The sequence below is a fragment of the Podarcis muralis genome, chromosome 4 (assembly GCF_964188315.1).
Source record: "Podarcis muralis chromosome 4, rPodMur119.hap1.1, whole genome shotgun sequence".
In the NCBI taxonomy this organism is placed as follows: domain Eukaryota; kingdom Metazoa; phylum Chordata; class Lepidosauria; order Squamata; family Lacertidae; genus Podarcis; species Podarcis muralis.
Genome location: NC_135658.1, coordinates 53,044,857 through 53,116,945, shown reverse-complemented (window position 1 = coordinate 53,116,945; position 72,089 = coordinate 53,044,857). Strand labels below are relative to the sequence as shown.

General features: G+C 40.9%; 1 protein-coding gene across 3 annotated transcripts; it reads left to right on the top strand.

Moving 5' to 3' along the window:
* The first annotated feature begins 60,951 nt into the window (after nucleotides 1-60,951).
* On the top strand, nucleotides 60,952-71,658 carry EPCIP (exosomal polycystin 1 interacting protein). 3 transcript variants are annotated; one of them, XM_028727053.2, is made up of 5 exons: nucleotides 60,952-61,117; nucleotides 64,384-64,495; nucleotides 65,427-65,593; nucleotides 66,786-67,858; nucleotides 68,237-71,658. In XM_028727053.2, exon 5 carries the CDS (start codon nucleotides 68,301-68,303, stop codon nucleotides 68,964-68,966), a length of 666 nt encoding a protein of 221 aa, XP_028582886.1. In that variant the 5' UTR covers nucleotides 60,952-61,117; nucleotides 64,384-64,495; nucleotides 65,427-65,593; nucleotides 66,786-67,858; nucleotides 68,237-68,300; the 3' UTR covers nucleotides 68,967-71,658. The 3 variants fall into 3 exon arrangements, with proteins under 3 accessions (XP_028582886.1, XP_028582885.1, XP_077783437.1); XM_028727052.2 differs by lacking the exon at nucleotides 66,786-67,858; XM_077927311.1 differs by lacking the exons at nucleotides 64,384-64,495; nucleotides 66,786-67,858.
* Nucleotides 71,659-72,089: the final 431 nt, after the last annotated feature.

Here is a 72,089-nt window from a genome sequence, read left to right as displayed (position 1 = left end):
ACCACAACACTAGCTGATAGTGCAACAACACTCTTGAAAGTTCCCTCATCTAGCTGTGTTCCTCAGAGTCTGCTGCCCAAATCTGCTGGACAGCTCCCCTACTGGTTCAGGTCTCTAGACTGAATCCTTGCTCTTGCTGTTCTGTTGGGCAGTTCCTTAGCTGAGGTAACATATGTTGCTCTCCTCAGCTGAAGTTGTCCTGAAATAACATTAAAGCACACATTCAATGCTGCATGAGGTTTAAAGGTTTCCTATTAATTCTTTACCATTTACCTTAAGTTCCAAAGCAGCCACATGAAGGCAAGATACCTTGATATGCTGTATTTCCCTCCCTACATAGTATTAATCCCTAAAGGAAAGCACACATAAAATATGTATTAAACATGGCAGGAAAAAAACACTTTATACCATTCATACCCGACCTTATACATTACCAAGGAGTGGACAATCTGTGGCCTTCCATACGTTGGTGGACTACAGCTCCCATCATCCCTGATCATTGGCCATGCTAGCTAAGACTGATGGAAGTTGGATTCCAACAATTTGGGAGAGGGCAGCACTTTGGCTGCCCTTGCAGTACAATATACTAACACATTTCCAGATGGAGATTTCCAAGAGAACCTCCCTCCCTTCCAAGCACTGAAACTGAGGTGTCATTCTCCTTAGTTCATCAGAGTTAAAAGGACAGAAATGTTAACAGAACAACTTTAACATGCATTGTTGCCACTTCCCATCAAAATAATTTAATCTCTTTAAAGGATATTACTTCACAGACTTCTGATGATATTGTTTCTGCCTCCTAATTAACTGATATGAACACACTCTTCAGCTCTGGCCAGGCTGGTACACCATTTTACAAAATGTATTTGAGTATCTCAAATACAGAATGTTTTTTCCCCCATGGGGCTCATTTGGTGTAACAAGTGCTGACTTGGCCCTGGTTTATATGTGCTGATTCCTTACACTCAAAGCCTCCCAAAGCCATGACCCAACAGAAGCCAAGGATCTTGATTTATTGGTGGGGTGCTGCTTCTGTTTTCGTATTAATAGTAATTTACAATGCTCAATGCCCTCATAGTCACCTTTCCCTCATCTCAAGTAGGTGAACACAATGTAATTGTCTTGGTTGCAGAAAAAGGGATGCTTTCTCCAAGGCCCCATTAATTGGAAAAAAGCACACAACTGACAGGAGTGCAGTGAGTACGATTATCAGCACCAGATGAGAGCCATTAACAAAATGGAGAGTGTCATCTTCAGAGCACAAATATTTTCCCTTCCTATAATACCCTCTTAAGGGGACCTGAAGTGGATACGCATTGTCACATGCTCTCCCAATCAGCACCGCCAATCATTTTTTTACTACTGCCCTGGTTCTCAGAAAGGGAGGGAAAGTTAAGCGATTTTACCACTTAGGCTTATTGTATTTTATCCTTTAGACAAAATTTTTTTAAAAAAAAATCCACAAGCCTTAGCTCCTTTAAGCTTTGTAAATAACTTTAACACCCATAGAAGAAGGAGGAGAAGATTCCACCTTTGCCTAGGAATCTTGCAGAAGTATTTTCAGGAGATTGTTTTTGTTGTTGTTAAGATTAACACATTTTGTTTAAATTCATTCTTTCTTTCTTTCTTTCTTTCTTTCTTTCTTTCTTTCTTTCTTTCTTTCTTTCTTTCCCCTCCTTTCGCTGCTTTTCCCTTTTTTGTTCAGAAACTCTGTGGAACAGAAGATGGGTTTGTAGGCCTGAATTGGGAGAATGGTTTCACATCATCAGCCTATTCATGCTCTCCCCTCCCCTGTTGTAAAACACAAGCCATTGCCAATGGAACAGTGGTGGCATTGTACTGCAGCACTATACCACCCAGATTTTACCTCAGCGCTCTCCGATCCCTTTTTTTGTTTTCAGTCAAAAGAGCGCATTTGCTCAGGGGAGGGGAGGGGGTGTTCCTATTGCTTCCACTAACATGGAGGTTAAAAGAAAGATTGATGGGAGAAAGTTCACCTAGAAAACCAGGATAAATTTCTTGCTTGCCAAGGCCAGTTGTTCCATTGTCTAGAGGCCATGTTTTTTGTTAATTATCTCTCACTCTCTCCTTTTATCAAGGAAACTGGCAGCAAAGCACGGAGAAAGGAACAGGATATAGGGGTCAGGGGGTCCCATTTGGCCACCTAGGTATTCTATTTGAAATGCTGGGTTAGGCACAGCTAGCTTATTTTGGTGAGGGGGCGATGGCAGTTGGGAACTTCCAAAGCAAAATTAAACAACAACAACAACAACAACAACAACAACATACTGTAATACTAAAACTTGACTGCAAAGTAGCACCATTAAAACACACTGCGAGGAGATTTAAGTACACATGTATACAGAAAGTTGCTTTCACCCAACTTTGTGTTGTCAAGGAAATAAACCATAACCAGGGCAGGCATTAAGCACACAGCTGCTAGATTTGGCGAGCCCAGAGACACTGGTGGCAATGACAATGGTTCTTAGTGGCAGCAAACCAGATCTAAACATAAATAGGACGGCATGAAAGGAGAGGAAATGGAACAAAACCGTTCCTTGGGTGCCACTGGCAGAGGAGTAACATCAATTTTGAGGAAAAAGCAAAAGGATCCTCCTGTTTCCACACATTAGTAAAGGCATGTAAATTCATAACTCGTCAACAATGTACCTTTGAAATGCAGCTGCACTCTACAAATAGGCCTTTTTCCACTCAGAGAAACTGCCCTGTTTTAAGAAAGAAAACAGCTATTGAAAAGGCCACAAGAAACCGTAAAAGTGGGGAGGGGTGCTTTTGGTAGGGATGCTGGTGGTGATGGAGGAGGAACTGTGTTCATTTTGGCAGATGCGACAGAGTCACATTCCTAATATAATGAAGCCTTCTTATGGGGGTCTGGCTGAAAATGAATGGTTTTTGGACCATTCTGAGGCTGCTCAGGCCAGTCACACTTGGACAGCTGTTCGTGATGTTAAGAACGAAGCAAACTGTTTTTGTGTGATTCCCACAACAGGATTTAGTCCTCAACGCTCAAATCTAGGACCATCCCCAAGGATACAACTCTGGGCTTACTGGGTGGCTTTGGGCTTGTCATATTCTCAGTCACTGCTCCCTATTGGCAAATGGTTGCTGTGAGAAAGAACATAGTAAATATTCACCCCGGTTCATAGATTCTTGTATAAGTGGGCACTCCATCATTTCCCATATGAGTAAACTACACTGTTTATTTTCATGGAAACGCCATTTTGTAAGCACAGAGCTGTTGCTTTCATGCCACTCCATGCCACTGAAATCACCTGAGCTTCAGGCACCAGCAATGGATAGAGAAGTACCCACAAGCCGCGTTCTTGTTCCTTCAGAGGAAGTACATCCCAATCAAGAGCAGGCCACCTCCCATCCATCTGGTCTGGGGTACTGCCTACTAAAAGTGCCTCAGTCTCAGTTTGTTGGCTCTCATCCAGTCCATTACCAAGGCAACACATCAGTCCAGCACATCCACTGCCACACCTGCAGATGTCAAGGAGAAGTAGAGCTGTGTGTCATCAGCATATTGCTGACAACATACTTCGAAACTAGGATCACCCCACTCAGTGGTTTCATGCAGATGTTAAACAGCATGGGGGATTCAATTGAACCCTGAGAACCCCACACTGAAGGCTCCACGGGGCCCAAGAGCACGTCCCAAGCATCACCCTCTGGATACGACCATCTAAGTAGGATCAGAAGCACTGCAAAGTGGTGCCACCCATCCTAACTCAGACCGTAGCTGCAAAAGGATACCATGGTTGATTATATTGAAAGCTGCTGAGAGGTTGAGGAGAATTAACAAGGGCACATTGCCCCTGTCTCTGTCCCAAGCAGATTCTGTGCCAAAACTAGGCCTAAACCCTAATTTAAATGGATCTAGAAAATCAGTTTCCTCCAAGAGTACCTGGATCTGATCTGCGACCACCCACTCAAGAACCTTGCCCAAGAAGGGGAGATTTCAACGCTGCTATCAAGGTGAGTTGTGAACACTTTGTTCTGACTCTCCAATGTTGCTTCTTATGGATTTAAATGACATGAAGAGCTTTTAAAAAGTCTCATTAGAGTTTACCTCCTCCCTTCTGATGTGAGGCACAGTGTTTGCCTTCCCCATATGCTTTCTCCTTTTTATTTTTTTTTATAAGACTCTTTTCTTACCATTGAATGAATCAGCCCTTCCATTTTATTCACCAATGACCATTCAAAATGCCCACAAAAAGGTTACAAGACATGTTGGGTGGATTTAGTACATTTCAGTTGAATTAACTGCATGGCTGCATTCCGTTTCATATTGATTTCTCCTGGTCTGTTTTTATTACTTGTTAACATTTTCAAATAGTCCTGTCAACAAATCCGTGAAGCTGCATTACTTCGATGTTAGCCAGTGAATAGCTCAGTGGAAAAGCATGTTTGTGGAATACAGTGAAAAGGATCAGATAGCAGGTGATGATAAAGAGCTCAGTCAGAGAACCTGGATAGACAGTCAAAATAGACAATACTGGGCTAGATGGGAAAGGTAGCCTAAGAAGCTTCCTATGGTCTTAATCTAAGACCTGCAGGGTTCAGAAGTGTTTTTGAATTGTGGAGCAATCAGTTAATCTACTAGAGAACTCTTTCAATATATACTATTGTGAGTTGCTGCATGTGCTCAATGGTGGAGGAACCCTCTCCGGCACCCGGGGCGGGACTCTGAGGGGCGGGGCAAACCGCCAGGCGATGCACATGCAACGTCCGTACGAACTGTGCATGCGCAGCATCCCTTACAGACTATGCACACGTGGCAGTCCGTATGGACGGTGTGAGTGAGCGGCAGCCCATACGGATGCCATGCAAGCTGTGCTTCTGCTGCCTGATGCAGTGGCCTCACCCTGCCCAACGGCTGGGTCGGTTCTGCCTCCCCCCATAATGGAATTTATTGAGGAGTTGTTATTACTTGTGTCCACAGCACTACTCATCTCATTCTCTTATGGATCCGCCCCCCTGCCCTGTCCTGCTGGATCTGCTGAACTAGGCTCTCTGCTACAGACCCTTCTATCCTGTCAAATGTGCCCATTTGTCCGAAGGGAAGGGCCTGATGAAGGAGGAAGAGGACATTGGGAAGCTTTATTTGCTATTTATTATACATATTTACATTTCCACAGATCATGCCCAAAACAGCTAACAACAATAACACACACACACACAAATTATTTGATAAAAGGTTTTTTTAAAAAACACCACACCAAATATCAAATTCAAAAGTTTAAAATCAGCAAACAAGTGGAATTAAAACACAACACAAAAAAAGGCTGGTAAACTATTGGCATTGGGTCAGATCTGGACTTAGCTGCAGATCCTCTGGAATAAATTGGACAAAAGTTATTCATGACTAACTTAAGTTGCATTGAGGTTAGTGGGTCTTACGGCTGTGTAAAACACTGCATTTAAAGCACATTTGACACACATTTCCCTCTCAAAAAATTCTGGGCACTGTAGTTTGTTAAGTGTTCCTGAGAATTGTAACTCAGAGAAGAGTAAAATACAGCACCAGAATTAACTTTGAGGGAACTAATGTGTTTCAGGTGTGCTTTCAAGGTATCGTGTGCATGCAGCATAGGAGCCAATTCCTAGGGGCAGAACTGAAAGAACAAAGCAGCAAGCACCATGATCTGAGTAAGAAGTATTGTCTCCTTCAAATTTAAGGAGATCCCATAATGCCTTGAAGTATATTGGGACTGCTTAAAACCAAACCTAGAATATTATTCAAAATGCAAAGAAGATTATAAATGGATTTTAGTCTCATTGGTTCTGTATCTCCCTTCTGAGCTGAATAAATAAAAGAATGGAGGATAGAGAGGTATGTGTAGAAACCAGCCTATTGTGCAAAAGAAAAATTTACATTTGTTGGCCCACCCACTTTTGCCTCTGGCAGTGCCCACTGCCCAGAAGGTTGCCCAATAGGCAATGTGGCCCTTGCTGTAAGCTCAAAGATGAACTCCAGCCTATGTTCAGTTGGACTCAAGTTGCAATTTTCTTCCACTTGCAAGCAGTTGTCATCTCAACTGCTTCATAGCCTCTGGCACCCTGGAACTCGTGCAACAAAGAAAGCACTTAAAAGTTATCCTATATATGCCGTTCCAGTTTTCTGTAATCCACAAATCACCCAGAACCTTGACATGAGCAAGCAGCCATGTCAACAGGAAATTCCATCAAAGACATCAATAAAACCAGCTGGATCCATAAGGATGTCAAACTTTGTGTGAGAAGCATTTTTCCTGCCAGGTATATCGATGTGCAAAGCAGCCCTAGGAAGGGAAATAGGTTTCAAAATTAACTTTAGCAGAAGCTGGTATTAGTTCAAGCAGGAGGACTGTAGAACCAGAAAAAAGGAAGCATTGCTGCATTAAAATGAAACTGCATTATTGTTTTGGGGTTGGTTTTTTTTTTGCTTACCTGTGATTCCCATAATTAAAACTTGTTAAGTGAGCTATTAAAAACGGTTCATACAAGATCTGGAACAGAATCTGTGCTTTTCATATGTCCATGGAATGCTCTTTCAAAAACGATGTAAGCACTGAATTTATGAATTGAAATATAGCCCCCCCCCCAAAAAAAAAGCCTTCACCCTGTTACATGTCCCCAGAGTGAAACTATTAGCGTTTGGATATTTCACATTTGCTGTATTTGCATGTAATGGATTCTAATTTTAGTATTAGCCCAATTCTGATTAGAGTCATAATTTGAAAATCACAACTTGCTTCAATTCTATCTCTAGCTTCTTCACACTCCGCCTGTCTGAAAAAAACAAGTCCTCCCAAAACTGTGTGCGTTCTTTTGGCCAGAACAGAAAAAGCCACTCCACCGAACTGCTTTGGTCTTGCAGTCCTGTTTTATGGCTATGGAGCACCCCTAGTTTGAATATTTATCACAGCTCATAAATGGGTCTAGATAAGAGCAGTAAGCAGGGAAGGGGTGGGGACGACTACAAACAAAAGAGTTTGCAGCAGTCAATGTCCTCCTGCAACCATTCCCTTCTATTGAAAAGCGGCCAGATCCAAAGCGGCAACCCACATCTCAGTTTCTAACAATGGACAGCTCCCTGCAGCCCCAACAAACTCGCTGACGGAGCCTGCAAAAGTGGAGGGGAGGGGGTGGAACTGGAGAAAGAAGGAAATAGGAAAAGCTGAGACACAAAAGATTTCCACATTAGATGGTGCTGGTAAATAATTCATGCTGTGACACCAAGACTACAAAAAAACTACTCCACATGTAGACGGCCCTTTTTTCCCTTCTCTCTGAAGTTTCAATACATAAAAATATGTTTTATAATGTAAATGTAAATGAGATTGTCTTATGCAATGCCTTTTTAGTATTGCTTTCCCCCGCCTGGAGTTTACCTCCTCTCCTTTCTTCTTCTTTTTGAAATACCGCAGTTGGATTTTGATGTTCTCCCCCTCCCCGTTTGTGAGTTTAGTTTCATTTTTTGTGCGGGCCATTAAGGAATTCCTTCAAAACTGATGGGGTAACAATAGAATATTGGAAAAGTTAGAAGCAAAGCAAAAAAAAGTTTGTGCAGCTGAGGTCTTTCTTGAAAGGAGTGTGCGGATAATTAATTGCCCTATGGCATAAAAAGCAGTGAAGACGAAGAGTCAGCTGCAAGATGCAGATCTCCAAAAAGTCATTTACAAGTTTCAAGGCTACCATATTAAGAAGCAGAGGAAAATAAAGTTGGGTATCACTTAACATGCAAGTAAAGATGGTCACACCAGGCATTGTGTCATACAACAAATAATTATGCAATTTGGCACAAACAAATACTCAACCTTCACAACAATAAGAGTAGGAAGCATCTACTTTGGCTGCAGTCCTCAACCAATTTACTCTAAAGTAATCCCATTAAAGTCAATGGCACTTGGCAAAATGAGTTTATGCAGTCTAATGCAAGATACTTATGATGACTGATACAAATTTGAGAAACAGTTGGCAATATGGTGTATGTATTTCCCCCCTAGTTATAACTTTGTAATTTTTATTTGTACGACATTTAAAAAATATTTACAGGCTGATCCCGTACTTGTTTACTTAGAAATAAGTAAAATCAAATCCCATGAAATTTCTCCATGAGCAGATGTGACTAGAGCTTTGGTGCAAGTCTTGCAAAAACTAAATATATTTGCAGGATGAAAAAAGTTAGAAAAATATATTCCACGAAACCAAAGCAAGATCAATATGAATTACTCTAACCATATATGCATTAAGGAGGATTATACTCAGAGAGCTCTGAAGTGTTCTAGTCTAAGAATCAGAGATGTATTAAAAGTAATGTTAGTTTCTTTAATGTGCCACCTTTTACCCCACATTTGCAACTGCTATCAGGCAAACATGGCAATGCAATCTGTTCCTTCCATTTTGTTAATAGGCCATCCTGCCATTCCAGAGATGGTAGTTTGTAATGTAAAGAGGCTGTATTGTTTATTTAACAGTCAAGTGACAAATTATTTAATTAGCACATATGCCATTTGTCTCCACAGCTGTGTTCATCACTCTAATTGCAAAGTAGCCTTAATTTATTGCTGATATCGTCCTCCCTAATACTAACATAGCAATTATTTGCTTCTATTATACCCTTGCATCCTGCGTAAAAATTAGTCATTCCTCAACACAAAACATAACACCCTAGATAAATTATTCATCTCTGGGGCTGAACATAACACCAGTTGGGGCTTCTGAATCAAATCTTCCTGAAACTTCACCCCTCAATAAAATAAAATAAAGCAGAGCATTTTTCATGCTTTTTAAATCCCTTATGACCACCCCTGCTGAACAGATCACTACCAGGTGAACATGGGAATACCTGAGCATTTCAACAGGTACATATTTTTCTGTGCTAATTTATGTCTGTCTTAATGTCTCCAGTTTGGAGCCTTTCTTCATTAAGGCTTACTTCAAAGTAGACATATGTAGGATTGGGCTGTAACTATTGTTGTTTTGACATTGTTCGTTTTATTATTCCAATAATTTTCTAACAACCTTGTAATAAATGCAAATGTTACAGGGGTGGATATTTGTGTTTTGCAGCCTGGTGAGAAAGGTTTCCAATTGTCAGGAGACTCCATACATATGCCTTTCACACACACACACACACACACACACACACACGGGGTGTTCTTTGCCTTTAACCCAGATAAAGGCCCTCAAACCAAAAATTTGATCAGGGCTTCACAAATATTTTATGAATAGCCATTTTATACAATTACCGTATTTTTCGCTCTATAACACGCACCAGACCATAACACGCATGTAGTTTTTAGAGGAGGAAAACAGGAAAAAAATATTCTAAACGAAATAGTGGATATATGATTTTTGTGGTTCATGCTGTGGCCACAGACATGTGATCTGACAGTGAGTTTGGAGTAGCCCAATGCAAAAATCCTGAGGATCCATGTGGACCTGTGCTTTGTAACCACGGAGGAGGGAAGGAAGGGGAACCATGGATCCTCTGCTCACGACTGCAGTAGATCCCCCCCGCCACCCGCAGGCATTTGCTCCATAACACGCACAGACATTTCCCCTTACTTTCTAGGAGGAAAAAAGTGAGTGTTATGGTGCAAAAAATACGGTATATGCTACCATATATTGGCCTGGTTCTGATGTAACACCAAACAACAGTCCAACCTCAGGGGATCAAGCCCACTTGAACCTGGGCACACATTCCTTCTCCAGCACAGCCATAAGGAAGGGATCAGAAGCATTCTGATTCAAACCCACCATGGTCTGCTGCCATGGCCAAACCAAAACCAGTTCAAACTGCAGCTCATGCAAACCACTCAAGAGCAAACCATGGTTTCTGATACTGGTTTGCTTCAACAAATCACAGCCCATACCAACAGCGGCTCCTGATTTGGATGCAGTGACAAACCACGGTCAGCCCAGAGCAGGAAGTGAATGTTTACAATGCCCTCTTCATGGCCGCCTTGTAGAGCAGGGCATGGGAGTGCTAAAACCCCAGGCCCAAGCAGCCTAACCACTGTAGTGTTCTAACACCAGGTCCAAATTGAATCATCTTATAGAATAGAAGCATATGAGTTGGAAGGGACCATGAGGGTCATCTAACTGAACCACGAGATTAAGAGTCTCCTGCTCTACCAGCTGAGCTATCACCCTTCTTGGGGTTTTTTTGTTTCTTTTTCAAATACTCTTGGGTTCATCTTATGCAATGTTTTCAGAATGGAAGTGTTCATTTAGAAAAACACACAAATCCAGAGTGAACCTGCCTCTCTTCATTTTTTCTATGCAAGGTAAATATCTATACACAATTATGTTGGCCTGTACACTGATCTTTGTTTCCGTTTGTGTGTGATGTGTGTAGGGGGAATCATCACAATGAAGATCACCCATATCTCTCTCACCCGGTGTCCATCATTGGTTCAGTTTAAATATCATGAAGGCTAGTAAACAACTTCTGCAGCAAATTTCAAAGAGGCAACTGGAGCTTCTCATCAGTTGGGAATCCAAGAATGCATAGGTCTCCCAGACCCAAGTCTAATAGTCCACTGAACTCCACTACCTTACCAGATCTGCAAGTCTTACAAAATACGTTTTGAAAAATGTAACATTTTAATTTCATTTAGTTTTATTATGCATCAGTATAATGCATCAGCCACAGAATAGTAAAGCATTTCCAATTTTGGTATTCCTGTCTGTACAGTGGTACCTCGGGTTAAGTACTTAATTCGTTCCAGAGGTCCGTTCTTAACCTGAAACTGTTCTTAACCTGAAGCACCACTTTAGCTAATGGGGCCTGCAGCTGCCGCCACGCCGCCAGAGCACGATTTCTGTTCTTATCCTGAAGCAAAGTTCTTAACCTGAAGCACTATTTCTGGGTTAGCGGAGTCTGTAACCTGAAGCGTATGTAACCTAAAGCGGATGTAACCTGAGGTACCACTGTAGTTTAAAACACACACAAAGCATGTGTTAAATAAAATAGATAAAGACATTTTGAAGATTGGTCTTCAATGAATTATTATCTGTTGTGACTGAATTTGGTATATTGCCTTCCCCTGATTAAACTTTGTCCGCATGGTTCTGTGGGCAGATGTGCTATATAAATCCATATCTATTTTATTGTATGCAACGGTCTCTTTTTATTTAAAGCCCCTCCTCTTTCAAGGACTCGAGCTGAATAACGTTGCGCCTTCTTTCCTAATATTATCCCATGCTCTGGTTTCTTCAAGTTGCATTTCTGGTTTTCTAATATCCATTATCTATTCTAATCCAAGGAGAAGGAGCAGAGGTGTAAGCAAATGCCAAAACTGTGTGCTATCCCTGCATCCTGGGCCGACACATGTCTTCCACATATATGTATCCTACTCTGAAGAGAAAGGAAAGTTCCAGCGGCTTGGTCCAGGTCCCTGCTCTCAGGTGGCAATCAGGCAGGGCCTCTTCAGCTGCGCTTCCCTGCCAGACGCCAAATTCAAAACAGCAAATGTAGCTGTATTCTCTCTCCCCCTCCCAATCATGCCCACTCTTTTTTCAATGTGGGATACAAGGCCACTGCCAAAAACATATCCCGCACAATCAAACATCAGATGGTGACTCCTTTCCCACAGCTTGTGTGAGTGAAAACAGTGAAATTATACCCATGTTTTAGTAGCGAATCCCCTGGTGTTCGAGCGAGGCAGGCCCAGCACAGGGCTCTTGTTCTGCCGCTTTTTGTTCCTGGACTTGCACTGTTTTTAGCACTGGGCACCATTCAGCCTCCATTCAGCATTGTATGTCACTTCACATATGGTTCATCCGCTCCAAATGTGTGCATGTACCCAGAAAATGCAGCTTTTCATTATGTATTCTCTATGTAACAGAAAAGATTAAGATGTAAGCCCGGTGAATGCAGCAGGAATTAGTTGGACAGATGAATAAGGGAAAAATGAATCTGGAATGATGGCGGATTTAGTCTAATGATTGTGGGAGGGCGTTAAGAACTTGGTGGTAGGTTTCAGCCCTTTTAATCCGACATTCTGTGTGTATTTTGACAGCAGAAAACATTTCTTCAGAACTGCATCTAGAGGGATACAGTAAAAACATTTCAACCTGGTGCAGATGAAAGGCAGCAAGAGTGACTTTCAGAGAGTAGTACTTCACTTCTTTTATTTGTTTGTTTATCAGGATTTATATACATCTTAATCACTGGAAGCTCTAAGCTGTTTACACAAAATATTCAAAATATTTAAAATACCTATAAAATCAGGCATTAAAAATAACGACCCTGAACATTTAAAAAATAAAATATATATGGGTAACTAAGCAAACTAAGTTTCAAGTCAAAGAAGACTTACTGAAATTAATAAAAATGACCAAGTTAGATCTATTAATTTCAATAGGTCTGCTCCGAGTAAAACTTAGTCGAATACCACCCATACATTATAAATAAAATTGTATCTTAAAATACATGCCAGGTGTACATATGGACAGGCTTGCTTAAAAGAAAGTTTTAGCTACTTTGAAGAAAACTGGCTTCTGTTATTGAAGAATTTCATTGCCACATTTAAGCCAACACCAACAGCACCCCAAAACAGAAGCTATTGTAAGTATAGAATGTCATTTAGATAACCCAGCAGAGACCTTATTTCTCATATAAGAAATTATTTGCAGAAATTACTGGTAGTGTGTTTTTTATTTAATATATTTGTTGTCTTACACCAAACCCCCAAGGCAACTTGCATCCAAAACAGCCATTACACCATGATATAAATATAAGAAATATAAAACACATCCCAGGCAAACTACTAAATATAATACCACAATACCTCTAACCACTTTCCCCCAGTAGCATAAACACAATCAACATTAAAATTAATCAGAGTGAAAAATTCCCAGCAACAACAGTGACGCACATGCACACACACACACCGCAAAAACACACACATTAAAAATCATTCAAAGGCCTGAGAAAAAAGAAACGTCTTTGATAGTCTTGAAAAGATTTTAACGTGGAGTCAAGAGACAAAAAAAGAAGTATTTTTTCCAAGGGTATTTCTTGAAGAGTATTTGAACAGTCAACAGAAGACCCCTAGATCACCTAAATTTCATTGCACTTTTCAGTCCTGCACATTGTTCAGAAAATATTTCTTGGGTTCTTAGGTAAAGTATAGAGAAATTGGCCATGTGAAGCCAATGTAATGAAACTGAAGAACCTTCAAGCTGATTTCACTGTTATATAAAAAAAACAAAGACGAGAGGGAACCCTCCACCTTCAATTGGTGGGGGGTGGGAGATGGAGTTAAGCTTACTTCCTACAACACTTTTCACAGGGTGCTATTTTCCCCACCAATCCAGTTTTGATTGAAAATGAGTATTTGCATCACAATAGAGATATTTCAAAAGTATAAACACAAAGGACTGCAACTTCAGAGACTACTTGGTTAGCTGCGTTCAGTTTCTAGCACATCATCCCATAAGGGTCTTGGGAAAGGGACATTTAGTCCTTCCAGACCCCAGTCGGTAGTCTCTCAACTGCCACTGCAAAAATTATATGCATTGGGCTTCTTTTGATGAGGGAGGTTTAATCACCTTGTGTATCCTTCAGTTGTCTGGGCACTATCTGTGGCTGTCATTTTAAATATTTTTGGACACACAAAAGAACAGGCTGTTTTAAATGCAGCATCTTATATTTAAGAACGTTGGTAAATTAAAGCAAAATGGAACAGTAAGTACATTCATTTGGAACTTATCAGGAGGTAGAGGGGCTTAAATTCTAAGCAAACCCACACTAGATATTACTACTTTTTTAAAAAAGAGAAGTGTATAATAATAATAATAATAATAATAATAATAATAATAATAATAATTTATTTATTATTTATACCCCGCCCATCTGGCTGGACTTCCCCAGCCATTCTGGGCGGCTTCCCAAAAAATATTAAAATACTGTAATACATCAAACATTAAAAGCTTCCCTAAACAGAGCTGCCTTCAGATGTCTTCTAAAAGTCTGGTAGTTGTTGTTCTCTTTGACATCTGGTGGGAGGGCGTTCCACAGGGAGGGCGCCACTACCGAGAAGGCCCTCTGCCTGGTTCCCTGTAACTTGGCTTCTCACAGTGAGGGAACCACCAGAAGGCCCTCAGTGCTGGACCTCAGTGTCCAGGTAGAACGATGGGGTTGGAGACGCTCCTTCAGATATACTGGACCGAGGCCATTTAGGGCTTTAAAGGTCAGCACGAACACTTTGAAATGTGCTCGGAAACGTACTGGGAGCCAATGTAGGTCTTTCAAGGCCGGTGTTATATGGTCTTGGCGGCCACTCCCAGTCACCAGTCTGGCTGCTGCGTTCTGGATTAGTTGTAGTTTCCGGGTCACCTTCAAAGGTAGCCCCATATAGAGCGCATTGCAGTAGTCCAAGCAGGAGATAACCAGAGCATGCACCACTCTAGCGAGGCAGTCCGCAGGCAGATAGGGTCTCAGCCTGCGTACCAGATGGAGCTGGTAAACAGCTGCCCTGGACACAGATTTGACCTGTGCCTCCATGGACAGCTGTGAGTCCAAAATGACTCCCAGGCTGCGCACCTGGTCCTTCAGGGGCACAGTTAGCTATATCTATGCACCCTAGACAATATTGGCTTCGATCCCACTAAAGCTAATCATGATCAAGGGGGCTTTATATCCAAAACCAACTGTTCCAGACCAGTTTTCTTATCTGTGTGGGGGGAGATTGGCACTTTAAGTTCCACACATTCCATTTTTCCCCCAGTGATGGTATTCGTTGCTATTCCACTACTTGATGTCCACACCAGTAAGCAGAGCTTGATGGAATGTATCCAGGGTTTTTTGTTGTTGTTTTTTGTTCCTTCCCTCAACCACTCCTCTCTCACCCTCCACAACCTTCTTCCATTCTGGGCATTCACACAGTTATTTCTGTACTTGAGCACATCACCTTTTGGAGGAAACAACAACAAGAAGAAGTAGTAGTAGTTTGCAGGAGTCCAGCGCTTAGTCATGTTTCAAAATGGGCAAAATGGAGACAGGTACAATATCAAGGAGATCAATATCAAGTTTCTTTTCGTTTTTTCAAATATTTGTCATATTAATATTCAGAAATGGATCTGAACCAATGATAGAAAAAGCCTAAAATTAAGTATATTGGGTGGTATTCAACTATGTTTTATTCAGAGCAGACCCAATGAAATTAATGGACCTAACTTAGGAATGTTCATTAATTTAAATGGGTTTGTGCTGAGTAAAGCTTCATTGACTGATCCTCCCACAATTGGAATAATCTCAAGCTTCAGCTTCAGAAGTCATCAGTGCTGTTTTATCTATTATAAGAAAACCCTTGTCTTGGAGGAGGAGGAATAATAATAATAATAATAAACCTGAGGTCTTGCACAAAAGCAACATTTTGCTATGTGTTCTGTTGTTTGATTTTACAGGGTTTGATTTGCCCCCCATAACATTAATAACAGAGCCAAGTATTCCTCCATTCAAAAAACCCACAGCAGCAGTGAAATTCCAAAATTTAGATGGGAGATCTTGAACAACATCCCTATTTTTTATTTTTTTTAAAAAAGCAACTCAGTACTGTGATTATGGTCTGCCAGGTAATCTCCCACATCTGCCGTGTGGAGATCTTGAAAAAACAGCTCCTTTGAAGCAGGTTGTTGAAATTTGGGTGTGCTTTCAGTCAGTCAGAGGAAACAGGTGTCTTGCATTTGGTATTGGGGTTGTGCTCAGATAAGGAGCAAATAGAATGAAGGCCATGCCAACAGAGCCCACCGACTGAAACACCACCACACATGTAGCAAAGTGCCTATAAAAAGTCAGTAATGATTTCATGTTTTGACTTCACAGCTCACATTATATGTGAAAACTTACTCAGAATTCCTTAGTTCTCATGCTCTACTGCAGTCTTCACCAACTTTCCATCAGCCTTGGCCAGGGGTCTGCAGCCCGCGGCTCCGGAGCCGCATGTGGCTCTTTTAAACCTTCAGGGCGGATACTAGCGAGGGGAGGAGGCGCATTGTGTGCCCCGACACTCCCCACTGTGGCGGGCGCTGTACTGGCTGTGACGTCGCATGGGGGCGGTGCGTGCGTTAGTTACGCACCATCCCGACGTCACCTTCCCGCCCGCTGTCAGATCGGACATTAAGGTAAGAAACAATATATGCAGTGTTATATTTGTTTTAAATGTTGCAATGGTTTTGCGGCTCCCAGGTTTTTTTCCCCTTCGGAAACGGGTCCAAGTGGCTCTTTTTGTCTTAAAGGTTGCAGACCCCTGGCCTTGGCCCAGCATGGCTATCCTGGTTGGGTTGTTGAGAGTTGTGGTCCATATCTAGAAGGCACCAGGTTGACCAGGCTAATGTGACTTAGCCTGTAAGTGAGCTTCAGGAAATGCAGCTGAAAAAGCCATATATTCACTTTCCTGCTTTCTTCTGCTTCCATCTCCCTCCCTTTCCTCAGTGTCAAATGTTGGACTAGAAGCTTCTCAAGGCAGGTATCTCCTGTGCTGGAGTACTGCCGCTTCACATGGCCAGGAGGAGAAATTGCAGCTGCCAGTCAAGGCAGGGATCAGGTGCAACAGGGATTTAGTGGGGGGTCCATCTAACCTATAAAGCAGGAGTGACTAACCCTCTATGGCCCACATGCCACAGATGTTTTAAAAGGATAATTGAGGGGATGGTTTGAGAGGGTACACAAAATCATTTTCACATCACAGAATCACAACAGGGGACCGGTGGGATCAGACAGCAAATATATAAATACAATTTTTAAAAATTGAAATAGGAAAATCCTAATTGTTTTCCTACCATTTAGGTTAGATTACTGCAATGTATTATACGTGAGGCTGCCTCTGAAGACAGTTTGGAAACATCAGCTGGTGCAGAATTGAGCAGCCAAGTTGCTTACCGGAGCAAGACAGGTTGAACAAGACCCTGATCCTGGCCCAACTGCATGGGCTGCCAATTTGTTTCCAGGCCCAGTTCAAGGTGCTGGCTTTGAATTATAAAGCCGTAGGACTGCCTGTCCTCATATGAAATGATGATCATAATCTGAGGCCCTTCTTCATGTGCCTCATCAACGAGCGGTCCAGAGCGCAGCAAGGGCATAGCAGGGGGTGCTGGTCTCCACAGACTTTGTTTATCCAGGCTGTTCATATACGACACACCTTGAAATATATACTTGAAAGTGTGAATTTCATGCTCTTTATTCAGCTCATAGTAGCAATGAATGAAACTTTCGCCAAAACGTCTAGCTATATATACATTATTTACACAATGGGCCCCGTGCCAATCAGGTTGCTGTTTCACTTCCACCTGGAGCTGGATTGGGTGGTTCCTGCGAACCAATCAGACTGCTGCATTCTGAATCCTATTGATCTAGGATTCAGCTCGGTACATAACACACCTTCATTTGGCTCCCTGGCTGGTGTGCTTCTGCTGCATTTTATTGCACTTATTGCCATCATGAAGCAATCATGTGTATCAGCTTTCTAGCATATGTATTCAAAGCAGAAAACCAAATAATGTTGTGCTGTCATTTATCAATTTGCAAGCTACATGTTCTTTCCAAGCAGAGATTCATGTCCCCCTCTCTCTCCTACTTCATGAATCTACTTCATGAACCCTACTGTTTCCATAGACTCTCAGTCTTCACCCCCAACAGAAGAATTACTCCCAACAGCCTATAGAAACTAAGGTTAAGTACATATATTTGAATAGCTGTCAAAAAATTGAGATTGTAAGCTCCTTGAAGCAGGGATCTTCATTTTGCTTACGTTACTTGGAAAAGTGTCCTGTGCCATTAATGGACCTATATAAACAAAGAAGAGGTGGTGTTTTGGTAAAGTGAAAATAGGGGAAATGATATTGCAGAGCAGTCCTGAATTCTTTCTCTGTCCCAAAATCCTATGATCCAAAGTTGTAGATTTGATTAAAGGGACAAACTATGGGTTCTTCAGAGAGCTTCATAAAAGTGTGCCAATATAGTATACTGAATATACTTCATGCAAACCTAAAGCAACAAACATGCCTCCATCAGGGACCTGCTTCACAGAGGGAGATACAAATCTTTTCATTAAGACAGCTAATCTGTGGCTCACTTCCCCCAATTCTTTTACTGCTTTCCCAACAGGAGTCCTGATTTAGTCTGAAATTCTAAATCTAGCAAATAAGCTCCTTTTCCTTCAGTGAATCTAATTGCATGCTAGAATCTAAACAAACATTGCAACATTACAAGAAGCAGAAACAAAACAAAAATGGCGCCAGCAGAAAGTATAGATCATAATTTGCCTGTAGCAACCAAAGAGGTAATGCCCTGCCTTTTGTCAATGTGCATATTCAGGGTAATCATCACTGTATGGGCTTCTAAAGTCTCTATCTGTTCTAAATACAGGGCTGGACCATGGAAAATCAAAAAACAAACTGCATTTGTAAGGGCAATAACTTTTTCCTAAGAGAAGACGACCGTGCCTTTAGCCTATTATCTCAGACTTACTTTTGGGTCTGTGCCTCTTCCAAGGTAACAGGCAGAGATGGATTACCCACATCACACAGATGGATCACCCACATTACCTTAAATCTTATAGAAGCAAAGAACCCCTAGAGTCACCTTCTCAGGACACTTGCAAAAAATAAATTTAAAAAATCATTTGTTTTCTCCAGGCAAGTTACCAGATGGTTTGAAATGAAAGTATGGTACATTATTTTATTTCTTTTTGAATTTGTTAAATTTGATTTTAAGAAAGTACATTCCACACTTGGTATTTGCAAGGGGTGGGGGGGAATTCTTATGTATGTTGAAATCTTTACATTCAGCACTATTTCCATGACACCTTGCTAATTAGATGAAATGAGAGTAGAATTGCAAATCAGACTTGTGACACAGATTGTGGTTGAAAGCAGCAATCTATTAATTATCATCTGATCAAACTGATATTGCCCAGGGACTACAAAGCTGAAGGGCAGCACATTGTGGCCTCTGTCATAGGCTGTGGGTCTAAGGACCACTTGGAGGCTGTTGCTCTGCCTCCCAGGAAGAACATGATGGCACGGAGGGAGATACCATCCATCAGCCAAAAAAGGAACAGCTGCAGGGATCTTGTGACCCACCCTCTCTGCCAGAAATGACATTTATTAGAACCTTGTAACTTAGATCTAGTGCCTGTGTTTGCTGTTTTCTCCTCCCTCCCAATCCCCTTTTCCTTTGGTTTCATGTATTTTAAATTGTAAACCAGATTTAGGGACGCATGACCGGTTCATTCACACTGGGTGGAGATGCCTTGGGGCACCACAACTCTTATTTAGAATGGAGTGTGGGAGACAGAAGGGGTGCTGAATGTTGGTGTTGCACAGGGTACTGCTGAAATTTGGGAGCCCAAGATCTGCCAGTGCCTGAGGGCAGGAACTATCTTCTTGCTGATAATAATTCTAAGCCGCGCAGTGAGCTTTTTGCAGAATGGTAAAAAGAATTTAAACAAACAAATATTAATCAGAGACATGGTGTGTGAAAGGGTATTCTGTGCTGAAAGGAATCTCTTCACACTGTGTTCCTCCGCACAGGGTGCCAAGTGGGTGCAAAATTGAGAAGCTCCATAACTGAGAAGGTCCATATGGGAGCACCAAATTTGGGGCTCACTCAAAGCGCCATATTACCAAAGATTAGCAAAGGCTGTCCCCAAATAATTTGGAACGAATGAATGAATGACTGCATTTAGCCATCTTCAAGTATCACCTCTACTGGCATATAATTGCAGTCATTTTTTTGTTGGTTGGTTAATCAGTGATATCCCTAATATCAAGGCTATTAATTGGCTAGACCTCTAAACGTATACACTAACTCCAGAACCAAGGGGGGCATACTTCAGTGTAATTCCCCAGAGTGGCTGGGGAAACTCAGCCAGATGGGCAGGGTATAAATAATATATTATTATTATTATTATTATTATTATTATTATTATTATGTCAAACAAGAGGTTTCTGTTGACCCACAATACCCTCTCCCTATACATGTACCGTATATATGGTAACAGAGTACCGTATTTTTCCGTGTATAACATGCCCCTGTGTATAAGACACATTTGGGGGGGGGGTTGCCCAGAGTTGTTGAGCTTTTTTAGGAGGGAATGCCGAAAATCGCTCACACACCGCACAGATGCTGACAATCGCATGCATCGCCGGGCCTGTCCCAGTGCCGCAGCAGCAGCCAGTTGCCAACAACCCTTGCCACAACCACCTGTCAGCTGCCCTATCACCGCTGAGAATCTCCAACTCACGACTGCAGCCAATAGCTCATCCCCCCTCAGCACTACCCTTGTATAAGACGGAATCTCAATTCCTCTCTGTACCAGCTCCTGCCTCAGAGATGTACTGACGCTCTTGCTGCTACTCTCAAGTGGGCATCCTGCAAAGCTTTCCAAACATCTTTGACTGACCCTTTGTCTTTCAGAAGAATTAATTCTTCAGGTGATACTGCAAGGGTTGACAAGCCTCTTGCCTTGAATTCCGCCCTCTTCCAAGCGGCTGAAGGGTCTGCTGGGGTTGGCTCATCAACTGTATTCCAAACCCCCTCCTTCCTTCAAAATGCCTCCACATCGACTGATCATGTCTGATAATTTCCCTGCATCAGCTTGGGGGAAAGGAACCCCTTCCTGCACTGGGTGATCCATCCCGGCTCTTAACTGCTCCTGGGAACTTGCAAGCAGTCATAAAATTAAGCTGCATATGCTACCGCCAGCTTTCTGGCTCTTGGCTTTCAGACTTCAGAAAAGCTGTTCGCCCCCCAACGTCTGGGCTTCAATCCAACATACCTCATCAGAGTCCAGCACAGTCTCTGCAAACAGCTCTGTCCAGAACAAAAACCTCGCTGCTCTGGGCCCATAACCAGATATTGGGAAATCAACACCACGGCTGGTGTGTTACTCCCTTTGAAGTGCCACTTGGGTGATTAATCTTCCTCCCGAGCCACTGGTGGGACAGATATCCATAAACATCTGCACGCAGTATCAGCAGACAGTAAAAGTGAGGCTTGAGGCATGGATACGAAGCACTATGTTTATTATTTACAGGACAAAGGAAAACATGGCTCCTCTTACTTTCTTCATCAGCAAGAGAAGAGAAAAGCAAAAGCAATATCACGGAAACAGCATATCTGAACTTCTGTTCCCATGACATCCAACACTGTGAAATGTAAACACACAGACATGTGACAACAACAATCACACATCTGCAGCACAGAGGAATGAAATTTCCAACATAATACACAGAAAAATATGGCAAGTTTTAGTTTAGTTGTAATTAAAACAATGGGATTTAATTGCCTTTGTTATAAAGTTTTTAAAGCACCATACCCTCTCCTGTTTAAAATGCTTCTTACTGTACCAAATGGGAGGTCCTAAATGCTTTCAAGGCAGAGATAATTTTATATCAGCTGACATCCTGAACGGAGAGATTAATTTTTTACTGTTTATTGGATAGACATGATTATTGTAAACTATGCTTTGATTAAAAAAATAATGAAATTGTGTTACAATTTTATTTTCATAAATAAATAATTAAATAAGCTATACCTCACCCTGAGAGTCCCATGAATGGCTTGTAAGGTAAAGGTAAAGGTACCCCTGCCCGTACGGGCCAGTCTTGACAGACTCTAGGGTTGTGCGCTCATCTCACTCTAGAGGCCGGGAGCCAGCGCTGTCCACAGACACGTCCGGGTCACGTGGCCAGCGTGACGAAGCTGCTCTGGCGAACCGGCACCAGAGCAGCACACGGAACGCCGTTTACCTTCCCGCTATAAAGCGGTACCTATTTATCTACTTGCACTTAAGGGTGCTTTCGAACTGCTAGGTGGGCAGGAGCTGGGACCGAACGACGGGAGCTCACCCCGCCGCGGGGATTCGAACCGCTGACCATGTGATCGGCAAGTCCTAGGCGCTCAGTTTTGTAACTGAGCAAAATTACATTTCTGCAAACAGGCTTCAGGTGGTCCTCCCCTCCCTCACCTAACTGGAGGTCACATTGTGTTGTAGACAGGAGGACAACAGCTGAAGAACTAGCCTTTTTTGGTCCTTATTTCCTCTGAGACCTCCCAAAATACAGTATGAAAACCTATATTCCCATATATACACACACCACAACTTGTAACAGTTTGCATGTATAAAACACGTTCTTATTACAAATTACTATAAACTTTTGGTGTTTGGTTTTCTGGAGAATTTGTAAAAGGAAATGAGGATCCAGCACTCTCCTGCAAAGGTATCTTTGTGCTTTGTTCTTCCTGCCAGGCTTAATTTGTGAATCAATTTTTCCATAAGTGCTATATGCCATACTCTCTTGTACCAAGCATTCATGTTCATACCTTTTAAATCCTACCAGTTATTTGACTCAGACAGTATTGTACCAATTTTTTTCAAAATCCAGTATTAGGTACTGATTAAACAGAGCCCAGTATCTGCCACAGAGAGCAAGAAAAAGTAGTTGTATCTATTGAATGGGCATGATGAAAAGCATGTTACATACTCCTGCATGCTTTAATGAAACTGTGTTACAGGGCATAGCACAGATAGACTGCTGTTCATTCAGGTTTAGAGGCATTTAGTGCATGAGCATTTGTTGCCCCACGATCCTACTCTGTAATAGCCTTTTGATATTCGCGTCTTCCATTTTTATTTTATTTTATTTTATTTTATTTTATTTTATTATTTTATTATTTTGACAAAGTAATAATCATAAATCCCAAACTTTCAGCACCTCTTGCGATGATTTGACCCCTTTCCATTTTAACAGTACAAATTCTACAAACACCTTCCCTATCTCCTCAAAATCATTTCTCCTGCATATTCCCCATCTTACCTTAATGGGACATGTTAATTGATCATTAATAGCTATATCCCACACTCTTCCATTAATTTATTTAGACCTCTTCTTTGTAATCTTGGTGACTTGTATTCATGGAAAGCATATGTTAATAACCTGTAATTTGATAGCCTTTTATATGCATTTTGCTTCAGTGCATATGCTATTAGAATAACCAGTCAGCAGCAGCCTATTAGTTAGGGTGTGCTGGGATCAATTTGGTCTCAAATGTTACGGGGTTCTTCTAAGAGATTTGTCTGTGTCTTACCAGGTGGTGACCAGTGATTCTTAGTCCAAAAAGTGCTAGAGCTCAAGTCTTCCTAGAGGTTACACCTTCTGCCCTGGAAGCTTTCCTTTGTGTCAGGTATAGTTGTTTTTTTCAGTAGTGAAAGACAATCTGTACCAGCTCAGGCATTTTTAACACACACACACACACACACACACACACACACACACACCTGCTGGAATGAAGCCTATGGTAGGGCTCCTGTTGCCTATCAGTCCCAGTCAGCATCACCAGTGTTCAAGAATGATGAGAATTGAAGTCCAGCAACATCTGGGTTGTATAAACCAACTTGGATGGCTGTCAAAGAGGATTGGCCAAATTCATGGAGGATGATGGCTACTAACCATGATGGTTATGCTCTGCCTCTACCTTCAGAACCAGTCATGCTCCTGAATACCAGTTACAGTGGTACCTTGGGTTACAGACGCTTCAGGTTACAGACTCCGCTAACCCAGAAATAGTATCTCGGGTGAAGAACTTTGCTTCAGGATGAGAACAGAAATCGCACGACGGCGGTGCGGCAGGCCCCATTAGCTAAAGTGCTACCTCAGGTTAGGAATGGACCTCCAGAATGAATTAAGTTATTAACCCGAGGTATCACTGTACTGGAAACCATAGAAGAGAATAGTGTTCTTGTGCACACGTCCTGGTTGAAGGTTTCCCACAGATATCTTGGTAGCCCCTGTGAGAACAGGATGTTGTACTAGATGGGCCATTGGTCTGATCCAGCATGCTCATGTTCTTATGGAGGACTGCTGGATATCCATGGCTGACCTAAGCCTTAGCATTGGAAACAGAACCACAACATGTTGAGCCATGGCACACATTAGACCTGAACAAGTTCACCATTGAAGCTGCTACTATACTTTTCAGAGTATGGTGAATAAGAAGACTGCTAGCTATATTCCAGGTCGCTTTTGAAAGTCTACCACTGTAAATATAAAATCTATGCATTTCTGTCATTATTAGTGTCAGTCTGGAGAGACTGATCTTTATGGTGACATACTGGGGCGTCAATTGCTAACAACACAGCTCTGCATCCAGTATATAAAAGTGAAGGTCATGACCCTATAATGGTCAAGCAGCCTATTAGTTTAGCAACATGAGAATCAGTATTAGTTAGATGCTTGAATTTATTACATAGGAAGTTCCTAACTTGAAAATGAATTCTTTACCAGCTGTCAGACATCCTCCACCCTTTTTTTAAAAAAGAAGGTAATCTTGCACTTGAGAAATGAGCTGCTTGCTCTTTAAATGCTGGTGTGACCTCTACCAAGAGAGTAGTCTGTGCACTGTGGTAAATGGTTCATACCTGTAGGTTCAAGGGTGCCAAAGATGCAATTCAAGTCAAAATTCAGTGATGGTTCCATTAAATTATGATTTGTCAGTCCTACAAGGACACCTTTGTCAAATTTGGGGACTGCCTTAAGAGGGAATGAACTTTCTCTTGGTTTTCCCTACAACTGTTAGTTTATGATATACTGTAATAATTTCTAGTTTCTCTATTTTTTATTTTTTTTTAAATGACCCAAAATCTTGCTGCATTTAGTCCCCTGAGAATATTGGGTCGAGGTTTTTGATCCCTGTTGCTCATTGATTTGAGGGCTGATGTAGTGCAAGGGGTCCTTATTAGTGGCGTCTGTCACTGCTGTAATGTTTTTGTTATTTTTCCTCATTTGTTCGCTCTGACATCATGTCATTACAGAATGGTGCTGTTCAGGCCCTGCCTTGGCTGTTCGTTAGCGTGTGTTTAATGAGCAGCTTAATTGAGCTGTCTAGTAGGCCACCTGTCACCCTCCGGACTTATTAACATACTAATGGCCTGACATTGTATTCTCTGACAGGCAACAGGGTTTACTGATTTGATGTCTGGACGTGGGGGTTTTATACTGGAATGAGAGAGGATATTGGGAAGGAGGTTTAAAAACACAAATTAACTCTTTGGTATCTCTGTATTTATGGCTGCCCGGGGGGAAAAAGTTCAACGCCGAGCTGGGAGAAGGGAAGCAGGTCTTGTCAGCAAAGTCCCGCTTCAGCCCTGCAATTTTGACGCATTTCTTCAGAAGGAAATATGCTTAGGGTACGAAGAGCAGGCTGTGCTTCTATTACAGTATTATGGTGGGTTGCTACTTCAAAGGGGGAACCTTCTAAAGCACAGAGGAAAGTTTTGTGACTAGTCTTTTCTCTACTGTGGCTAAACAAATGAAAGGCAAGAAATTTCCAGTTAAGGGATTTAAGTGCATGACATTGTCCCACTTGTTGAATCCAGATGAGGACATTCATAGTCAGCGAGCCTGGTGCCAAATTGTAAAGGTTCAAAGGAATGGCTTAAGTGCATGCAAGTTTAATCAAAATACTTGTTTTGTTTTTTTGTTTTTGTTTTCCCCCCCCTAACAGCAAGAGGTAGACCTTCTGTCATAGGCAGATAACACCACCAGATGGAGTGGCTTAAAGTCCAAAGCTACAATAACTGCATACCATACACATTTACTTTACAAAAAGACACAGGGGCATGTGGTTTCCCGTCTTTTCTTTCCTCCCCCTCCCCTTCAAATCAGAGACTTGATGGGAGATCTTATTTTGCACAGAAGCTTTCTTAAAAGGCTGAGCCAACTTCAGCTAATGCTTTAAAAAAAAAAAACCTTTAAAAAAATCAGCATAAAGAAAACCAGTCACCAGGAGGACAAGAAACTTCTTGCAATCCCTGAGGCGCTTGCTGTGGCTGGCAGCCTAGTCAGCAAAGGGATCAGCCAACAGACTATACAAAAATAAGAGACCTATCAGCTGTAGCATTCCAGGGCTTGGTGTTTTGAGATGCACCTGCTAAGCACCTCATGTAGGTCTCTTCTCATGTGTCTCTCCAGAACTGGAATAAACAGTGATGCATTTACAGGAACAGTATTCAAGCCCAATGCTGAAAGCGAATCCAGTGTAAAGTAGAGGTTCATTCTTCGTAATTTTGAACTGATTTAGGAGGTAAGGCAGAGATGGAAAACCTGTGGCTCTCCAGATGTTGTTGTACTCCAGGTGACAACTAGCATAGTAAATGATCATGGATTATGGGCGTTGGAGTCCTACAACTTTTGAGGGGTGGGTTCAGAGGTTTCCCACCCTTGATGTATACAGAGTGAGACTATAACTCAGTATTTTCTACTGTAAATGCCAGTGGTTCCCCAGGGTTTTAGGCAGGAGGCCCTACCTGAAGGCACCAGGGATTGAACCTAGGACCACGTGCTCCTGCAAAGCATCTGTTCTACCCCCAAGAACCAAACTAAATGTGACATCAGTCATGTGGGTTGATCTTGAATACATAAGATTATTTCATCACCACGGAACCCCCAATCCAGATTGGGACCTTGGCACAGGGGAGCTTTTAAGGTTACTAGATTTTTTTCAATGAATCCGGGGACACTTTTCAACTTCCTACTAAATACATGGATTTTGTCAGGGGGACTGACAAAACGGGGACGTCTGGTAACCTTACTTTAGCCCATTGCCACTACTATAAATTTCACTACCTATAGTATATTTCATTGGTTGCCACTTTGGGGAGTCAAGGAAACACAATGTTATGATCTCACCAATCTTCTTGCATTACTAGGCATTATTAAGAAAAAAAGGGTGGAGATGTGTCATCTAATTGATGACTGCTGGTTCTTGATTTAACCCAACTTGGTTTGCTTTCAGGGGTGTACTGAATCAGGACTTGGGCACAAGGTTAAGCACTGTTTAAGCAATCAAAATCTATTGGGACCGTCAAATCAATATGGTTTCATGGGGAGGCCATATGAACAGGCTTTGAATCAGCAACATAAATTAACATCTATTTGAATATGTAACTCAGATGTCCAGGTTTTCTATTGGTTAATGTATAACAGGTAGATATGATCAGAGAGTGGCCTTTTTAGCTTAGATGAGATCAAAACATGGATAAGAATACAGAAACACATTTTATTGACTGGAAAGTGTACAGATTTCTGAGCACAATTCCTTCCACAGAATCCAATTTAGTTTGGTTTTGTATGACAAATGCACACTTACTGTTGCAGGGAACTTAGATACCATCAGCCAGGAAAGCTGTTTTGTTGTCAGCATATCACATTTCCCAGCACCAAAAGTGTGATTTTTAATTGCTGGGGGGAAAGAGTTTCTCTTCACCAGACTCACAGGGAGTCCACATCATATATTTAAAGCACACCCAATGCACATTTAAAGCACCTGTCTTCTCCACAAAGAATCCTGGGAACTGTAGTTTCCCCCTCACAAAGCTACAGTTCACAGCACCATAGGGGGACCTATGTACTTTAAATGCCGTCCGCCATTTAAATATGTGCTTTAAATATGTAGTGTGAATCTGTAGAATGCAGAAGCAGGTGCCTTTTGTCAGTGCTTCTCCATAGCATTGCAGAGATCAATAACAGAGCATCTGCTTTGCATGCAGATAGTCCCAGGTTGTATTCCAGGTTTCTCCAGGTAGGGCTGGAAGTTTCCCCAATCATAAATCCCATAGAGCTGGTGATGGTCAGTGTAGACAATACTGAGCTAGGTGGACCAATGGTCTGATTCAGTATGAGACAGTTTCCTATACACATAAAGGGATGAGAAAATCCCCTGTTCCATACACCTATGAAATATAGGTGGACAATCCAGATACACCTGAGTGGAGCCTTGAGAGGCTGGTGGCAAGTGGAGGAGCAGGAGACAAAGAAGAGGAGACAATAGATGTGACAAACTCACAACATGGGACACGTCATTGTTTTTGCTTGAACAGATGAACTCAACTTTCTCTTGGGGTTCTGTGTAACTATTATAAGTAAGTCTTCTTAAACTGTAAAATAGCCTGATCAATGGGAATATGCCTTGTGGTACTCTGACCCTGCATATTTATCCAAGCGGTACTGTATTCTGCTTGTTACATCCCATGCAAAGCAGAAATTCCTTCACTTTTCATGGTAATATCTGGCTTTTAAGAACATTAAACACAAATGAAGGGATTGGATAGCCTTGGAAAGCCACCGAGTCCGAGCTCTGCAGTAACACAAGATTCTCCACACCAAAGTATTCTTAAGTGATTAAGTGAGTAGTGATCATAGACTTCCAAGCAAATGTGTTTAGAACTGTAGTGGTCTGTTTTATTGTCACACAATATCTGCCACTTGTAAATTATTATTCTGAACAGAGGGAACAGCCTGTGGGTTCTGTAACCAATTAGGTTTCCCCACTCCACTAACTAAGGTAAAAAAACACATGTTTCCCTCTTATCCCCTATCTCTTATTACCAATTTTCCACTTTCCCATTTTTGCTGTACAAGGATCTGTTAAAGGTCTCCTCTGTAAGCTTAAGTCTGTGTTGCAAGTTGATGTGGCACCATACCAAGTAGGAGGTGTTGGCTCGTATGCAGGATTTCAAAGCAGTTTTTGTAGTAAGTTACAATGCTTATCAGGGAATAGTCCATGGGAACATATGGCCCCTTCTGATTAAAATGCATAAGTTGGAGGGTGGAAATGAATGCATAATGACAGTACTTACACATAGCCTCTTGCATAAGTAGCTGGGGTGCAGTAGTGTAGTTCAGCATTTTCATGAAAGTACCAAGGCTTTCATACAGGAAAAGAGTATTTAATGGTATTATTTATTATTATTATTATTATTATTATTATTATTATTATTATTATTATTATTTACACACCTTTCACCCTAAGGTCCCAGGACAAGCTACAACAATTTAAACACAACATTAAAAACAGTTTAAAACAAGTCACAAACACAGAAAGAAGGTGGATTTCAAGTGTCGAAGGCCAGCATAAAGACGTGTGTCTTCAAGCATTTGCTGAAATATGTATAATTAAGGTGCCAGGCACACCTCTATGGGTGCCGCCACACGGTTTCTGTTCTCATCCTGAAGCAAAGTTCTTAACCCGAGGTACTACTTCCGGGTTAGCGGAGACTGTAACCTGAAGTGTCTGTTACCCGAGGTACCACTGTATTAACAACATGAATGCGCAAAATTAGCTGGGTAGCGACATGCACAGCACCCATGCATGGGGAAGTGAACATGAAAGCCTGTTCTTGTGGCTCACAGCTCTCCTTTGCTGGATCAAGCAAGACAGTTAGTAACCATCTTCCAAATCTTGCCAGATAAATCTGTGCATTGAAGCAGTACTTTTGACAACCTTTCCCCTATATATGAAGGACAATATTGCTTGTCAGATATGTAGGGTCATCAAAACCCAACAGTTTGGCACCGTCCGATGGCAATTAGCATCAGTATGTGCTAAGCAGTCTGTACAGGTGACTCGATCCAAAACAGAACAATATATGCTTGCCTAGAAAACATGAAGAACTAAGCATTGGATCGGTGCAATGTTGCCTGTGGCAAGGAGGCTAAACTCTCCCAGGGCTTTGTTGCTTCGAAAGTAAGCTCCTGCTCCTCACTCTGTGTGTGCATATCTACATAAATAATAAACCAGACTAGAGTTTCTCCACAGCTGATCACAACTCATTTCTTATTTTTATGAAGATTCTAATATCTGTCATTATTGTAAGTGCACAACATTGCACATGACCTCAATTGTTCCAGGAAGATTTCATGAGAATGCCAATTTAGGAAATCCAAAACCAGAAAAGCAAGGCTTCCAACATTGTTATTTTAATATATTTTATTTTTGAAATAATGTAGGTTTTAAGTGAATCTTTGAATAGCTGGGGGTTGAAAATGCTGGTGCTATGCTTTAATTTTCGTTTGGGGCACTAAACCCTAGTGCCTGTGGGGTTTTTCATATCATACAAAATTCTTTCTACCCAGAAATAAGTGTCATTGAGTACAATGGAGCTTACTCTTTGGTAAGTGTGTATAGAATTGAAATTTTAGTATCATGCCTTCACTTCCAAATTAACATTTGCCCATTGTGGATGCAGAATTGTAGGTCTGTCGGCAGTGCCATGGTTAATTGTCACCAAAGCCTTATGTTTAAAGTAGGCATAAATGCTCTGCATAGTCACGTGATAAGTAAAACCATATGAATACATGCAAAGGTAGATTAAAAAGTCTAGCAAAAAAAAACTAAGGCTTGGGGGAAACTCACAGAAATTAACATTATTATAGGCATCTGGCTTCCCAAAAAGAGAGAGAGAGAAATAAGATAAGGCCATAAGCTCTTAATAAGACAAGAAATTATAATCAGCAAGGAGATTAAGAAAACATCAAATTAAACATTTTACATAAATATCTCTGCTTTTATCATAAACTAGTTAAGTACTCCTGTGAAACTAGCCCTTACCTCAGTAGACTACAAGTAGCACCTTACCAAACTGTTAACTCTTTGGGGATGGTAGTCAATCACGTATCAGCAAATTCAAGTTGCACAGTTATAAATGACCGTGAGGTCTTGTGCAACAAACCCACTTCCTCAAAAAGATCAGATTTTTTGTGATAGGGAAAGAAATGGGAAAATGCACTGGAAATTTTGACACAACATTTTCTCTGTTGAAATGCCCTCTAACCACTCCACAAACAAATCAGAATGAATGATTATTAAATAGCTAGTGTTGACTAAGGTAAAGGTAAAGGACCCCTGACTCTGGGGTTGTGGTGCTCATCTCGCTTTATAGGTTGAGGGAGCCGGCATTTGTCCGCAGACAGTTTTTCCAGGTCATGTGGCCAGCATAGCTAAGCTGCTTCTGGCGCAACGGAGCACCAAAACCGGAGCAGTGCACGGAAATGCCGTTTACCTTCCCACCCGAGCGGTACCTATTTATCTACTTGCACTTTTGGGCGTGCTTTTGAACTGCTAGGTTGGAAGGAGCTGGGACCGAGCAATGGGAGCTCACCCAGTCACGGGGATTCGAACCGCCAACCTTCTGATTGGCAGCCCAGGAGGCTCAGTGGTTTAGACCACAGCGCCACCCGCGTCCCTTTAGTGTTGACTAATCTCCCTGCAAACAAATCAGGTAGAATGTTCAATAAACAGGTCACCTGGAAGCACCCACAGAAAATCTAGAGATCTTGATCCTACAGAACCAATTTATTACACTGTTATCCCTTGGGGTTCCTTCAGACAACCTGTTTATTTAGCATTTGTCCTGATTTGCTTGCACAAAGCTTATGCAGTGGTTAGGTTGTATATGGTCTTTACTGAACATTCATTTTGATTTGTATAAAGGGTGGTTATAAAACAATCAGCATCCACCCTAGTCTGCTTGCAGAGTGTTCCTCATGGTCAGTGTGTCCTATTTTGCTGCTTGAGGTGGCAGAGGAAGTGCTGCCCTGCCACTGCAGCCAGTGCTGCAAAACCTGTTGCCACCATTAATAATTCATCTCACGCTTTTCAATGCATCCACCTGTTACTTTGCATGCCGCTGAAGTTCAGTGTTGTTGTTTTCTATGTGGATTTGTTGAGCTAGGCAGCCGGGTGCTGTAATTCACTTTAGCTGAGCAAACTTGAGGTTCTGGTGTGCATTTGAATCCCTTCTGCAAAACAGTGATGGTCTGGAGGCACCCTTGGTTCATGGAGAGCCACTTGTTTTTTGAAGCAGGTCCGCACAACTTATGATGAAGCAGGCCAAACACATGGCAGTTCATCAGAGGCTCCTTTCTCCTCATTCTTCTGCCTGCCTGAGAGGGCAATGAGGTAGTTAAGCAACTGCCAGGCTACCATTATTGGTGGGTTGGCTGAATTTTGCTTGGTGAGTCACAAGCTGGGCAGCATCTTATGATGGATATTCCAGATGAGGAAGCGCTATTGGGGGGGGGGGGGAGAACAAGAATGTAAATAAGGTAATTTAACAAAGATATTACTCAGGCACTTAATGTCTAGTTAGGCCCTCTAATAATAGGGAAATTTTCTCAGCTAGGTAGGTAAGTTAAGAAAGACCAAACTAATTCTGATGGTGTTCCATCACAGGTTGAGGTCAATACTGAAAATAATATAAGTTTTTAATGGACACAAAAGTCTTTCAGAGATGAACATTTAGAAACCCAGAGTCTAGTAGACATCTCATTATTTCCCATTATGATTAATAAGTACTGGGTGAGGAAGAAGTGTATTTCATGAAGAAGGTGGTTAAGTGAGCCAAGCATGCTTTTTGGAACTAATTAATCCCGCCTCTCTGATTTAGATCTTACACGGGATAATCCCTACACGTTTATGTGATTTTCATTATGACCACAACTTTTAGGACTTGTACCATTTTTGTATGAAAGCATGTAGATGCCATATACCACTTGGATGATATTAATTTTTGGGGCACCATTTATGACTCAAGGGCAGCAATAGTAACTGACTTTCGTTATCCTCCCATTTCTTTTGACTGTAGCTGATCACAAGTTGTATCAGCATGTTTGCCTTCTGCAGAGCCATGAACACTATGTCCCCTATTTTTAATGTATGAGGGTTGTTGTTGTTTTTTAAGGCCTACAGCCTGGTGGAGAAGCCTGAAGTCAGAAGGCCTGTCCTGACATATCCTTCGCATGAGAGGAAGGTGCTGTCAACACCTTCTCCTGCCCAATGGCGAAAGACATGCAAGAGGAGAGGCATTCATGGGAAAGAATGGCAACTCGTGGCACCATATGGCTGGGAGCACCACCGACTTGCAGTATGTGAATCCAACCTGCATGTATTTAGAAGCTAATGATGGCTGAAATCCCAGTAGGAAAATTAGGGTTTTTGTTATTGTGTTTTGCTTTTTGCAGCCTTGCACATATTGGCCCCAGCCTCCGTCCCTTGTTGTGTGTGCCTTTGGGGTCTAAATGTTATTAGGCTGGAACAAAAAACTTCAGGTAGCCTCTCCCTCCTTCACAATGACAGCAGTTAGAAAAGCTAGGCTCCTGCTGGGAGGGACAAGGCCCCCTGTGAAGGGAAATCGCCAAGGTCAATGGTGGGGAAGGATGCAGGCATCTGCAGACAAGCACTCCCAGCCACCCACCCCCATTCGACACTCATGGTCATTGTTGCTTTCCACTGACCAGCTGCCTACGATCCCTGGACCAAAAACAAAATGGGTAACACAGCCCCCATTCAATGGAGATTAAATGCCTGAAATGAGCCACACCTCTGAACAATTGCTTTCTGGAAAGAGGAACAGCATTCAATAGCCACCGAGCCCCATTGATCAGGGTTATAAAAGAGGTGAAGGCCTGCATGAAAAAGGTTTCACACCGCCCCTTAAACTAGCTCAGATTCTCCGCCATCTCCCTCCTTTCCCATTTTGACTGCCCATTTTGCCCACATTGTAATCAAGTATCTCTATCATCACTGCCCAAGATTCAAGTATTGACTTCATATATATACATATAGATCTATAATCACCCAATGCTGCAAAGCAACTTATTCCTCACTGATCACATTAGCACCATTATCTGTGCAACTTTACTACTTAAAAAATTAGTTACTATCATTCACACTGTGCAATCAGCTGTTAAATCCTCATTTATGTTAATTTGAATTTGAATGTACCACTCAGTGAAATGTTGGATTGCCATGTTTACAAATATACTACAGGTATTCAGGAATGTAGATGATACAAAACATGCTGTTTAATCTATTTGTGATGCAGTTTTAAATAAATTAAGCCTATTTATCTGTTACTTAGCAATTCTGGGCACATACTATTTCTTTTCTGCTTGTTACCACCCCGTCAGCCAAGATGTAAATTTGATATCTTTTATTTTTAAAGTTTTTAATAACTGGTAATCCTAAAGATAGGATTTAAATTGATGGATGCACAACACAGGTATAATTTAGATGAAATATTTTTTTCTAATCCATGGAGATTTTTTCCCGCCTAATCCGAGCAGTTGAACGGAAACAACTTCCTTAGTTTGGTAGCAACAGTTCTATTTTGGATATCTGTAATCTTAACATTAACAAAGTTATTGAAAACAGAATGACAGCTAGGCATGTTCAGACAAAACTTTCACTCCACCCGCAACTAAAATGATCTAGGGACTTCTGAAAGTTTGGATAATTTAAGAAGTTCAAATAATTTGCAAGCCAATCATAAAACTCACTACGACACCCCATGAGAAATTAGGAAAGAAATTACCAAGCACTATCCCAATCACAAACCTAGACAGCATCTTAAAAAGCAGAGACATCACCTTGACAACAAAGGTCCGTATAGTAAAAGCTATGGTTTTCCCAGTAGTGAGGTATGGAAGTGAGAGCTGGACCATAAAGAAGGCTGATTGCTGAAGAATTGATGCTTTTGAACTATGGTGCTGGAGGAGACTCTTGAGAGTCCCATGGACTGCAAGAAGATCAAACCTCTCCATTCTTAAGGAAATCAGCCCTGAGTGCTCACTGGAAGGACAGATTGTGAAGCTGAGGCTCCAATACTTTGGCCACCTCATGAGAAGAGAAGACTCCCTGGAAAAGACCCTGATGTTGGGAAAGATGGAGGGCACAAGGAGAAAGGGACAACAGACGACAAGATGGTTGGACAGTGTTCTCGAAGCTACCAGCATGAGTTTGACCAAACTGCGGGAGGCAGTGGAAGACAGAAGTGCCTGCCGTGCTCTGGTGCATGGGGTCACGAAGAGTTGGACACGACTAAACAACTAAACAACAACAAATCCCAATCACAATGTGGTGTAATGGTGCTACTGTAATGTCACTCACAAGGGGATGCACCCATGGCTAGCTCCCTCTGGCCTCCTCCCTGTACACTTTCATGTGAAATAGTCAATGGATATACACAAACCAAGTGCCCATAGGCTCCCTGTTCATGACTGGAGCCCCCTGAACAGGCAGGGTCCCTGATCAAGCGTCTTGAGCTTATTACATGCTTTTTGTGGGTATTTGAACTCACACATTTGGCCTAACACTAGTGGGGCAAGTGCTATTACACTCAGATCCTGTTTGTCGACTTCCCACAGGCATCAGATTGGCCACTGTGAGAACAAGATGCTGGTCTAGGTAGAAATAGGCCTGTCCAATTCAGCAGAGCTCTTTTTATATTCTTATGTTTTTAGTATTTTATTATTCCATCTCAGGGAGAAGGTAACACAAAAGACACTTGCCAGGAATGTTACAGAGCCACTGTAAGTCAGAATAGACAGTTCTAATTCCAGGTTTAGCTCAAAAATATACACATAAGACCAGCATGTACTGTGCGCAGGTGTCATGACTCTTGCAAGGTATGCACTAGAGGAATCTAGTTTATATTACATGCTTTTAGTGCATTTAGAGCTAGGTTCACATTGCTTTCTCTTTGCTGTTTATTCAGGCTAGTTTTACATTGCCTTTATGCTGATTTTGATACTGTTTTATGTTAGTTTTTTGCGTTGTCATGTCATTTGCATATTTAGATTGTTTTATTGATTGGATTGGATTTGCTTTTGTAAACTGCCCAGGGACCTTTGGACAATGGATGGCCTGGAGATGAGATAAAAATAAATAAATAAATAATCTGTAAAGCACCTTGGGGGGAAAACTGGGCCTAATAGGTTGATGTTCCCTGAATTAAAAACAAACAAACACCAAAACAGCAGACCAATGACTGGAAGCCTCTTTCCCCTCCCTTTGGAAAGCAATACCTTTTAGCTATTGGGAAGGGAAGAGAAATGGCTTTGCAGTTTGAAAAGAGAGAGCAAGTTAGACAGAAAGCTGGGTTGTTGTTTTAGCTGAAGCAGTCAGGCAGGGGAGTGGGACTGCAGGGTCGCAGGGAATTGCTTTCCTTGAGAATCCAATGCAGGATTCCTGGATTTGCAACTTGCTGTAACAGCTATACAGTAATTACATAAAAGCTACTACCCTTCTGAGGGGCGCTGTGGTGCTGTGGTCTAAACCACAGAGCCTAGGACTTGCCGATCAGAAGGTCGGCGGTTCAAATCCCCACGACGGGGTGAGCTCCCGTTGCTCGGTCTCTGCTCCTGCCAACCTAGCAGTTTGAAAGCACGTCAAAGTGCGAGTAGATAAATAGGTACGGCTCCAGCGTGAAGGTAAACGGTGTTTCCGTGAGCTGCTCTGGTTCGCCAGAAGCGGCTTAGTCATGCTGGCCACATGACCCGGAAGCTGTATGCCGGCTCCCTCGGCCAATAAAAGCGAGATGAGCGCCGCAACCCCAGAGTCGGTCACGACTGGACCTAATGGTGAGGGGTCCCTTTACCTTTACCTTACTACCCTTCTAACAGGAGATATTAACTCTAAAGTGAACAATATATGGGGGCAATATTATGCAAAAAGAGCTAAGTGAAAGGGATAAAAAAGAACATAAGTAGAGCTTGTTGGATCAGGCCCATGGCTCATCTAGTCCAGCTTCCTGTTCTCACAGTAGCTAACCAGATGCCTATGGGAAGCCTGGAAAGAGGACCTGAGCATTTTGCCCATTTGTGATTCCCAGCACCTGGCATTCTGAGGCGTGCTGCCTCCAACAGTGGAGGCACAACATAAATAAATGTCTTAGTGGAAAAATTGCATGGGAGGGCAGTATGGTAAAATGGAAAAATGGGCGTTATAAGTAGAGGGCTGGATCCAGACAAAGGGAGCATTCCAAAATTAAGACCTGCTGGGATAATGATAGTTTGGAATAGGCAGGACTTTGGCTAAGCCAGAATCCAGTCCCCTATCCCAACTCAGCCAGAGATATACCAGTGTAAATCCTCCATTCTGGCTCATCTGAAACCAGCTCAGCCAGGGCCGGTTCTAAAAAAGAAGAAGGTGTTTCGTGCTTGTGTGTGTGATGGTGGTGGGGTGATCTGATTTGATCTGGCTATTCTCAGTGACTACTTCCCATTAAGAAATTCGTTGTTAAATACAAAGGATTAATTGCACTCACCTTTTGTTTGGTAGATCATTAAAATACTTCTATTTTTATTTATTTTTTGGATGCTTTTTCTTGCTGTCCTGCATAATATGCCCTTTTTGTTAAAATAGTAGATAATATATATTTATAGTTATTTAACTATACACTTTTGAAACTGCAGGCTAAAAAAAATTATCATGAACAAAATGGCTTTTCCCCTGCAGTTTTCTAAGTGCTCCAATTCTATGAAGCTGTAATCCATAGGGACTCAATCATAGCAGTTCTCAGCTAGGGGATTCTTTTCCTAGTTCACACACCTTGAGACAAAGAGTATATTTAAGATGAAGGAAGGGATGAAATGGCTTGTAGGGGTTTTTTGTGCAAGATGTGGAGCAAATTTATTCCAGAGAGTGTCTGAAATAGGCTTCAGAAACTGGATAGAGTGTCTTCTTGAAGAAAAGACCTCTAAGTAAACTCCAGCACCATTCAAAAGATTTGCTCTGACACTTAACAAGTGGTGCGGGAAGAAAGAAAAATCTGTTGTCAGGTTTGGGGTGTTTATCAGCTACCCTCAAGACACTTGACCTGATGCCGTGGACCCCCTAATCCGCTGATCTGCATGCTGCAAGTCCTGCGAGATTCAGGCCCACAACCGCTGATGAAATTGACTGGGGCACTTGTCCTAATACACTGATCCCTCAGTACATTGTGTGCCACTCACCTACTCCCGCCTCTTCCCCCCTTCCCTCCCAGACAAGTCCTCCTAAATTTAATTCTGCTCACAAATTGTGAAATAAGTTGTTTGGGCTGGATTTGCAGAGTGAATTGTCCCCCTAATGAAACAGTCTGTTCATTATACAGTTGTAGAAGGAAGATTTAGCGCTCCCATACCCCACGACTCACACAGGTTAACATTTTTAGACTGACGGTTGACAAAAGAATGAATAGCCCTATGCTGTCAAATCAGGCTTACAAACAGCTTGGCATACAAACAGTTACTGCTTGTGTGCATGTGGATTTAGGGACCCCCGGTCTCTTAATGCCAAAGATTTGTAAGTACAAATGGGTTAGCCTTCAAATTGTTTACAAAAGGAATAAAATGCCAAAAAAATGAGTTTGTTTTAGGCCAATTCCTTCCACTTATCACCAAAGAACAGTCTTAAAAATGGGGAGAGTTGTGTGGCATGGCGGCGTACAACATCTTAGTCACCTGAGGAACGTACTCAATTCTTCCTTTTGTGAAATCAATCAGTCTTTGCCTTTTCCCTTCAAATGCCACAGAAACACTAATAAAAACCATTCTAAAGTCAGAGAAAACAGCCTTTAAAATTAAATTTAAAATCTGAGCGCCTGAGCTATTTTGAGCACCAACTCAAGAAAATAGTAACAATGCTTCAAATTGTACTCACATGTCACAAGTTGCAGAGGTATGGGAACATATCACATTAAAAAAAATTTGAGTGTATAAACTAGAGTTAAATATGTTTATTTTTGAATACTGTATACATTAGGCTGGATACATAAAATTATTGAAGCAAGTAGAAATTAGAAGGTATTGCACTATCAGTAAAAGTCCAGAAGCCTGTATGACCCAGTGGGTAAAACGTTAGACTTCAAGCACTTTCAAACATGGTGCTTTTAAAGGGCATTTGCATAGGGCTGGATGCTTTGGAGGGGGTATAAATGTTTCCCTCATAAAACCTTAATTGTGAGGATGTTTAGCTTTCCCTCATCCTTTTTACTACCTCTCTCTGTCATTCCCACCCCCTTTGAATAGCTGATTTCTTCTTTCTGAATTAGTTACATTATACAGTATTAACTATCTCAGCCTTGGGCCAGTCCTGCTGTTAGGCAGACTAAAGCAGGTGCCTCATGGAGCAGATACTGAGATGAGGAATGGCTGCCCTTGGCTATTCTTCAGCCATTTTCATTTTGCTGAGCCAGCATCCCAGCAGCATCAAAACTTGTGCTCATAGCCAGTGTTGAGGTAAGGTTTTTGTGAGGATGTATACTCCCATGAACCCTCTGGTGGAAATGCAGGATACAAATTTAATAATAAAGAAATAAACTACACTTGGCCCTTCTCTTAACAGCCATGGAAAACATCTAGCATGTAAGTTATAGCCAAAAAAGTGACTTATACAGGGCCGTCTTTACCTGGGGGTGCAAGGGGTGTGGGGTACCCAGACACCAAATTCTGGGAGGTGCCAAATGTATACAGTGGTGCCTCGCAAGACGAAATTAATTTGTTCCGCGAGTTTTGTCGTCTTGCGATTTTTTTCGTCTTGCAAAGCACGGTGTCGGAAAAGTTTTGGAAAAGCTTCAAAAATCGCCAAAGTCTTCAAAAACCTCAAAAAAGGCTACCACACCGCGTGCTATGAGTTGCTCCTCGAAGTCAAGTCGCAACTGTATTAACGGTTTTAAGAAAAAGGAAACAAACTTGCAAGACGTTTCCGTCTTGCGAAGCAAGCCCATAGGGAAAATCATCTTGTGAAGCAGCTCAAAAAACAAAAAACCCTTTCGTCTTGCGGGTTTTTTGTCTTGCGAGGCATTCGTCTTGCGAGGTACCACTGTTACCTACCCTCTTGATTGGCGGCAATGAAAAGCAAAAAAAAGCGAAAGTCCCTGCCCCCCCCCCCCGTTGCTCTGTTACTCTGTATTCCCGACAAGTCAGGAAACAAAAGCAGTTATTTCCACTGTGTCGTCATTACAGGTGAGCGATTTTCCTCCCCCCAAAATGTTCAACAACTTTGAGTTTGCCCCCCCTCTAAAAATTTTGGGCCTGGACTTATACCTCCAGAAGACCCTCCTCTCCTGTTTCTCCACAGGCAAAGTAATTGCTGCTGAGACAGTACATGTTCTTTGTGTTGACCCTGATCTTGAAGCACAGGAGAGCCATCTCACATCAAACTCCGCAGACCTCTGCTCAGTGAAGTGTCTGAGAAAGTCTGAGAATACCTGCATTTGAAATGGAAGATGGCACAGTCAAATAACGATGTAAAGTGTATTAGTATGAGAGAATGGGAAATATGAGCTTTTATTCAGCCACAGTAGACAGAAGTTCAGTGGTAGGTTTCGAAATTCAAACGTAAGAGCAAGCAGCACTTCATCCCCAAGTTGAAAGATAATTGAGCAATTAGTGGCTTGAGGTCAATAATGCCAGTGCTAGATGCTTTTGAGATAATCAATTCAGCCATGCATAAAAGATACAAAGGTAGAAACAGAAAATAGCATTGTGCAAGCATTTTGATATAATGAACACCAGTGAAATCATTATCTCTTTACCTACTCTAAATGTAATTGTACAAACATACACTTTGATTAACTTTAGAATTTTGCAATGAGTTCAGTCTCGTCCCTGATCTGAGTTACATTAAACATTTGGACACCTGACCATGAATTTAGTTTTTTGAACTGAGGATCTACATAAGTAAATTTAAGCTAGTGAAAACTCATTAGTTAAAGTGCTCAGTACAGTTTAGTTGGTACCCATGGATGATAGAGTACAACATCAAATTCCAAACTTGGTATAATTCTACTTTTCCTGAGTTTGACTTTTGATCATATGCTCTGCTATGGTCCAAGGGCATGTATATGTATGACAGTCCTCCAGCACTGTATGAGAACAAGCAATAATGTACATTACTGCTGCCCTATAGCTAGAGAAGCAGAAGTGTGAATAAACTTAACAGACTTTAAACACATAACCACATGTTCCTGTAGCTTATCACATTGCATAGCCAAAAAAAGATGCAATAATTGCATCAGATGTGCTCAAGACTCCATCCCATTATATTGTGTGCATCTTTTTACTGTCTGGTTGTCTGTTGTAATGTGCTGCTACTCCAAACCACTCAATGGCCATGAGCACAGTACAAAGAAAGCTATAAAAAAGAGTGAATTGGCCACAAGCACAGACCTAATTCTGACCTTGTACCTGAGCTATACTATTTCAAACTGCAGGTGAGAGTTCCTGAATGCTTCACCTGTTCAGTTTTCCCTTGAATAGAGCACAATGTGTTCAGGGAGTGGCATCATGCTCTTTGCTCATAAAAGATCGTCTTTACATAGTTTCCTAGACATGGGAAAATTTGGTGTTTGAATAAACTCATCCCAATTCTAATATATATATATATTTTAAAAATGTCCAGTAGCAACTTGGAGACCAACTAAGTATGTTATTGGTATAAGATTTTGTGTGCATGCACATGAAAGCTTATACCAAGAACAAACTTAGTTGGTCTACAGTTTTTATATATATATATATATATATATATTTCGACTGCATCAGAACAACACGGATACCTACCTGAATCTAGTCCCAATCCTAAATATCCTTACTTAGATGTAAGCCTCAGTGAGTTTATGGGACTTCCTTCCAGGTAAAATATGCTTAGGATCTAGCCTATCATGTGCATCCTGCAATATAATTCAAATTCAGTCATTAAAAGGAACAATTTAGTGGTGTTAGAATCAGGGCAATTCATTGTTCATCAATTATGGGACGACTTGCCAACACGATGGCACTTCATTCCCTCAAATTAAAACACTAAAGGAACATTTTAAAGAAACCATATGGCTCTACTTCAAAAGTAGTTAGCTGGCAAATTGAGCACATTGATTAGTCCTTGTTATCTATGAAACACATGAATAAGTACATCAAATGAACTTGTTTTTCTCTCCACAAATTAAGTGTAATGGATAGAGTCAGCTTTAATTGCCACCAGAAAAGAGAAATTCTTCTAGCCAGAGTCCTTGTTTGTAGCAGGGGAGAAAACGCCAGAATGGATGGCTCCTCACGTGGACCGGATGTGAGAGAAAGAGACACTCCGGGCTTCTTTTTTCCTTAACCCAGCAAAGCAAACAGGGAGTTAATTATATCACTGTGACCAAACAGAAATAGAGCTTTGTAAACAGTTGTTAAAACCCCAGCTGAAAGGCAAAAGCTTTCAACCTGGAAGGGCATGCTCCAAAGCCTGCAACAGAAAAGGCCACTGCTCAGCGTTACAAAGTCCCATTTGAGGGGCTGGCAGGGAGGAACATTCTCCAGAAGGGGTATGTGGGCTTTTTACCCACCTGGATAAGTATTTAATTTGTGAAAAAGAAGTATACATATTCCTTCCTCCTGCTCACTGTCACATTGGAGGAGCAATTCTGATTAACCACATGTAAAAGTAGGGCCAGCCCAAGACATCTTGCTGGTAAAGTGGAGAACATCCCCACTCGAATCCAAGTACGGAAGCTGTCCAAGCTGGCAGTTGAATCTTACTTATTTTATTTATTATATTTCCAACCCACTTTGCCTCTACGAAGCTCAAGCTGGCACACGTCATCCTGCCCCTTTCCATTTTATCATTACAACAAACCTGGAAGGTCAGCTGGGCTGAGAATTAGTAGCCGGCCGAGGTCATCCAGTGAGCTTCATGGCTGAATTGGGAATTGAAGTCACTGGTCTCTGAGGTCCTGGCCCAACATTCTAGCCACTGCACCAAACTAGCTCACAACACTGAGTTTGAAGTTGAGAGCTTTAGCAGTGGTGACAGAATCCTTCACTACACCTGAGGGCAGCAGACTAGCTTAAGTGGTGCAGGGCAAATCACATGGTGCAAACAGCTCTGCCTGGCACTCCATGCCCTCCAGTACATGGGTAGGCAAATAAGGCCTGGGGGCTGGATCCGGCCCAATCACCTTCTCAATCCGGCCCGCAGATGGTCGGGGAATCAGCACGTTTTTACAGGAGTAGAATGTGTCCTTTTATTTAAAATGCATCTCTGAGTTATTTGTGGGGCATAGGAATTCATTCATTACCCCCCCCCCAAAAAAATATAGTCTGCCCCCCCCCAAGGTCTGAGGGACAGTGGACCGCCCCCTGCTGAAAAAGTTTGCTGACCCCTGCTCTAGTATCTACCCCATGAAGCAGCTGTCTCACTCTGTCTAATGGTAGGGGTGGTCCTGTGGGGTGGATAAATCATTATAAAAATAAAATAAAGATTAACGTGCATGAGTACAGAAGAGAAGAAGTACAGGCCTTAAGGATAGTTAGTCATATGGTGTAACATCTCCATTGAGATAAATACAGGGTTTTAAAACAACAAGAACTTGAAACCTTATGCATGATAGGATAGGAAGTCAATACTTTTTTATTTACTATACTTGCTTGTTCTTTTTATTTTTTTTAAAGTCTCAAAGTGACTTAACAGCAACATAAAATACAAACAAATAAAATCAATTAAAATCAAAAGAATGTTCAAAACAAAAATCTCCTTAAAGTCCTCATCCAACAGTACGCCACACAAAAAGATGAGCATGACAGTAGAGGCTAAAATCAAATGCAAATATCTATGATGAAATATTCGTAACGTTGCATGCAATAGTATTGTTCTTGTTCTGAAATCACAGCAAACCATCTTGTGTGATATTTGATCTCTTGCTGATTTCACTAAGGTTGTCTAGCACTTTGTGTGAAAGTACAGTTTTGTTTTATTTTCAGAGCGCGCAGGCATCATATTTTCCATAGTGACTTCCCTGACTTGCACAGCAATTAATTGCTTCCTCTTGAAGCTTTAAATAAGAGATAGCTTCAAATCAAGGATGGCATCTATTAAATTTAATTAAGTTCCCATGCTGCTTGCATGGCAAAAGGAGCATGGCTAAAGGGCAGGTGCTAATTGAGAGCAGATTCTGTGTTGCAGATGAGTGAGTTTCTCTGCTAAATGTATTTTTTTAAAAAAAACAAATACGTGGTTTGTTTCAGAACACTTCATTCCTTCCCATGACACTCCCCCCCCCCATTTCAGTGGATAAGTGTCTGACAGTATTTTTTTACTTCCTCTCACCTGACACAGTGCAGTCCCTTCACTACTATACTGCCATAACATCTCCACTGTTGACTTGGCTACATCACCAACCAACTAATTTTAGAAGAATTTGGGAACACCATGTTTGCCATAGCTGATCATCAAGCTGGAAGATAAAATGTGAATGAAAGCCACAAAATGCATCTATATGGAAGTTGTGTCTAGTAATTATGTTGTAATAGCCCACACTGGAATATTTCTCTTTTAGCTTGCAGTTACCTACAGTGGGTTGTCTCCAATGATGTTTTACTCACAGCAGACTCATTGGTATTAATGGGCATGTCTAACTTATGTCCATTGATTTCAAAGGGTCTACTCTGAGCAAAACGTGGCTCTCTGCAGCCTAGTGTATTTGCTTGAGCCAATGATGATGAAACTCAAAGCGTATAATAAACTGTGATGGCCTGCAGTGTTTGAGTGCACCCAGTGCATCTTGCATGCTATTCATTGAAGGCTAGATCAGCACTGGGAGGACACATAGCCTACATATTCAGTTTGAAAATAGAAAACAGTCATTTATTTGCTGCAGCGACACAACCATGCTTCAGGGCTTTTAAAGTATTGGACACAATCCATTGGGAGGGCCATCTTCACATCATGGGAGTAACATCATGGGAGGGGTTTTTCTAGGAGTAAGGTGAAACTATGGACTCCCTTGCTATTTTTGCTATTAGGAGCTGCGTGTTTTTAAAGTAATTTTTTTATATTTACAATTTGAAATGTGGTTTAATATATCTGATCATATTTTTTGTTTGCTATGTTATTATGAAATTGTTTTTGTAGTGTTTTGTTTGAAATGCACCCAGCTGTTTCTTTCTTTAAAGCTGCTTTGAGCATGACTTTTGTGTGTGGAAAAGTGGCCTACCCTCTTTTAGTGCCAGCTTGAACAATGAATATACTAACAAAAGGATGCAGTCAACAGTCACAATAAGAGATGCTTTACATATTGATAATTATTCAAAATTTATTCAGATGTTCCTTTCAGAACCTGCACAATTCATCCCTAGATGTCCAGCAATACCATTAGTATGCATACAAATTAGGACAAAAGTATTACTATACAGTATATATTAATTTGAGAAAGTATGATAAAACTCTATGCAGTTTGAATACATAGACAGTTCCAGACCTTAAAATAAAATTAAAAGCTTAATGATGTGAATAATAATATTTTGCTGATTGATTCATCAGAATGTTTGTATCAAGATGAGCCATCTAAAAATATAATTAAACTTCGTCTTGATTAGACAAAAGTCTTAACACCAAGAAGGGCTGATTAAAGTAATGGCTACTTAACAGCAACCAATGAATCAAATGTCCCTTTTTCAACAGGGAAAGGTTCTTAACCACTGACTGTTATCCAATGCATGAAACCATATGAACACAGTTTCACTTCATTAGTCTTTACCACATTTCGCTGGAACTGTGACTAATCCTCTTTAAATGACCAACATCAGAGTCTTTCATTTGACACAGGCAAGACACATACAAGAGATGCCTCTTCGCTTCTAATTACCTGCTGGCAGAAACAACAAAAAGGTGTATCCAGAACAAATGGTTCACTACTCTAGTTAATGTTGCAGTTGAGAGACAGACAGACAGACAGACAGACACACCACACACACACACACACACAGAGAGAGAGAGAGAGAGAGAGAGAGAGAGAGAGAGAGATGTAGCCTATTATTAAAACACTGCCTCCCAAGTGGTACAGTTAATTTAAAATATTTATATCCCATCTTTTATTAATGGCTTTGAGATTTAAAAACAAAACAACAACAATACATACATACATACATACATACATACATACATACATACATACAACACAGCAAGCTGATATAAGTTCTGTTAAGGGTCATAGGGTAGGATCCACTAATAAGTCCTTCCCAGCAGAATCCCAGACAAGGACTTCTGCTGATGCAATGAGACTGCACCCCTTCTGCACCGCCCCCCAACTGGCTCAGAAGGTGGGACCAAGAGAACCATTGAAACAATGCACAGAGGAAGAAGAGGGCAGATTATTTCATCAGGCAAGCAGAAATGTATTTCAGATATAATAAATTCCTTCTTTAGGGGTAATCCTTCTTATCAGCAGTCAGGTACCATAGCTTCCTCTTTTGTGAAATGCGACAAATATAGTTTGTCACATGAAAAGTTTCCAACCACATCCAAAAAGGGAAACCTCTGATTGTATTATGTGGTGTCCAAGGCTGAATACACACTATACATTTAAAACACACCTGGGAACTTGTTAAGGGTCCTAGGAATTATAGCTCTGGGGGAAGACACATTTTCCAGGATTCTGGGGGTTGGAGGGGGGTGGCGGAATGTGTCTTAGCTGTGTGGTGTGTACACAGCCTTAGACCTCCTTCTCACTTCAGCTTCCCACCACCACCAACCTTATGCATAAAGTTAAGAGAGCGCCAGTAACAGCCTCAAATAAGAAGCTGCATCCAGAACAGGAAATTCTGACAGCCCTGACATGTACAAGAGACTTTGGTTCCTGGCTTTTGTTTGGATTCTTCTCCCTGCCCCCCAATTTTACAGTGACAAATATAGCTGAGGAGAAGCAGTAATGGAAAACCTCAGGTGACTCCATGATTCCCTAACACAAAGTCTTGGAAACCCAAATGACTTCGTTTTGAATTCCCGATAGCATACTGTGTTTCGATCTGAGTGCCTAAGACTCTTCATGATAATCAATCATACATGTGTTTGACAACAAGATAAAGGGAACCAGCGGCTAATGTGCCAAGGTTCCATAGAAAAATAACCGAATGTCAATCACAAGAGTAGCTGGCAGCAGGGAGGTTGGCCTTCCTACCATATGCCTTTTTCCTTGCATTAGATCCTCTGTGGCATTTGTGCAGTGTCAGTACTTGTTGATTCCTTCCATTACCTGGTTTTAATTAACCCTCTAAAGTCCCTTTGTGTGACTGGTGATGTCAGCTGTGGCTCTGAATAGAAGCCACCCCTGTCAATAATTTTCGGAACAAGCTCCTTCTGAATGGGCCCAATGAGCCAGGAGGCTGTTTCCTCTTTAATCCCACATTTAATAGCACGAGCTGAAGACAATGGGCAGCTTCTTCAGCCTCTTTAAGCTTGATTCCATTTGACATATCCAGCCCTCTTTTGTCAGCCTCACAAGGATATTCCACCTCAGTGTACTCCACATAAGATTCACTTCACAAGTGTCATTGAGATGAAACAGTCAGAACGCTGGGATCTGCAACTCTAGGCCTCAGCCTCCATGACCAAGGCTGACACTCCTCTCACATCCCTTTGTGGCTATATACCTTCAGTGAATAAACCCATTTTATTTTCTGGAGTACTTGTACAGCTATAGTCATCAAAGCAGCACAAACGAAGACCGCTGTATAACACACACCCCTTATATTCCTATACAGACATGTTTGCATCAAAAGAATAAAGGATTATAGATTTTGCCATGGCAACAAGCTATTATAAATTCTAATGTAGTGCTGGAATGGAAAAGGCATTTATTTCTCATACTTAAAATTGCAAAAGGGCAAAGCATTGCATTTTCCCACACTTTTTTTGTAATTGCGGATTGCATGTTGTGCTGTTTCATTTTCATCTTGCATGGCTGATTCTCACAGAGCTCTTAAACATTATATAAATGCAACTGCTGCTTGATGCAGCATTTCATCCTGACAAAATCCAGAACATTTATTCTGAAGCCCTACATATATTATTTTAAGAAATTCACATTTTTCTCAAGGTGGCAGAGGAATGGCATATGGTTTTGTTTTGGTTAGGTTGGCCTTATTGTGAAAAATCCTGAGAAAGTGAGAAGTTACCTGGGATGATTTCAAATGTTGATCTTATATATCAGGCACCTGTGGCCCTTCAGACGCTGTTGATCTCCAAATCTGATTAGCCCCAGTCAGCATGGCCAATGGTCAGGAATGATGGGAATTGTAGTCCAACATTGAATTGTAGAGCCACAGGTTCCCCATCCCTGTTATATATATATATGACTATCACCTTCATTCTTACATTTTTTGTTTTTTACAGACTTGTACGATTCTCAGAATTGCAGCTAAATCGCAGTAATCGATAAATGAGCAACATCTTTGTTCATGGACTCAGCAGTGTTCTGTCCAGTTCTACCAACAGAAGGTAACACTTGATAAAAATGGGAACACACTATTTGGGCATCTTTCGCTCCTGTGCTGAACAACAGGTGCAAACAGAAGCAGATTTAGGGCAGCACAACCAGTTATGCCACACTAGGGGACGCTGCAATGATGACATAATGAATGGAGTAGAACAGAAGGCGAGAGGCAGGAGGGACTGACAGATTTTGGCTGTGTTTATTTGTTGTTAGCTATCCAATTTTAAATTTAATCTACAATGCTGTTTCACTATTTGGATGAATATTTCAATTTTCTTTTTTTAAAACCCATATAGGTAAAAACATGTTGCAGCGCAAATTACAAAGACTGATAAAAATATGTTGATTAAACAGCAGCAACAGGAAAAGTAATAGTGTCACTATGCATAAGGAGATGGGTGGTGACAATATCACCCACCTGACACATCGCAGGTGTCAAAATCAGACCTGTTTTTGAAAAATAAATGAGTATCACTAACATGATCTAAAACTCTGGAGATAGGGTTTTTTTTAAGTTCAGTTCACAAAAACCATGGAGAAAATGCAAGAGAAGGATGATGATACCCTGGAAAAGGTGAGTTCCTCAAACTGCTGCATCAGTTTTTTAAAACTCTCATGAAAATTCATTGACATCATTAACACACCCCTTTTAAACAACACATTTATGCAAGCAATCTCTCTTAATGCATTTTATATGTTATTTCCATTATTATATGCATTTGAAGGCACATTTTCCCCAATATACACCTTTTTGTACACATTCATTTGGGTAGAAAACTGCACTGCAAAATTCAGAGAACTGTGTTTGTTTGTTTTTCAAAGGACAGCTGTCTTGGTTTGCTTATTATTTTGAGAAATGTGAATTAAGTAGGATAACATTACAATGAAACTGCCCATCCTTAGCTGGGGTTTCCCATGAAAAACTGTGCCCAGGTAAATTGCAGGTGATGTTTGAGTGTTTCTCCCCCACCCATTTTCCTGATGATTAATAATAATCTGTTAACAGACGTATAAAAAGAGATCAACAAAACAAATATAGGTACATACAAAAATGTATGTCACTATATATGTATACATATTTGAACACGTGTATCTGAGTAAAGCCATCAGTGCAAACACACCAATCAATTCCTGAAATGGTTTCCAAGAGAGTGTTTGAATAACTATTGTTTTGTGTCTCCTTGTACCAATACAACAATTACTCAATTTTTCAATAAATAAGAAGGCTGTCTGCCTTCACTTAGTTAATTTTACGTTAGTTAATTTTACCATCTGAGCTATTTCCCATTTTCTAAGGTGATTCTTTCCAGTTATAAGATATGGCTATTAGTAAATGTATTGTCAGTTGCGTATCTGCTGGTAAGTCAAATTGACACTACCAGTTGTAGGTAATTTCAAACCATTCTGGCTAACCTCAGATATGACAGTGAGAGATTCATTATCAGACTTCCAGCATTTTTTAAAAGGCAAAATGCAGCCACTGGGGACTCTGATTCAGATCAGGCCCATAGTGTGCCGAGCAAATAGTTAACCCTTTCCCCGTGCACGGTTTTTCCAAAACCTATTAATAAATATAAAATAAATCGCAGCAGCTATATATAAGTGTAGAATACTACAGAAAGGGTTGCAAGGTTGTAAAGAAAATGAGGTAGTGTAATCTGATCTAGTGTTGAACTTAGAGTAGTAAAAAACTAAGGAAAAATATACCACCTGCAAATTCCATTCTTCCACCTGAATTATATTCACTCTTTACTCCCTGAGACTTTTAAATGGTTTTTTTTTGACATGTATAAATCATTACATTTCTCAACAGAATTTGTGGGAAAGTCAGCTTGGTTCTACTTTAATCTTCATTTTAATATATTTATCCAAGAAGGGTGGTAGAATGAAGAAATCCATTCATCACTCTCAACTGATGCAATGTATGTGGATATTGTACTTGGATGTCTGTGCCCAAGTTCAAAAGATGTCGTGTACAACTCCTGCACAACAAATTTCAAGTCAATCTTATATTGATTCCTTCTTCCTGTCATACATTGGTCATGACTTGTAATTTTGTTTATATTATTATATCTGAATACACACACACAGTGTGTGTGTGTGTGTGTGTGTGTGTGTGTGTGTGTGTGTGTGTGTATTCATTTCAGTATCTAAATAAGGGTACACGCCATTGATATGCAAGCAAGCACTGATTGGACATATGCTTGGATGCATACTAGAAGTACAGTTGATGAGTATTTGTATGTTAATTGATATCTGATTGTAATAATTAGATGCACACCTTCATGAAGTTGTAACCCTATCAAAGAGTGTTAATTGTGAATTGTATTACCCTTGGAATTATATGTTCCTCCATTTTTCCTACCTAGAAGGCAGGATGGCTACTTTTGTCACTCTTGTACACACATTTCTAAACCACTAATGAAGAACCTGTGGCCCTACAGATGTTGCCGGACTCCATCTCCCAGCAGCCCCAGGCAGCATGACCAATGCTGAGGGATGATCAGCTGTACTCTAGCAACATCGAAAGGCCACAGCTTCTATACTGCTTGCCCAAAGCCGTTTCCAGAGGGGAAGCCATGTGGGTCTGTTACAACATAAACAAGATGTCTTGTGACATCTTAAAAGACTAACAAGATTATTTTGGAATAAGCTTCCTTGAAGCCTTACATTGGAATTGGTTGATCTTTATAGTTCCATACAGGGGTGCCTACTTGAACAAAACATTGGGGGGACCATTACTCCATGCAAGAGAAATGGAAGTTCTTTGAAGGTTTACAAATCATCTTTTTTTTCTTTTCTTTTTTTACAAATCCTCAAAGCCTTTGTTACTCACAACATTTTTATACTTCATTATAATTTTTTTGGCTCTTTTCTTAAGTCAATTAATGCATGTTTAAAATTGAAAACATTAAAGTGTGTGTGTTATATACACACAGTTTATCCCACTAGTCTCTAGAAGTACAGCTGGAGAAAGCGAGAGACTTCACTTTATTGAAAATGCTGATATGGCTTGACCATAATGGAAAGTTTTTCTTGAAAATCTCTCATGGATTCTAACATTATTCAACTTAAAAATAAATAATGTTAATGTGATACTCCATTTTAAGCAGGTGGATGTCAAACAGGCACCTTTTCCTATTTTAATACATTGTTATTGTTATTGTTATTATTCTTTCTGGACAAGACTTTAGCACAGCTCAGTTATTCTGAGGGGAATCTTTGTTGCACCAGCAGTAACAGCACTCAGATTTTCAAGGTTGCAATCATTCTATAAATGCAACTTTAATATTATTCAATAGGGAATTATCTATATAAATAAATGGGGGAAGTAGTGGGAGCTATACAGATTTATATTTAGGTGATATCATCATTATTATTGCTGTTGCTAACTTTTTCAACACAACAGAAGTAACATGTTTCAATACATCATAAACCAAGCAGATTAAAAAACCCACACATCTTCCATAAACTATGCTAACTAAACCTTTAGTTGTAAAAGAAGCCTGAATGCTTCATTTTCTCCTCTGTTCCTTTCCATCCAGAAGTCAAGTACTTTCAAAACCTTTTTCAACCCACTTTCCTTTGTAAGAGCACTTTCTCTAGCTCAAATTTAATTTTCTGAAATGTAGCATAACCTAACCTTCATTTTCTTCATTATAAAGAAGCACATTAGAATTTGTTTGTTTTGTTCTGTTACAATTTGATGGTGAGTACCATCCTGCTTTGTAGTTAGTAAAAAGTTCACCATGTTTCTAAATAGCTATCTTCAGGCATGAAATTAACAGCCAGTCTCTTCTTCCTATTGCATTTTCATAGTTTATCCATAGTTACATTTTCCCTGGAGTTCTTATGTGAGTTCTCAGTGTCATTAAAAAACCAAACCAAAAAACCCCAACTCTAGCGGTTGACAAAAGCTTTTCCTAATATTATTTCCAAAACAGTATCTTCCCATCTTATCATATTTACTCAGTGCCTTGTTGGGTACATGAAAAATGTGTACATTTTATTTCTCGTCATTAGGTGTACATATTTACTACTGGTTTTTAAGGGGGCGGAATCTAAAGAATATATAGATTAACTTTCTACTTTTTTCTGAAATTTAACAAAGGGATGCTACAGACAAATTTCTTTCAAGTTGCAATTCTAGACGGGCATACCTGGGAGTAAGCTCCCTTGAACAAAGTGGGACTTACTTCTGAGTAAATTTGCATAGCTGTCTTACTAAAGCAAGGGAAGCCAAATAGTGCCATCTGTAGATATTATGTTGTCATTACAGCCATTTTTCTAATCGTCAGACAATTAATAGTTTAACTACTCTAGCACCTCAGTGCCATAGTTATGCATGTCAGGGATCAGAGGTGCCATTCACCATAGAGCTGTTCTAATTTTCTGCCTACTCCTCCTTGGTGCCCTAAATTCACCCTACAATCCCACCAACATAAACAATAGATCCTCCAATTCATACTTCAGGGAAATAGCTTGAGCACCACGTCTTCCTATTAGCCTGTGGGCTTGTCCACATTTGAGCATTATTTAGGTGTTAAACCATTTCCCCCCCCCATTCAGATTTAGCCAGAGTAGACTACACCCACACATATTTGAATTTGTAGTGACTATGAGTAGCAACTTTGGTATTTCCACTACATACTAGTAGGGAAAGGTGAAGGTAAAGGACCCCTTGACAGTTAAAGGTAAATGTAAAGGGACCCCTGACCATTAGGTCCAGTCGTGGCCGACTCTGGGTGCATGCTCAGCTCGCTTTATTGGCCGAGGGAGCCGGTGTACAGCTTCTGGGTCATGTGGCCAGCTGCTTCTGGCGAACCAGAGCAGCGCACGGAAATGCCGTTTACCTTCCCACCGGAGCGGTACCTATTTATCTACTTGCACTTTGACGTGCTTTTGAACTGCTAGGTTGGCAGGAGCAGGGACCAAGCAACAGGAGCTCACCCCGTCACGGGGATTCGAACCGCCAACCTTCTGATCAGCAAGTCCTAGGTTTAACCGACAGCGCCACCCCTGTCCCCTGGACAGTTAAATCCAGTCAAATTTGACTATGGGGTGTGGTGCTCATCTCCATTTTCAGGCCGAGGGAGCTGGCATTTGTCCACAGACAACTTTTCTGGGTCTTGTGGCCAGCATGACTAAACTGCTTCTGGCACAACAGGACACTGTGACAAGTGCCAGAGCCATTTACCTTCCCACCTCAGCAGTACCTATTTATCTACTTGTGCTGGTATGCTTTTGAACTGCTAGGTTGGCTGGAGCTGGGACAGAGCAATGGGAGCTCACCCCATTGTGTTGATACCGCATATTAGTAGTTCTGTGCATGCGCACAGAAAGTTGTGTGTGCACCTTGTTTATATATATGTGTGTATGTATAAATCCATGCCCAAGAAGTGTGCAAAAGTACCCTGTTGGGCAATTGTAAATGTGCTTGTGTGGTTTTCTGGCTTTGTGAAAATCTGAGAGATCAAAAGAAGGGTGGGTGGGTGGGTGGGTGTGCTCCTGTCATGCCCTTACTAGCTCACTGGAAAAATAAATGAAAGCAATTGTAAATTCCTAACACACACATTTCAGATTGTTCCTCAATATACATGGGGTGGAAGTTTTTTAAAAAGTTTTTTAAGTTTGCTTATGCAGTTTTCTGGTTTGGTGCAAATCTGAGGGTTCAAAAGGATCCTCCATTCAGCGGCACATTTGAAATAGTTAGAAGCATGTTGGAAAATAAATGAAAGCTTTGAGGAAGTAGTGGGCATGGAAATGGTAGTAGCAGAAAGTGACAATTAATTCACCCATCCCCAAACACTGAAACAAACAGTCTGCAACCTCAAGTGCAGTGGTTTATGCAGTGGGCAAAGTTTATCAGATTATCTCCATATTGGGTAAACCCAAATTTACAGGGGGAAGGCATTGTGATGGCTGGTGCTTGAGGGTAATGTTATGTGGACTGTGCAAATTAAATGGGAACACAAACGGTACACATAACATTCATTTAAAGGCTTATCTACATTGGAGTTTACTGTGTAGCTATGGTAATGCCTATATTGGCCCTCTACTTTAGGTTTAAAGTTAGTTTGCCCAGAGGCATCTGGTTAAAAACATCTAGTTTAACCAGAGGCATCTGGTTAAAGACACCTCTGTAAAATCACACATTTGATTAGGGTCTAAGGCTGCAAGGCTACTCCTACTTACCTTTACCTTTAAGCCCCATTTAATTTAATATAATTAGGCAAGGCTGGGATTTGGAAGTAATTGCTGCAATTTATAGTGATCCATAGTTTGGGAGTTTATTTATTATAACTTGCTGGGGGGCTAATAATATTATCAAATTTGGTTTAGCCCTATTGTCACACCATTGTGATTGCTGTCTATTATAAAAATTCAAGTTAAATAATACACATACCACATTTGTAAAAAGGGTATAATACTGCATCGTGTTGACAATTTGTACAAAGAGCATAATGTCATAGAAACTGCACTATAACCTAAACTTTGTCTTAAACGCTACTGGAGTCTCACAACTGATCAATGATATGCCTTATTCAACAAACACAAATGAATTAATTCTCCCTATTGTCTCCATCTGGTCAAATAAATCTTTGTCCCCAGGGTGCCCCTAAACCCCAGGGACCGTCTCCTGAATGACAGAGGTGGAACATATCTACAGTTGCTCAATGGCATCTGTTAGGTGCCTTTAACATCTGGTGCTACTCTTCTGTTTGAACCTGTGGCGTGACCCATCTAATATGTGCTAGGCACTGTACAAAAATAGAAAGAGCCAGTCGTTACCCAGTGATTCACAATTTATTTACTTAAAACAGTATACATCACCTTTATTTCACATATTGATTTGAAGAGGATTTGATAGGAAACACTTTCTCTTTGAATGTTCTAGCACACTTCTATTTCAAGCCAACCTGCAAAGTATATCACAAATATATTGGTAGTTGTGTCATTTATTTATTTAGCAACCTTATTGCATTCCCACACTATAATAGAGTATTTGCAGGTGACCAAAGCAACTATCTAGTCTACAAAAGTGTGACTTGACTGTATTGTTTGTTATGCTTTGTCTGGAGGATACAGTTCACGCGGGCTTACTGTCAAATAAGTGGGTATAGGCTTCAGCCCTCAAAAGAATGTCCTTGGTATCATGGCAAACAATAACATAAGGAAATATGTAATAACATTTCCTGTGACACAGCGCACAAATTTCAGTGCAATCCTATCCATCTCTACTCAGAAGTAAAAAAAACCCTCACTGAGTTTAAGAGGACATAATCCCAGGTTTGTGTGCATAAGACTGAAGCTTAAGTTACTTCTTTCTACTTTTACTGTACAACACAGCATGTCTGGTATTTCTTGTAATTTAATTATACACTCATACTAGCATACATAGTAAACTACAATCATTGCATCACAAGGAACTCTGAGCTACACCTTTGGAACCAATATGTGAAGGAGATTTTGAGAGAAATTCTGCCACCTTGTGGAACCCCAAGCCAGCTGGCATTAATAGCTCACAAGTATCACTCACATACTCTTTCCCCTCTTTTTTCATAGGGTTCCTTCCAATTTCTGCTTTTCTCTCAAAATCTCCTTCGTGGCTTGGTTCCAAACTTGTAGCTCAGAACTCCATGTGATATAATGATTGTAACTTACTCTTCATTTATGATAGTAAGACTGTATGTTTGTCTCATTACACTACTTTGAGGTTTTCCATCCCTGCACACCTCAGAATGACTGGCCTAAGCCATTTTATATTGTGACAGTCATTTTAACTATGTAACCAACCCCACATTCTTTTATTAAAAATGTTGAAAAGGTGGTGAGAGTCTGCTTGTCTGCCTGCGTTCTCCTGAACAAATCTGCTGGTGTGGCTGAGAGAGACATTATTAGAAAACTGAGAGGGGAAGGTAATCTTTTTCTACCTGAGAAATCAGTGTTGTCCATAATACATTATTATATTTGATTTGATTTTTCTAAAGTATTTTCAATTGAAGGATACAAGTGAAGAAACCATTCCTGGATTTGAGATGGATTAAGCCACTGTATGGATTAAGCAGTGATTGTATACAGTAATTGAAGATCTCTGTACCTAGAGAGGGATTAGAGAAAAATATAAATATTCCGTTTTCTTTTTCCTCTCTGCTCACTTTGCATATTTGGCAGCTTGTTCTGTAGGGCCAGTGTTAACTGGTTCTGCAGGATCATTCAATCATTTTCTTATTGTACGTGGATTCTTTCACTAAATTGTTTTTCAAAGCATGGGAAAACTTCACAGTAAAACTACAAAAGAAACCCAACCTAGCAGTATGATGTATGCCAGGATGCCATGCCAAATGAAATCTAGAAACCATTATTTAAAGCATTTAAGTTCCGGACATTCTCTTCTTTTTAAAAGTCCTTAAGAAAAACAGATTAGCCTGTTCTTGCTCTACCCAGTAGCAAAATCTGCAGCATATGTATACTCAGAAGTAATGCCTTTTATTTCTGTGGAACACATAGTAAGGGTGCATAGGATTTAACTTTTCTAGCCTGATATTTCCACCAAAATTGGTTTTGTGGGAATGGGCATTCCTCTTAAATATTGTCGCTTAATGGAGGCCTGTATAGAGCAACACCATTATCTGTGTGGTCTAAGGACATGTGGCATAACTATCTTTAGAGAAGGCTGGATGAGAAATGACCTACAAACCTCATGCACACTGCCTGGAAGCCCATGATGAACTAAATGAGGCATATAAATGCACTAAATAAATAAAAGAATAGCAGGATTCTCCATGTTAAGATGAAAAAGAATTGACTGCTTGATGTTAAACATGAACACAAATATAGCAATGTACAGTACTGGAAACCTGCTGGAATGGAGAAAAACGGAGGTGCAATTAGTCCCAGATACATAAAAGGTAAAGGTAAAGGTACCCCTGCCCGTACGGGCCAGTCTTGCCAGACTCTAGGGTTGTGCGCTCATCTCACTCAAGAGGCCAGGGGCCAGCGCTGTCCGGAGACACTTCCGGGTCACGTGGCCAGCGTGACAAGCTGCATCTGGCGAGCCAGCGCAGCACACGGAACACCGTTTACCTTCCCGCTAGAAAGCGGTCCCTATTTATCTACTTGCACCCGGGGGTGCTTTCAAACTGCTAGGTTGGCAGGCGCTGGGACCGAGCAACGGGAGCGCACCCCGCCGCGGGGATTCATAGAATCATAGAATCATAGAGTTGGAAGAGACCACAAGGGCCATCGAGTCCAACCCCCTGCCAAGCAGGATTCGAACCACCGACCTTTCGATCGGCAAGCCCTAGGCGCTGAGGCTTTTACCCACAGCGCCGCCCGTGTCCCCCCAGATAGATAGGGAAAAGCATATTTATTTTACCTATTAAGAACATTTATATCCCCACCCTTCTTTCATGCCTACTGTGAGCCTCTTTGGACCATATTCCCTTTCGGTGGACATTTTGGAAAGTAAAATCTCCTGTTCTCCCATGAAATGAATGGGAACAGCTGTACAAAAGTAGGGTAAGTTTCATTCATTTTAGTTGGCCTTGCCCAAGGGAATGTTCCAGTGGATTGTACTCATGATCTTTTTATACCTTCTGGGAACTTCAGCCTTGATGATACCTTTTATATTATTAATTTTCAAGCTTCTGAAAGTTGAACAGCGCTTTTTCTTTATTGTTCCTGCCTATTGCTTGCTGTCTTGCATTTGTATTGTGCCATCTACTTCCTCTCCAGATATATTACGGATCTCTTCCCAATGTGTAAAATGTTTACTTCAGTAATAACACATGCATATGAAAATGTGGTCCACAGATTGTTTGTTTGTATGTATGTATGTATGTACGGTAATTTTCAAATCTATTTCACTTAATCATAACAATACTGAGCCACTAGATGGCATATTTCCACCTATAACAAATGCAATTAATACACTTTTTCTTCTCCAACCGTCTCATATTCTGATCCCTATAATGTAGTTAATTTACTATGGTTAATTTGGAGGCTTCAGAGTTTCCTGTACACTTAATCTGATAGGTAACATTGAGACTAGGTGGGATGAGACTCACAACTGAAATATAGCAGATTTGGGAATCCACAGACCAGTTGGGCTGATGTTGGTAAACTTCGAAACAGGTTGGCCCAAGTAGGCAAAATTATAGAACAGATTTTTAAGTGATTTTCATCTGTGAGCATCTAGAAAAGAATGTTGTGATTTCTAGGCTCCAGCATGAGTTTATCAACAATGCATCATGCTAGGCCAGCTGTATCTCTTTTTTGATAGCTATTAGTGCGGTAGATCACTTTGATTTCAGAATAAAAGGCATTTGACAAGGTATCCTATGATCTGCTTGTTGACAAGATGGTAAAATGTGGTATAAAAATACTCAGGTCGGTCCACAGATGGTTGAGCAACCATGCCCAACAAAGATTCATTAATTGGTTCTGTATCAAACTGGAAGGAGATCTCAAGTGCCACAGAGTTTTCTATGTGATGTTCAACACTTTAATGTTCTGCACTTTAATTTGGTTTAATGAGAAATAATACCAACTAATTCCTCAGCTCTCCCCCCCTCAGGTAATTCCAGTTACATGAGGAGAGAGAGCAGGGGTATGTTCATTGGTGCCATCCCCTAGATTGTGGTCTTCATGGCCCTTCCCTTCAGTCCCCATTTGAGCTGAAAGCCTGCGTCTGACAGCCTATTCTGCTCAGACTGGCTCCTCATGCAATTTGGAACCCTAATCTCCACAGCATGAGTCCCACAAGTAAGGAAACAAACATTGTGGGCATTATCCAACCAAGTAGTTTCTTAGCTGTGCAACAGAACTTCCCCTCCCTCTCCTTGTGCTTCTCCCAAACTATGTTCCTGGATTTCCCTCAACCCCCAGAGCAGGTTGGGGAAGGTGCAAGGGCTGCAAAGGAAGGGGAAGGAAGAGGGAGGAGAAGTTCCACTGCACAGACAGAAATCCTTCAACTAACTGAACTATTTTGTTGGATACTATCCTATGTTCTGAAATAGCATTTATTATCCATATGTACATGACATATGTATGTGTCCGTATAGTAAAAGCTATGGTTTTCCCAGTAGTGATGTATGGAAGTGAGAGCTGGACCATAAAGAAGGCTGATCGCCGAAGAATTGATGCTTTTGAATTATGGTGCTGGAGGAGACTCTTGAGAGTCCCATGGACTGCAAGAAGATCAAATGTATCCATTCTTAAGGAAATCAGCCCTGAGTGCTCGCTGGAAGGACAGATCGTGAAGCTGAGGCTCCAATATTTTGGCCACCTCATGAGAAGAGAAGACTCCCTGGAAAAGACCCTGATGCTGGGAAAGATTGAGGGCACAAGGAGAAGGGGACGACAGAGGACGAGATGGTTGGACAGTGTTCTCGAAGCTACCAGCATGAGTCTTACCAAACTGCGGGAGGCAGTGGAAGACAGGAGTGCCTGGCGTGCTCTGGTCCATGGGGTCATGAAGAGTCGGACACGACTAAACGACTAAACAACAACACGTGACAACAGAAATCATGGAAAGCAAGTAGTGTACCTGTCAAGGGCTCAGGAGCAGAGACACAGGGGAGAGAGGGGATGGAGAGCGAAGGGGAAGAATCTGAGGGCAGCATAGGGGAGTATGAAAGCGGCCCGAGAGATTCCATGAGTCTCTCCAGCGAATCAGAAGATTCCCAGAGGGGGGCACCGATGGCCAGGGCAAGGGGGGTCCCAGGGGGGACACACCAGAAGCAAGGGGCCAGCGGGGACTCCCAAAGCAGCAGCGGGAGAGCAGGACCAGCCCCTCCACCAGAGCGTAGTGAGGGGGAAGAGTCACATGTATCAGGGCCAGCTTCTCCTCCAGCAGGGAGAGAGGATGAGTCAGAGGTGGCCACGCCTCCATCGCAGAGTGAGGGAACGGAGGGAGAGTCAGGTGCAGCTAGCCTCCCCGAAGGGGGAAGCAGTGACAGGAGCAGTGTAACGGTCAGGAGGAAGGTGGCCGGCTGGGCGCACGCGCCAAGTTCGAATGTACAGGCGCGCGGCACAGCAGGAAACCCGGATGGGGAACCAGGTCCTAAAGCCCGCCGGAGGCAGGGGGAAGACTCAGGGGACTCAGCGTCAGAAGAGTCTAGGAGAGGCGAGACCCCAGCGGACAGGCGGTCCCATAGGATAAGAGAGCAGAGGAAGAGGTGGAGCAAGGCTAGAGTCTTAAACTGGTGTCTGGGGGGAGGAGACTCAGACGGAGCTTCGGCGGTCTAGAGTTTGAGACGTAGAGCTGCGCGCCGCGGCTGTGAAAAAGAAACTGAGCTTCAATAAAGACTGTTTTGTATAACAACGAACTGGCGTTGGTCCTTTGTGAGCTGGGACCTAGGGCAGCTCTGACAGTACCAAATTTCTTCCATCAAAATGTGTCCTACTGCTGGGGATTCTGAACACAATAACCAGCACATTTTCCATGCAAAAAGATGCCTGGTCCAGGTACCAAAAAGCTGGTAGTCTACACAGCAACTCAGTACCTATGGAGAGTTTACATATGCAACACAATTAAAATCTGTTCACAAATTAAGTCTGAATATATGCCCCCTCAGCTTCCACACCAATCTCAGTGCCCCTTGATTGCTATCACCTGTTCCAAACCTGTAACTATTAACTTAACCTGTAACCTGTAACTTAAATAAAATATGGGGGGGGGGCAGGAAAGCCCCAACCTGCATAATTGATCATGCACAAAATTTGAATGGCAATGCCCATTAACATGGGGGGAGCCCAGCCCCATCAAATATTTTATTGTGGGGTCCGAAAACACCCCTCACCCCAGCCCCTAGGAGTTGGCTCCTATGGTGTTAAGATAAAGAAGAACTCTCTGTGTCCTGTTCTTCTTTCACAGACATCTTACAGATTGTGGCTATTTTGTTTTACATCTGTACATATGCCTTCCTGTATGATTTCTGTCATTTCCAAGACAAAATCTTAAACTGCCAATCTGTGCAAAAGGGGCTAATAAAACCAGGTATTTATTTTACTGAGTTATTAATGAAGTGGTGTAGGCCTCAAGCGTCTCTCCTGGTTGTCATGGTAGCTCAGGCTGCAAGCCTCCAGAAAACATAAAAGAACAGTAAGTGCAAGACCACACATTCCACCCTGTCTTGTTGATTAACCAGGCTGTCAAATGAAAGCAAAGCACCAGTACAGTCCCAAGATAAAATCTGCAAAGTGAAGAGCAACACCGCCAAACTACTCAACAGACAAGAAGCGTAAGTACTCTTCTCTGTTGCTAAACAAAATTGTGTGCTGCTGTTATAGAAAGAGCACAGCGTAATTCCTAATGCCCAAGAAACAAGCCGCTTTCTACCACAGCAGCGTTCTCTGTCATTAAGCTTCATTCCTGAAAGTCTCTTTCTGAATCTCAAACTTCAGTACCATGTAGCTTTTCCTGTGAATAAGTTTCTAAACTCAGGACAGACACTTTTAATAGCAGAACACTATGTGTGCATGTTATTATTATTTCTGAATTAACATTCTTTATATAAGCAATGAAGCTAATAAATAAAAAACAGTTCATTTGGTTTCAAACTTTCGAAGTTTATAGAGACTAGTTTTCTGAGCTGTGTTGACTGTACAGGGATAAGAGCAAAAATCAAATTACATTTTCATCATTAAACCTGTTGTTAGGAAATTACCCGTATGTTTCAAGGATTTGTTTTATTTGTAAGAGGCTTCTGTGCTATTTAGTTAAAGCATAAAGCTACAAACCATGCAGCCCAAGTCTGGGAGGAAAAGAGTACTGTATTCAAGATTAACTTGATACAACTAATATGTGAAAGGGGGCATGTGAAAAGTGCTGTTGTTACTCCAGTGCCAGTAACAAACCTTGTGGTGTAATTCTAATACCTCAGATTTCAAGCAGTTTTTAAGACCTGGCTACACTCTCACTGTGCTCCTTCAACATGTAGGAAGTTCAAAAAGGAGTTGTCAGCTTGGCAAATTTAGTTTATCATTATTTCTTTTGGAGTTAATATTTTCCCTTGCATGTTTGCTTTCATGTTTAAGTTGCCTCCCGTTAAAATTTTGAATTCCTATCTTTGTCAGTCCCGCTTTAGGAAAATGCTTTCTTCCAGTATCAGTAGAAACATTTAGTGGGAGTGACAGGCTGCTATGATACCACATGCTTGGGTAAAACAAACATTGGCAATGCAATCATTCCACTGGCATCTGCAAGTTTATCTAAAAGAAAACTAATTCCAGGAGCTAAAACCTGGGAGGCTTATTAAAAAACTCACATTCTTTCTCTATAGCTTTTCTTGTTTTAAAGGCAATGATGTTGCTTAAAAATGTAAAACAACAATACACATAGATTTAGGGCCAAACTACACATTATAATAAGCACGTGTTAAAAAGCATGCTTACAGCTAGACATTATTTGCTTAGAATAACCAGCTGTGGGATACCCTGATCCAGACTGGGACATGGTATGGGGAGAGGGGAGGTTTAACCCTCTCAGCCCTACTCTGTTCCCCACCAGATATCCCCCCATGCTGTTATTTGTTCCTAAAGTTGCTATTTGCAGTCAATAGAATGTGGCTAACTAAATGATGAACTACAAGAGCTATTGTTTTATGGGGTTTGCTCAGAAAGTTTCACCAGGAAGAAACCATTTACATCAACTATGTGTATACCTATGCAAGGAGATCTGGGGGAAGCATTTTTCAAAGAAGGAATTCCCCTATGTGAATTTGGCAGTGAGAGTTACAACACTTACTTTCTGGGTGCTTGTTAATATGATGTCACAGGACCGTTCCATCACAAACTGCCATGACTTGGTAAGCAACTTTCTCAATGGATTGGTTCAAAACATAAGACCCCACCATAGCCTTGGAATAAGCCTTGGGCTTGTAGGCTTCCTCATACGTTGCATCTTCCCCTCATATCCATGCTTGTAGCAAACCATTGTCCGTAATTACATCTGAGGCAAAAACAAAGCAAAATTATGGCTTTGGTTTTGCCTTGCAAACCATGATTGTAAATCCAAGTTTGATCTTGGTTTGCACAGCAAGCACAAATTATTTTGCTAGGTTGGTTGCAACAACAAATGATGGTTTGCTGCAAACCAAGAAAGGACATACTGAATCACAGAGTGCACAAGAAGAGGAGGGGGTGCACAAACTCATTCACATAGTACCCAACCATTGTTTGCTTAGCATCCAAACTGAACCACTGTGTAGTATATTGTCAAATGAGACCCCAAAAGGGTTTTGGATGCCAGGGATACTAAAAAACAAACATTTTCTCAGAAATAAAGCCCTTACAGATTTATGTTTTTGAACAGGATGTTCATTGGCCTGGTGGAACTAACAATGAGACAAAACATCTGCACAAACTCATCTTGGAGGCTTTTGCAGTCATGACAGCAAAACAGGTCCTAGAATTTATTTACAGAAAACTAGTGGTTGGGTTTTCCCCTCTATTTTTTTTAAGGACCAGGGGACTACTATCTAGTCCTACTGGAATGTTATTTATAACAAGCTCCCAATTTAATTCCATCTTATCTAGGCAGTTTAATGCTTCACCACAGAACCAACCACAAGGCCTAAATAATGTACAGTATATTAAACTTGGGAAAGTACTGTTTTAAGACTTCTACTAAACTGCTCTTTGAAAGCAGATTACTTTTTATTTCAACTACAAGGTTTTAGTATTTTTACCCTTTTTTTAGTTTGCTTCCTTCCCCTCCCCTCTACTTACTATTTGTAAACTTATTATTGTTGCTCATTTCTGTTTATAAAATAATATGGGCAATATTCAGTGCTAGTCATACACCGTGTTTACATAGAACTAGCTGTTGGATTATAAATTGAAATAAATGGAGAAGTAACTAATATTTTTAATGTGTCTACTCTGAGTATGACAAGTGTTGGCTATTAACTTACATCTGGCTTTTTATAATTGTGTTGTTTACACAACACAAATTTGCCCCAATATATTATGAAATTGGAATTTTCTTAAGGCCAGGTCAGGCATGCATAGAGAAGCATAGAATCATATACTTGTAGAGTTGGAAGGGACTCTGAGGATCATCTTGTCCAACCACCTGCAATGCAGGAATATGCAGCTGTCCCATACTAGGATCATCTGGTTCTGGGAGGCGGGTGGAGGGAAGCTAATTGCAGTGGAAAGGGAAGATACTCATGACTCTTCACCAGCTTGACTCATTTCTGCTTCTTGGTCTCCTCCTCTGCTTCCGCTTCTGCCTCTGATTCTGGACTTTTCTGCCACAGACTCTCCCAGCTCACTAAGATCTGTCACCTCTTCAACTTCCAATAACTCCTCCTCCCAGACACCTCCCTCTTTTCTCTCTGATCACTCATCGTTGTGCTGCCCCCTTCCATCTCTGAGCCTTCTTCCCAGCTGCTTCCTCCCACCATTCCTCTGCATCCAACCAGTTCAGGGGGTTGTTGAAGGAAAAATATTATCCAAACATGTAAATAATGAGAGTTTTTATACCCCCCTGGTTTTCAAATAGGATCTAAACACCTGAAGCAAGAAATGGAGGTAAAAGAGATCATTATAACTGCAAATGAAGATACAGGCCAATAAAAGCCTCAATGTAGGACCAGCATGGATAGCTGCCTCGGGTGAATATCTGATGTTTCCTCCCTTTATGGTTTTGATTTATGGCCTGCTACTAAAATGAGGCTGTATTTTAAGCTGCATTTTAAGCCGTATTTTAATTAACTGTTTGTTTGTTTGCTGTTGTTTTTTTTTCTATTACGTTTTATTGTAATTCATATTTGGTGTTAGCCACCCTGAGCCCCGCCCTGGCCGGGAAGGGTGGGGTATAAATATGATGATGATGATGATGATGATGATGATGATGATGATGATGATTAAATGTATATCCGTGAATGAATGTCAGAATAACAAGCCTTGTTATTACTGGTCAGACAAAATCCTGACCTATCTGAAATTTGGTTATGAGTGCTGATGTGATAATTTTTTGATAGTGCTTCAGATCTTTTTAATATTTATCCAAAAAAGATGCTATTGCTGTTTTTCTGGTGTTGTGGATGCTTTAGCATTGTTGTTTAAGAAAGACAGTCACTTCCTGCACTTCTTCAAAGGTACATAGGTTACAGATAATGAGCAATTTCTGTTAAAAACTATTCTTTTTAAATGGCAAGTAGCTGGTTTTTATATGTCTGAGTTCCAGCAAGTATTCTCTATTCCCCATTCTAATAGCAGTTCAAAAGATGCATTAAAGAACAGGAGCCGGTGATTGATCGTAACAGACTTTGTCATTGTAGTCAAACAGATTTTCCACTCTCATAAAGAGCAGCTTGCCAACCGCTACAGGGAAACTATTTTTCAAAATGCCGAATGATGCAAGCAGTAAAGTAGTTTGAGTAGGAGTCCTGAAACACGCACGACCATGTAGGTAACCCTTGGATCAAATATCAGTGCAGTGTGGGTGGTGAAAATTATCAGAGGAAGAGTATGTGGCTCAGGGTGGTACTTGCTGAAGCACAGAGAAACTTCAGGACTCACTGACACTAGTTTGTGTTGCAGAAAGAGCCAGAAAAGGTGAGAAAACATTTCCAAAAGTAACTCTTCTTGCAACTTCAAGATATAAGAGTACTGCTTGTATGGAAGAACTCTGCTTAAGCATAGCAAGTCAAGTCAAATGTGAAGTGGTGCTGGTTTGGGAGGCATGATATGAACGAAGCAAAGCTAAGGTAAGTAAATAGATATAAGAAAGTTGTTTCTCAAATATAGTATTTTTACTGATGTTATTATTTATAACAGCGGATTATGATACTCAAATACATGGGCTGCTTCAGGTGATATCGCAAGGGTACCAACCCTGGATAGAATAAACCAGAAACAGTAGCCACATTTGCTCCCCTTTTTCTTAATACCATCCCTCACACAATGGAGCATCACTTTTACTCCAACCAGAGAGGATACACACAAACTCGGAAACAAGTGGCAGCCATAGAAGCCTTCGCTGCCACACTTTAAGAAAATCTAGGGACAAGTTGCATGCTTTTGCCTGCCCAACTGGGCTAGCCATAGCATTAGGCAGAATGAGACTGCTGCCTTAGGTGGCAGATTTGGGGCATCATTGTAAAAGCCATGAATGGTCAATAAGTTACCGTAATCCATTTTATTTTCACTGTAGAGGGAGTGTCATTTGAATTTTCTGCTTCAGCAGGTTCCAAAATATATTGCCTTTTTGCCGACTGGTAGATGGAACAATTAAGTGTAGTGAGAGCTAAAATCCCACAAACTTTGTTATGGAAATATAACCCCCCCCACACACACTCCAATATTCCCTACAAGTGATGCCTATCTGCATCTGCTCCTTCATTAAAAATTACTGTAGTGCAGTTCATGCTGCACTTGTTAAAACATTTTCTAGGACTGTTGTGTTGCAGCATGTTACTTGGCAAATAGATAAACAAGTTCAGAGCTAAACAAAGTGCGAGCGAAATATTAGTCTATATATAGCACAATAGTGGTACTGTAGATGTTTTGATTTAGTTGACTTACCCGAGCCTAGAAACCAAGCTAAAAAATGAGAAAACGCTGTCAGGAAACTGTTGTAATTGGATCTGCTTGTTAATGCATGATTGGGCTCATAGACATTTGTGGCCAGATTTATTATTGAGGTAACTCAATTAACCTCAAAAGTGTTGCAGGTGAGATGAATTTGGCCTTTGTTTAGTATTAACTGCATTTTATTGGCATCTCTGGTATGTTGTTGAAGAGATATCCACAAAGAGTCTGAACTAAATATTGGGTTTTAAAAGGTAGAAAACACCATTCTCACTTATTTGGGTGGGGGAATATATGAGAGTAGAGTGGAGACAGCTTTAGGACATCTGATCCTATTCTGTCTTTGAAAGAATATTTCCTTCTTACAAGGCAACGCAGGATAAATGGCTATGATGTCTTCTGAATATCCTGAATACCCTGATCATCATGAGGAACAGAATATTCTGTGCCGCAGAAGATTTGAAATGTATGCTGGAGTAATACTTTGAAACAAAGCTGATGTTGGCTACTAGTTCCCTATACACAGAACTGCATGAATAGACTGAATAAGGAAGTAAAATTCGTATGTCCCTGCACCCTGATATATGTTTTGGGCTACCCTATTTCATACATCCCCATGTCTGGAAGACTGCATGCCCTTTGAGAAGTCATGTGAATGGATGCACAGCTTCTCTGAAAGCTGAGCATGTTCTAGAAGCAGCAAAAGCACAATATAAGATGCCTGGACCTCAGAATATGAATCAACAAAATTGTAATTCAACCCTGGAAGTAACTGACTTCTAGCATAAAAGCTCATGGAAAATAAAGTAAAGCAGCTACAACTTTCTCCAGTCTAAAGAGGTTTACTTGTTAGATCTCTTTCCTTGCCTTTACCATGAGGTCCCAGGAGGATTACGAATTGAAAATACAGTATTAAAAACTTGCTACTATATTACACACTGCTCTATGGGAGACCACACCTGGGCAGCTGCCCAAGGACTGTACTTTTTTCTGCAATGAAGGCTTGCCAAACAGTTTACACCTCCAAGCAGAAATAGAGTGAGCAGGAAAATGTCACATTGCCATCATTCTGATTCCTATGCAGAGAACATCAGTTCAACTAGAACACTGAGCATACTGTGCTGTCATCTGGCTCTGGATTGTAATATAGTGCAGATCCTCTGAGTTATTGGATTTTATTTTGTTCTTGTATTTTAGTTTTATTATGGTGTATGATGAAGCCAATAAAACTTACTTAACTTGTTGCAAATCTGAATCAGCTGTATGTTGTCCTGATTGATGCCTGTGCACAGCTATTCTCGAATAAAGGAAGTGCTTAGAAGACCAAGAGGAAAGCTCCAGTCTGTATTCTATGGAAGTTATTGAAAAACTGATTCAAGGCACATCTCATCTTTGGTTAATGCATTAAGGACTGCAAAAGAATTAAAACTGAAGTCTATGAAGTAAGGACCGGTAAAGTTCAGCATTAAAATATGATTGTTTCTTATCAAAGTTTCAACGTGCAGTGTACTTCATAATCCATCTCATTTGTCTTTGCAATGACCCTATAAATTATATCATCATTATTCTCAGTTTTACAGCTAGAGACAGCAATGTACCAAAACAACCCAAATTCCTACAGAAGCAGGAATTTCAGCCTGGGACAAATCTCTACTTGTTCTGCAAAGAGGGTTTCATGGTCTCCAAATGTAATTACTGCCCTCAACTCTCAGTAATTTGGGCCTGCTTAGATTGATAGAAACCAGCCATAAATAGACAAGGTAGGAAAATTGTGGGTGTGTACTGTATGGTAATAATCATCTTATTTTTATTCTCTGTAGGTTGCAGTCATCAGATCTGCTGATTTAATGAAGTGAGGTTCTTGTGGCTAAGAACACTGTAATAATGATGGCAGTATTAGCCCATGGACACCATCTCTTTTTGGTTGGCTTCTTAGGCTTCTGTCTGGATAGTTTTGTACAAGGCCAAAAGAATAATACTCTTATTTTCACCAAGGAAAGCACGATTCGTAACTGCACATGTCCTGATGATATTAGTGACAATGACTGCGATTACAGTCTGGCAAATCTGATCTGCAATTGCAAGACTGTTTTGCCCTATACAATAGACAAAAGCTACTACAATAATCTGACAATTTGGTTCACGGAAACATCCATGTTGAGAATGCTGTTGAACTTTACAGCTGTGTATGACTTGAAGCTCTCACTATGTGGCACAATTCCTCTGTCAGCAAAATATCTGACCATTTGGGGACTGCGAAGACTACAGATAAAAAGTGAGATCAATGGCCAGATACGAGAACAAAGCTTAACTATCTACAGCAGCCACGACAATGAAGCACAAGGCAAATTAAAGATGCCATGCAGAGACAGAAACATGATCACATACATTGCTGTTTTAGACACCTCTCTCTTCAATGGCTACTCTCCACTAAAATCATACAGTGTGGAAAACATCTCCAACATTACAGACCACTTTCCACATCTGCCATATTTGGACACGTTCTTCACCACAAATAACAAAAGCTGTATTATAACATTCATATACTAACACAGTATGCTTGGCCATTTCTATAGAGGAGCCATAGGCTGTTGCCAGAAATATGATCCTGTAGAAACAGAGCTCCTGGCATTCCTTTAGAAGATGGAATCCCCAAGGGATTCACTCACTTTGGGGCAACCATGCCAATGATGGGAGGGGCCATGCCAGCCATGCAAAAACAATCAGGGTATGAAGTAGGGCCAGTGAAGGGCATGGCCTGAGAAGAGCTTTGAGGGCTAGAAACTGGCTCTCGATTCCCCACCTTTGCTTCAAACCACACACACAAATAAAAATGTAGAATGAAACCAAATTAGCACTGGCTCTGTATTTTCTATTTGAGTAAACAATGGGGGAGTTCATTTTCATTCAAAGCTCCTCTGTTAGCTGTCTACAACCTGCTATGTTCAAAACATAGGCTAACTGACTACTTGACTCTTTGGTCCTATCTCAAGCAACAAAATTGTTTGCAGAGCTCAATAGATTCAACACTAACTCCCAATCATTATTCATCATGAAGTATGTCCTTAAAGTATGCTGTGCTTAAAGTGCCCAAGCATTACTCTGAACTGGGTCCATAGGATCAGATATCCTAGGATATTGCTTGGCAAATATGGATTGATCTTACCAACATTTTAAATTGGAAAATAATGCCATAACATATAATTAAAAGCAGCTACATTACAATAAGCACCTAACCAACTTGTAGATGTCCAGTGACAGAGAGAAAAATATGTCAAGAGTTATAAGGGGAGTTGGAATAATTCAGGAAGTTGTGATGAGTTTGCTTGACTAATCTTCTTTCAGTTGAAAGAAATAACTGGTGCAAATCCTGAAAACAGGAGGCTTCAAAACATAACTCATGCAGTAGTTGGATTATTCATATGTCCTGAAATGCATAATTAAATTCCACTATGATAAAAATATAATAAACCAGCTTCCTGGATGGAAAAAAAATTGATGGGACAAAGTAGCTGTCCACTTCATGCTACAGACCCATCAAATATGAGCTAGAGATCTAACCATGTATAGGACTCAGCTCTTAAGTTGAACAGTAATTCAGATTAAGGAAAATATTTTAAATGTCCAGAACCCTTGAAGCAGTGCCAAAAAACCACTTCCAAGATTTGAAGTGTTAAGTACCGACAGCCTTAAATATGGATAAGTACCAGCTCTTTACAGCACTTGTTCTTCTGTGAAGTTCCATCCCATGATGCTCTATTATATTAATAAACATTTATAAGAGTGCCTAAAATGTACTGTGCACCGTTCAAATGTTAAAAATCAAGACTGTAATCCTGCAACCAAACATGGTCTAACACAAAAGGGGAAGGGATCAGGAAGGAAGCTGAAAACATGCAAACTCAGGTTCTAATTTTTAAACTTAACATACTTGCTCTTAAGAGTGACCAGCTGGAATGGCAAACGTTCAGGGAGAGAAGGAAGCAGCCAAATAACAGCTGTTTGAATGCTTAAACATGGAAGATCAGGCAAAAGAAATACTTCTTATGCCAGCCATGATCTCACTGGCAGCTGGTGCCACTGGCATGGGAAATAACCATGCAATTGGCCCTTCCATCATGAAGTTATGCAAGTGTTCTTAAGGTGACCAGTTGGAATGACAACTGTTAAGGGGAGGGAAGAACCAAATGGTAGTTGTAGTAGTGTTTAGACATTGGCCCAGGAAATGACCATGTTATTGACACCTTCCCTCATTCAAATATTACTGAAGAGGTAGGCAATGGAGCCATGAAGCAGTAGGAATCATACACATCTGTAAGGTTAAGAACTGCCTTGGACAATGATTTAGGTACTTCATGACTTGATCTCCAGGAATTAAGTTTTATTCTGTAATTTTATTAGTACAAAATTTAAGTATGTGTAAACTAAAATAAGCAAATTAATGGCTTCATTCCAGGTAATTACATTACCCCACAGTATACTTCTCAGCACTACACAAGTGGTTAGCACAAAGCTCTCCAGATAATTGGCTCCTCTATTTCCTATAGTGTTTCTGCAGTGCTGGATTCTTATGCTTTAAAGCCTCTTTATATATATTACATATTTAATATACACATTTTAATGTTTTATATGTACACATTAAAATGCAGTGATTGTGGACATCAACTGTATACTGAGTGTTGTGTGCCTCATACAGGTAAATGCACCTGTAGCTGGGGTTTTCAACTGTATGAGCAGATTAAAACATGTTTTGTTACTGTATAGCACAAAGTGATCCTTAGAGAGAATAAATCAAAAGAACAACATTCTGAGCTTATTACTATGTCTTGTTGACCAGATAAAAAACAATGTAGATAAACACAATGTCAAATCAGCAACTTTTGGAAATAATATACGTAACTTTAATGTCAAATGACTTTCTTATACAATATTCATGATCATATTATTTAACTGTGATGTGGATTTCTCCTTGTAACACCATAGCTCTTGGCATTTGACTACCTGATAATAATTACTTATGAGTTACGTTGTTTGAGGTGCAGTTTGTACAGTATTTGTAATACTAAGCTCAGTAAACAGTGTGAACAATAATGTATCCAGTTTTACCAGATGAAAATGTTATCATGTACATCAAGTTTTAACTAAGCACAGCTATTTTCTTTGCAGTTTTTACTAATGCCAACTAGCAAGTGATTTTGCTTGAGCTACGTGATTATGCTGAATAAAAGACGGTTTTGAAGTATTTTATATTATTTTCTAGTACACTCTATTTCGAAGCTTCTGTGCAGCTTGCAAATGTGTGTGCAATGAAATATTAAAACATATGCCTTTGAGGGACTTTCAATGCAACTAGCTGACTTCTTGCACGAGTCCTAATTCAGTGCACATTCCTCCTTTAGCCACTTCAGCAACAACTGTGGGTGGCAGAGGTCCTATTTCTTCTTACATATAGCCCCCTTATGTTGTTAATGCCTCCTATAGGCTGGGTTCCTCTCTCTCTCACACCCACACCCACACCCCCCACACCCCCAATACACCATACTCTATATTGCTCAGTAAACTAACACATTACAGGGACAATTGTAACTCCCTCCCACTCTGCCATAATGGCTTTGTGAAGCAGTGGAAACACTGTTGTAGCTACAGCAAGGCTGTTTTGGCCAACAGTGGCAC

What these genes read in the sequence shown, in the direction of transcription:
- EPCIP (XM_077927311.1), top strand. Translation starts at nt 68,301, where the DNA reads ATGATGGCAGTATTAGCCCATGGACACCATCTCTTTTTGGTTGGCTTC.